The 72,089-nt window shown below is 42.9% G+C and overlaps 2 protein-coding genes across 5 annotated transcripts; both read left to right on the forward strand.

Annotated features, from left to right (window-relative positions):
- Nucleotides 1–1,178: 1,178 nt before the first annotated feature.
- On the forward strand, nt 1,179–29,318 carry LOC121551996 (solute carrier family 28 member 3). 2 transcript variants are annotated; one of them, XM_041864725.2, is made up of 17 exons: nt 1,185–1,311; nt 2,008–2,084; nt 2,180–2,271; nt 9,701–9,884; nt 10,032–10,176; nt 10,348–10,461; nt 10,735–10,812; nt 10,924–11,004; nt 11,251–11,331; nt 11,429–11,554; nt 13,396–13,526; nt 13,619–13,787; nt 13,952–14,149; nt 17,532–17,613; nt 19,526–19,624; nt 19,728–19,842; nt 28,899–29,318. In XM_041864725.2, exons 1-17 carry the CDS (start codon nt 1,243–1,245, stop codon nt 29,017–29,019), a joined length of 1,962 nt encoding a protein of 653 aa, XP_041720659.2. In that variant the 5' UTR covers nt 1,185–1,242; the 3' UTR covers nt 29,020–29,318. The 2 variants fall into 2 exon arrangements, with proteins under 2 accessions (XP_041720660.2, XP_041720659.2); XM_041864726.2 differs by lacking the exons at nt 19,526–19,624; nt 19,728–19,842; nt 28,899–29,318 and having other exon boundaries at nt 1,179–1,311; nt 13,952–14,174.
- A 21,870-nt stretch (nt 29,319–51,188) lies between these two features.
- LOC121551998 (heterogeneous nuclear ribonucleoprotein K-like) lies at nt 51,189–69,310 on the forward strand. 3 transcript variants are annotated; one of them, XM_045226799.1, is made up of 17 exons: nt 51,189–51,273; nt 53,079–53,147; nt 53,259–53,412; nt 58,759–58,856; nt 59,151–59,207; nt 60,220–60,263; nt 61,596–61,668; nt 61,849–61,962; nt 62,164–62,292; nt 62,424–62,752; nt 62,924–62,977; nt 63,838–63,883; nt 64,905–64,920; nt 67,432–67,464; nt 67,620–67,687; nt 67,906–68,075; nt 68,669–69,310. In XM_045226799.1, exons 3-17 carry the CDS (start codon nt 53,352–53,354, stop codon nt 68,697–68,699), a joined length of 1,323 nt encoding a protein of 440 aa, XP_045082734.1. In that variant the 5' UTR covers nt 51,189–51,273; nt 53,079–53,147; nt 53,259–53,351; the 3' UTR covers nt 68,700–69,310. The 3 variants fall into 3 exon arrangements, with proteins under 3 accessions (XP_045082734.1, XP_045082733.1, XP_045082735.1); XM_045226798.1 differs by having other exon boundaries at nt 51,191–51,273; nt 53,076–53,147; XM_045226800.1 differs by lacking the exon at nt 62,924–62,977 and having other exon boundaries at nt 51,191–51,273; nt 53,076–53,147.
- Nucleotides 69,311–72,089: the final 2,779 nt, after the last annotated feature.

Below are 72,089 nucleotides of genomic sequence, written 5' to 3' on the forward strand. Positions count from 1 at the left end.
GCGTAGTGTGTTACTGATGGTAGGCTTTGTTACTTTGGTCCCAGCTCTCTGCAGGTCATTCACTAGGTCCCCCCGTGTGGTTCTGGGATTTTTGCTCACCGTTCTTGTGATCATTTTGACCCCACGGGGTGAGATCTTGCGTGGAGCCCCAGATCGAGGGAGATTATCAGTGGTCTTGTATGTCTTCCATTTCCTAATAATTGCTCCCACAGTTGATTTCTTCAAACCAAGCTGCTTACCTATTGCAGATTCAGTCTTCCCAGCCTGGTGCAGGTCTACAATTTTGTTTCTGGTGTCCTTTGACAGCTCTTTGGTCTTGGCCATAGTGGAGTTTGGAGTGTGACTGTTTGAGGTTGTGGACAGGTGTCTTTTATACTGATAACAAGTTCAAACAGGTGCCATTAATACAGGTAACGAGTGGAGGACAGAGGAGCCTCTTAAAGAAGAAGTTACAGGTCTGTGAGAGCCAGAAATCTTGCTTGTTTGTAGGTGACCAAATACTTATTTTCCACCACCATTTGCAAATAAATTCATTAAAAATCCTACAATGTGATTTTCTGGATTTTTTTCCCTCATTTTGTCTGTCATAGTTGACGTGTACCTATGATGAGAATTACAGGCCTCTCTCATCTTTTTAAGTGGGAGAACTTGCGCAATTGGTGGCTGACTAAATACTTTTTTTCCCCACTGTATAAACTCCCAGTAATTTATTGGGTAAAACAACAACGTTTCGGCATCACTGTGCGTTCTTCAGGGTATAGTCATGAATGCTTGAACCAGGTTATGTAGACAAACAGTGCAATTAGTGCAACTAATGGCAACCAAAAATGTTTATATCTGTGTCCATGAGTTTTAGTGGATAGACCATATGGTCCAAGAGAATATAGCTTTATTAATGAAAAAGCAGCTAATCATCAATTGCATCATTTTCAAATAACTCTGCAACTCTTCCAGCTATTGACTTTTTTCACAACTGCCACCAGTTTGGTGCCAAAACATTTACAACAAAGACATATTTACATAGTAAAATAAATAAAAGTTTAGGCTTAAGCATCTGCCTCTGATTCCAAAGGTTAGGCATTAACTCCGGTTAGGCAATAAACACACACACACACACACACACACACACACACACACACACACCTCCCTGTTTGCAGTAAAGGTTATCCCATTTGTAGCAGGCGGAGAGCAGGTCTCCTATAAGAGAGCTTCCTGCCTACCTGCAGTCAGTCAGTGTTTACTATGGAGCTGAATGGTTTACAAGAGAAGAGCCAGAGGAATGGGCTGGACAACCAGGCCTTCTACTCTCAGGTAAGGGTACACACATCATTATGGGGTATTGTGTGTACATTGATGAGATTATTTATTTTTTTACTCCATTTTAGAATAAGGCTGTAACGTAACAAAATGTGGAAAAAGTCAAGGGGTCTGAATACTTTCTGAAGGCACTGTATGTGGGTTCTGAATGTGGACAGAAGGTGATGTGCTCTCCCCATCCAAAGTTACTGGAAATCATCACGGGATAAAGATGAAAAACAGTGAAGTTTTGCTTGAACAGATTAAACTCACCATGTGCAAACAATCACGCCTGTGATTGCATGAACAGCACTCATACTGGTGCAATATTTGTTTTTCCTGTTACACACACACACACACACACATTGTGTGAGTGAACATTCAGACAGACTATACTACGCTATATCCAAGTCTGTATACATTACTTGAATTGCCAACAAGGTACCCACATCTGCCAAGCGCAAGCACTGCAACTCTAGAATAGGCCCATAATGTAATTTACCAGCTACAATAGCCCTACTATTTGCACATCATTAACAATATCCCTTTTGCACCTGACATGCAAAGAAATGTTCTGGGTTGTATAGTCTGTCTGAATGTTCACTCTCACTGTTTGTGTGTGTGTCTGACTGTCTGTCTGTCTGTCTGTCTGTCTGTCTGTCTGTCTGTCTGTCTGTCTGTCTGTCTGTCTGTCTGTCTGTCGTCTCACAGGACACTATCTGCATTGATATGGAAGTTTCTCATCGGCCATCAGAGGATGCAGAATTCACAGAGGAGCTAAAGAAAAAGTCTCTATGGTTTTGTCAATTGTCATTTATTTTCAAGCAATTCCTCAAAAGTCAACACTAAGTGACAGTGGATGTACTGCTTGATATCCCTCCAGGTTCTTGGAAAATAAAATGGAAGGGATCCACCGATATCTAGAGGAGCACAGGTCTAGGATCAGGCTGGTGTTGGGCCTTGTCTTGGCTGCAGGTAAAAAAATAAAATACAGGCCTCTGACCAGTCTGACATGTTATGAGCTGTTTATAGAGTACAGTTATTAGTGGATACTGCATTTCATGTTCGATGGTTAAATTTCCAGTAATTACATGGGGGTGAATTTCTATCATTTAAATGTGGAGTCTGGATATGTTTCCTGCAACAGTCATCCATCAATAAATGTGACTCAACACATCTATGTAAGCTTGTAGTCCAAAATTCAATATACCGTTTTTTACAGTTTATAATAGTTCAAATTCAGAGCTTCAAAATGGTATATCATACACTGCAATTTGAGGATGCTGCTTTGAAAGTTTATAAATGTGTAAACCCACTTAGGAGACAAAGCCCCTTCAAAGAAAGAAAACTTTCACCAATTTGCCAAAAAAGCATTCTCTGAACATTATCTCACCAAGTTTCCCCATTAGAGGAATCATTAACAGTACGAACTTGCCTATTGTTGTATAAGATAGTACTTTATTAATCCCCCAAAGGGGAAATTTGATTGCACCAGCCAATACATACAGTGGGGGAAAAAAGTATTTAGTCAGCCACCAATTGTGCAAGTTCTCCCACTTAAAAAGATGAGAGAGGCCTGTAATTTTCATCATAGTTACACGTAAACTATGACAGACAAAATGAGAAAAAATCCAGAAAATCACATTGTAAGATTTTTTATGAATTTATTTGCAAATTATGGTGGAAAATAAGTATTTGGTCAATAACAAAAGTTTCTCAATACTTTGTAATATACCCTTTGTTGGCAATGACACAGGTCAAACGTTTTCTGTAAGTCTTCACAAGGTTTTCACACACTGTTGCTGGTATTTTGGCCCATTCCTCCATGCAGATCTCCTCTAGAGCAGTGATGTTTTGGGGCTGTCGCTGGGCAACACGGACTTTCAACTCCCTCCAAAGATTTTCTATGGGGTTGAGATCTGGAGACTGGCTAGGCCACTCCAGGACCTTGAAATGCTTCTTACGAAGCCACTCCTTCGTTGCCCGGGCGGTGTGTTTGGGATCATTGTCATGCTGAAAGACCCAGCCACGTTTCATCTTCAATGCCCTTGCTGATGGAAGGAGGTTTTCACTCAAAATCTCATGATACATTCATTCTTTCCTTTACACGGATCAGTCGTCCTGGTCCCTTTGCAGAAAAACAGCCCCAAAGCATGATGTTTCCACCCCCATGCTTCACAGTAGGTATGGTGTTCTTTGGATGCAACTCAGCATTCTTTGTCCTCCAAACACGACGAGTTGAGTTTTTACCAAAAAGTTATATTTTGGTTTCATCTGACCATATGACATTCTCCCAATCCTCTTCTGGATCATCCAAATGTACTCTAGCAAACTTCAGACGGGCCTGGACATGTACTGGCTTAAGCAGGGGGACACGTCTGGCACTGCAGGATTTGAGTCCCTGGCGGCGTAGTGTGTTACTGATGGTAGGCTTTGTTACTTTGGTCCCAGCTCTCTGCAGGTCATTCACTAGGTCCCCCCATGTGGTTCTGGGATTTTTGCTCACCATTCTTGTGATCATTTTGACCCCACGGGGTGAGATCTTGCGTGGAGCCCCAGATCGAGGGAGATTATCAGTGGTCTTTTATGTCTTCCATTTCCTAATAATTGCTCCCACAGTTGATTTCTTCAAACCAAGCTGCTTACCTATTGCAGATTCAGTGTTCCCAGCCTGGTACAATGTTGTTTCTGGTGTCCTTTGACAGCTCTTTGGTCTTGGCCATAGTGGAGTTTGGAGTGTGACTGTTTGAGGTTGTGGACAGGTGTCTTTTATACTGATAACAAGTTCAAACAGGTGCCATTAATACAGGTAAAGAGTGGAGGACAGAGGAGCCTCTTAAAGAAGAAGTTACAGGTCTGTGAGAGCCAGAAATCTTTCTTGTTTGTAGGTGACCAAATACTTATTTTCCACCATAATTTGCAAATAAATTCATAAAAAACCTACAATGTGATTTTCTGGAAGAAAAAAAATCTCAATTTGTCTGTCATAGTTGACGTGTACCTATGATGAAAATTACAGGCCTCGCTCATCTTTTTAAGTGGGAGAACTTGCACAATTGGTGGCTGACTAAATTCTTTTTTTCCCCACTGTATAACACCAATAAATACACAATAAAAACACAACAAAGGACACACAGACACTAAAAGAAGCACATCGTCAATTAATATTTTTTTTAAAGGCAGAGGCTGTGGATCCGTAGGCAACTGCCCACCCCGTCGCGACCTCTTGGACCTTTCTTCCCCAGAGCTAAAGATCGGAATCACTTTCACATTTATTTTTACGTACAGTGCCTTCAGAAAGTATTCACACCACTCAACTTTTTCCACACTTTCTTGTGTTACAGCCTAAATTTAAAATGAATTAAAAAACGAAAAGCTGAAATGTCTTGAGTCAATAAGTATTCAACCCCTTTGTTATAGCAAGCCAAAATAGGTTCAAGAGTAAAAATGTGCTTAACAAGTCACATAATAAGTTGCATGGACTCACTCTGTGTGCTGTAATCGTGTCCTTAAGAGTCTATTGATGCATCAGTGCGTCTATATAAGTAACATAGTAATCAAATGTAACAAATCCCCATCAAAATCCGTTAGTTTAAGCTAGAAATATCAGTTTTTTGCATTAGCTTCATAGGTATCCGCCTATGTTGGCCTTCTGCATCTGCAGTGGAAGGTGGCCGAGCTACAGCTGTTTGTCAGACCAAGAGACATCCCGAAAATCGGTCTTCTCAAGAAAACATCTGTAGCGTTCGAACAGTTTGACCACTCTATGGAAAGATGAGACTCTCACGAACATGATGGTGTTCTCCGTTTTAGTCTATGACCCCCCCACAAGACCCACAGGACTCATCTGAAGTTAGCACCGCTGATATGCCAACTTCTGTCTGTAGCGTTCGAACCGTTTGGGCTACAAACTAATATGACCCGACTATGGAAAGGGTGTTCTCTGTTTTGCTCTATGACTCCCACAAGTGTCACGGTCCTTGTCTGAAGGTAACCGGTTTAAAAAAATTATTGGAAGTATGGAGGTCATTTTGTGCCAACAAAAAAAGGGATTAAATATGTGTCTAAAAAACTATGTGTTTTCAATGTGTTTCTATGGGCTAAAGTAATAAAGGCCAAATTCAATATTCTATTAAAAATATATATATATTAAAACATATTTATACATACAGGGGTCCTACAATTCTAAATCAAACAGCTAAATGATCCATGGTATGACCATCTTAAAACAATTCCATATAGGCTTAGACTTTTAGAGGTTTTTAATATGATTTTTGAATGACTACCTTATCTCCTTACCCCACACATGCAATTAACTGTAAGGTCCCTCAGTCGAGAAGTGAATTTCAAACACAGATTCAACCACTACAAAATGTATTTATTTTTGCCATGTCTGTTTTCCAATGCCTCACAAAGAAGGGCGCCTATTGGTAGATGGGTAAAAGTAAAATAAAAAGTATCCCTTAAAGCAGGGGTGCCCAGACTTTAGTTACATAGGATCTACTTTTTCCACCCTCTTCATAACACGGTCTACCTACCACCCCCCTCATTATTTTTCAACAGACTCGATGGTAACGCTGTGAATTGCCAAATATATATATTTTTAGTGCATACATTTTGAAAACTTTTATGCAGTCTACTAGAAAGAAGTTTGCGATCGACAGGTCGACCGCGATCAACGTCCTGGGCACCAATGCCTTAGAGCATCGTGAAGTTATTAATTACACTTTGGATGGTGTATCAATACACCCAGTCACTACAAAGATACAGGCGTCCTTCCTAGCTCAGTTGCCGGAGAGGAAGGAAACCGCTCAGGGATTTCACCATTAGGCCAACGGTGACTTTAAAACAGTTCCAGAGTTTAATGGCTCTGATAGGAGAAAACGGAGGATGGATCAACAGCATTATAGTTACTCTACAATACTAACCTAATTGACTGAGAGAAAATAAGGTAGCCTGTACAGAATAAAAAATATTCGAAAACATGCATCCTGTTGCAATAAGGCAATAAAGTGATACTGAAAAAAAATTTAGCAAAGCAATTAAGTTTTATTCCTGAATACAAAGTGTTATGTCCAATACAAATCCAATACAACACATTACTGAGTACCACTCTCCATATTTTCAAGCATAGTGGTGGCTGCATCATGTTATGGGTATGCTTGTAATTGTTAATTGTTAATGACTGGGGAGTTTTTCAAGATAAAAAAGAAATGGAAAGGAGTTAAGTACAAGCTAACCCCTGAGGAGTATATTTTTTTATAATAATGTATACTTTTTTTTAGTTTTTGCTCAATCTGATTGGGTGTGCCTGGCTGGGCCTGGCTGCCCAGTGGGTGGGCCTGTGTCCACCTAGGCCTACGCCCCTGTATTACAGTGTATTGCATTGGGAGCTATAGAGGGGAAGCAGCAGCCGGTCCCCAAACCATATTTGGTTAGTAGAGACCCTACTGAATATTTCCCACCCACTTTAGCTGAGACAGGTAGAACAATTCACATTTTAGCAGGACAATAACCTAAAATACAAGGCCAAATCTACACTGGAGTTGCTTACCAAGAAGACAGTGAATGCTCCTGAGTGGCCGAGTTTCAGTTTTGACTTAAATCTACGTGAAAATCTATGGCAAGTCCTCAAAATGGTTGTCTAGCAATTGTCAACAACCAATTTGAGAGGGCTTGAAGAATTCTGAAAAGAATAATGGGCAAATGTTGCACAATCCAGGTGTGGAAAGCTCTTAGAAACTTACCCAGAAAGACTCACAGCTGTAATCGCTGTCAAAGGGGCTTTTACAAAGTATTGACTCAGGGGTGTGAATTCTTATGTAAATTCAATATCTGTATTTCATCTTCAATACATTTGCAAACATTTCTAAAAACATGTTTTCACTTTGTCATTATGGGGAATTGTGTGTAAATGGATAAGAAAAAAATCTATTTTATTGATTTTGAATTCAGGCTGTAACACAACAAAATGTGGAATAGGTCAAGGGGTATGAATAGTTTCTGAAAGCACCCTCCCCATCCATTCACGTTTCTTAAGTATCTGCTGCTCAACCTCCCCCTTCACGTTTCTCTCTTTACTCACCCTCTTCTGGAAACTCAACCAATTTGATTGACATGATGAAGTAGCATACTGCATCATATTTCTGAATAGCAGAATTAAAAATCCTGCTACATTTAGGATGTAGGCTAAAATCTTCTCTGTCTGTTGTAACTAAGGACATTGGAGTAGCACAAGCAGGGCATAGTCTACACGTTGAATGGGGAAAAACTATCAGCGTTCTAAACACACATGTACATTTGTGATGAGGTCATCTTTATAGTTATGCTGCCATATCGTAGCCTGAGTTGCTGAAAAAGAACACTACTACTTTGACTGCTTTTCACCCCCTGCTTTGCCAATGTTTGCAACGATGGTGAAGAAAGAACATTAAATCGCTATTTAGACTGCCTGTCTGTGTCTTGCTTGTGTTTGAAATGCTGTCTAAATAGCTTGCCTCAATAGATGTATGTAGCCTACTCCCTCCTGAAAAAAGAACACGAATCGTTACTTAGACTGCCTGTTTGTGTCATTCTTACAGTACCAGTCAAAAGTTTGCACACCTACTCATTCAAGGGTTTTTCTTTATTTTTACTATTTTCTACATTGTAGAATAATAGTGAAGACATCAAAACTATGAAATAACACATATTGAATCATGTAGTAACCAAAAAAGTGTTTAACAAATCAAAATATATTTTATGTTTGAGATTCTTCAAAGTAGCCACCCTTTGCCTTGATGACAGCTTTGCACACTCTTGGCATTCTCTCAACCAGCTTCATGAGATAGTCACCCGGAATGCATTTCAATTAACAGGTGTGCCTTGTTAAAAGTTAATTTGTGGAATTTCATTCCTTCTTAATGCGTTTGAGCCAATCAGTTGTATTGTGACAAGGTAGGGGTGGTATACAGAAGACAGCCCTATTTGGTAAAAGACCAAGTCCATATTATGGCAAGAACAGCTCAAATAAGCAAAGGGAAACGACAGTCCATCATTACTTTAAGACATGAAGGTCAGTCAATCCGGAACATTTCAAGAACTTTGAAAGTTTGCAATAGCCTACTGTTACAAAAAACAAAGAAGTTCGTTGTTCAACATGTCGATCATGTTGTTCAACATGTCAAAGTTTGTAGACTACACCAGGCAATGACGTCCCCCCCCCCCCCCCAGCAGATCACACTGTAGAACAGGACACTAGCCACAACACTATTAAAACACATTTGGAGTATTTTGGGGCAGACATCAAAGGATCTGAGCTTCCTCAAAAATAATAGCCTTTTCTGAGCCTTTTTAAAAACCATGGAGGTATTCTCTCTCCACTGCAACTTGTCGTCTATCACCATCCCCAGGTGATCCCATTGATGACCACAGGTGATGTGTTTTCCTTCTTCCTCCTGAAGTCTATCACCAGCTTTTTAGTTTTAGACACATTCAGCACCAGGTGGTTTTAGCTGCACCATGACACAAATGAGGATATTTCCTCCCTGCATAGGGAGTCATCATCCTTCCGTGATGCAGCCTACAATTGGTGCATTGCAATGAACAGACAGAACATAACACGCACCTGCAGGTTACCGCTGAATTCCTTAACATGCTACTAACCGGAGCTCCGAGCTAAAATAACTGTGGTTACAACAAAAAGAACAGCGGAATAAACTAATCAGACCAGCTGATCTGACATTGTTACGTTGTCAAGCCAGCTTGGCAGGCTACTAGACTGTGGAAAAGGTCATTGTCTGCGTTCACTTGGCCTACTCCCGCCCAAATGAGGTAACATCCTATCAGGAACAACGAAATTGAAATAGGACAAATATAAATGAAGGAATAGCACATATTACAACTGAAATAAAAGGATTTGACTGGAAATGTTGCCTGTGTAAATTACGATGATTTAGTTAACACATTAAATGCCAGCCAAATTATACCTATCGAGGCTACACTTCTGCGAAAATAAAGTTATTGAAGACCAACTTTTAATTAATTACCACTTTGTAAATCAAATGTTAGCTGACATGGGCTAATTGAGTGACTGTCCGTGACTGACATAACAAGGGTGGCAGGTAGCCTAGTGGTTAAGAGCGTTGGGTCAGTACCCGAAAAGTTGCCCGGGTCGAATCCCTGAGCCAACTAGGTCAAAATCTGTTGATGTGCCCTTGAGCAAGGCACTTAACCCTAATTGCGCCTTTAAATTGCTCTGGATAAGAGTGTCTGCTAAAAGGTCAAGGAAAACTCCTGATGCACTACCAAATTTTGAAATGACATGTTGTGTATTCCACTATACTTACAGTAGGTTAATACCCCGACTGATAAAAAGTAGTACGCAGTAGGAAATAGGGTGCAATTTCGCCTGTATGTGTTTCAGGTTATGTTGCCGTGGTGATTGCGGCATGCGTGCTGAACTTGCAGCGTGCTCTGGCCCTGTTGGTGCTGACCCTGCTGGCTGTCTTCTTTCTTCTGTGGGACTGGCTGATGGGCCGCTATGGACAGCGCCTCTGGGACACCCTGCAACCCGCCAGGAACACCCTCAACACGCTCTGGGTCAAATGGTGGGAGAACTGCATTTTCTCTCCTTCTCACTCTCTCTCTTTTCTGTATAATATCACATTTGTCCTGTATGTGTAGTCCTTTTGGTGATTCTTGTTGTTGTTCCTCTGCGCTCTACCTCTGGTCGGTCTGTCTGTCTGTCTGTGCAGGGTGGTGTTTGTGCTGCTGCTGGTGGCAGTGGTGTGCTGGCTGGTATTTGACACGGCCAAACAGGGAACACGGCAGCTAGTCTCTTTCTCCGGACTCGTCTGCTTCGTAATGCTCATGCTGGTGTTCTCCAGGAATCCATTCAGGGTATGGCAAACCAACAAACACACACCCTAATGCATCGACTCCGTATAGTTCCAAAGACCATTCGCTGTAGTTCTAAGTGATCTTGTGGGTATATGTTTTTGTGTGTGCTTCCCTGCAAGCCTGTGCGTTTGTGTGTGTGTCTACCCGTATGTTTATGTGTGTGTGGTGTAGGTGTCATGGCGAACTTTACTGTGGGGTGTGGCGCTGCAGTTCTTATTTGGACTCATCATCCTCAGAACCAAAGCAGGATTCACTGCTGTAGACTGGCTGGGCCATCAAGTGGAGGTATACTATACATCTACTGTGTACTATCCAGGGAAACTCAAGCAGAGGGCAAAATGGACATCAATTGGATCATTGATATTACAAATATTAGCCAGCACAAAGGCCCTTGTTTTTCTTTGGACCACATTGCTAATGTCACTCTCATCAGCATAATCACATTTCCCTGTCCACTGTTCCAGCATCCTCAGCAGATATACAGTAGAGTAGACCTGTGAGGAAAGAGTGACCTCATTATTTCAGTCTGTGTCGAAACATCTCTCCTCTCTCACCCAGGTGTTTCTGTCCTACACTGACACCGGCTCTAGGTTTGTGTTTGGCAACAAATACACAGACCACTTCTTTGCATTCAAGGTATAGGATCATATGAGTATGTCTGTATACGTGAGAGACTTTGAGAAAATGACATGAAGTGAAAAGAAAAGACAGAAACCCAACACTGTCATCTTCTTTCTCTGCTTTCAGGTTCTGCCTATTGTAGTGTTCTTCAGCACTGTCATCTCTATGCTCTACTACCTTGGCTTCATGCAGTGGCTCATCCTCAAGGTACTCATCACATCATATACGTTCAAATCTTATTCAATCATCATACAAGTGACTAAATTAGACAATGATAATTCAGCCGCTACACAGTACTGTATCAAGGTTGTCATTTACCGGGGGGGGGGACATGTTCCCCCGGTAATCTGCTCACGTGACCAGTATTATTGTTTTATATGTTGTATACTTGGGTATCATTTTGGCACAGAAACGTTGGCATCATTGTTTACGTTTGTCTGTGCATACATCCAGGTGGGCTTCATAATGCAGATTACCATGGGAACTTCTCCCACAGAGTCAATGGTCGCCGCTGGCAACATATTTGTGGGACAGGTGAGAATAGTATGAGTGACAGATGTGCTAGGCAGCAAAAGAGAATTACATGACAACCAGGCAAAGGAGTATCACCCTCTCTCTCTCTCGCTCTCAGACAGAATCTCCACTCCTGATTCGTCCGTACATCTCCCAGCTGACCTTGTCAGAGATCCATGCCGTGATGGCAGGAGGGTTCGCCACCATTGCTGGCAGCGTACTGGGAGCCTTCATCTCTTTTGGGGTGAGGAGGAGGAGGAGGATGAGAGGAAGAGGGGCGGGAGGAGGGGAGGAGAGGGAAGAAGAGGAAGAGGAGGGAGTAGGGGAGGCAGGAGGAGAGGGAAGAGGAGAGAGAAGAGGAGGGAGTAGGGGAGGCAGGAGGAGAGGGAAGAGGAGAGAGAAGAGGAGGGAGTAGGGGAGGCAGGAGGAGAGGGAAGAGGAGGAAGAGTAGGGGAGGCAGGAGGAGAGGGAAGAGGAGGAAGAGGAGGGAGTAGGGGAGGCAGGAGGAGAGAGAAGAGGAGGGAGTAGGGGAGGCAGGAGGAGAGGGAAGAGGAGGAAGAGGAGGGAGTAGGGGAGGCAGGAGGAGAGGGAAGAGGAGGAAGAGGAGGGAGTAAGGGAGGCAGGAGGAGAGGGAAGAGGAGGAAGAGGGGGAGTAGGGGAGGCAGGAGGAGAGGGAAGAGGAGAGAGAAGAGGAGGGAGTAGGGGAGGCAGGAGGAGGGAGAAGAGGAGATAGAGGAAGGAGTAGGAGAGGCAGGAGGATAGGGAAGAGGAGGAAGAGGAGGGAGTAGGGGAGGCAGGAGGAGAGGGAAGAGGAGAGAGAAGAGGAGGAAAGTCAATAAACAATGTTCAAACCTTTGTTTTCTACCAAAGACACACCTGAAATCTCACCCAATTGACCTTGTGCCTTGTGTCTCTCTTAAATGTAACTAAATATAATCTATGTAATCCCCAAAAGTAATTATTTATCATGAGAGGGCCATAAACAATAACTAGTAACGCTGCATACTCCAAGAAAGGTTACAATCTCACCTTTCTGGTGTAGTCACTTTTGAGGACACAAGCTCAAGTACACAGTACAAATATGATGAAAATATGAAATATTTTATGATGTATTTCCTATTCAACAAAAATGTATGAATAAGGCTTGAAATTACTTATATTTATATCCATTTATAAAACGACTAACTAAGATTTCACCTTCCATATAACTGTAAAATACATAATATGTATATCTGCCCCCATCGCTGTGAATGTCTCACAGAGCTCAAGCGTGGCTTCCTGAACTCGTTATGAATTCGCCTTGCATCTCATATTAATCTTGCCTGTCTATGACAAACAGAAAGTGTTTTTTGTTTAGAATCTATGAACTATTTTAGATCACTGGCTACAAATCGATCTCTAAATGTGCTACAGCGGCGAAACCACTCTCTCATGCTGCGTTACGATGTAAGGATTCCAGGCATATGCGTTGTTTGTGGCTGTGATGTAGGGTTCAGCCAGGAGTTAATGGAAAGTCAGAAGATAGAATGAAATGGTAGGAGGGACATCCCAGCTTCAAGTGGTTTCAGATTTCACATCCTGCTTCATACAGGCAGAAGAGACATATTCCGGTGTCTGTGAGAATCCGGGCTACCGCTCAATGCAAGCCATTTCGATCTACGGTGTCCACAGATCGATTTATAAGTGTAAATGTCGGAACTGAAAAGAACCTCTGGCAGAGAGGTTTGGAACTCTATTTTTTATTGGTCTATTACCTAATTTACCGCCTGGTGGGCCCACCAGGCAGGCCAAAACTCCAACCCATCAAAACAGGCTGAAATTTCAGGCGATCTTCTCAAACAGCTCTTACACTTAAATTATCATAATTTTTACAATTTCACAATATTATTCCAATCTCATAGTATGGAAATATATATAAAACACAGGAAAATCACATTTCTGACTGCACTGGGCCTTTAAAATATGTTAATGTTGAGCTGTTTCCTCCTGCCTATATCCCCCTCTTCTCTCTGACCCAACCCTTCACCTCTTCCCTACCCCTCACTTTTGACACATACCCCCCCCCCCCAACACACACATATACAGATTGAAGCATCCCACTTGCTGACAGCCTCCGTAATGTCAGCCCCGGCCTCCCTGGCCATCGCCAAGACCTTCTGGCCAGAGACAGAGATCCCCAAAGTCACAGCCAAGAAAGGCCTCAAACTGGAGACAGAGTGAGACACAGGCACACCTACACACGTGCACGTACGCACATAAGCACCAATGTCTGCCTAATGAGCATGAGAGTCTTTCTGGTTTTGTCTAGGGAGGGCAGTAACCTGCTGGAGGCAGCGTCTCACGGAGCGTCCTCCTCTATTGTCCTGGTGGCCAACATCGCTGTCAACCTCATCGCCTTCCTGGCCCTGCTCGCTTTCCTCAACGCCGTTCTGTCATGGCTGGGCAACATGTTCGACTACCCCCAGCTCAGCTTCTCTGTGAGGACACACAAGTGTGCATGTGCATAGAAGCACACACACACACACACACACACACACACACACAGACACACAGAGACACACTAAATACAGGCTGGATAGAAATCAATGCTTCTCTAAGACACAGACTCTCTGTCCCTCTCTCTTTCTCTCTCTGATGACAGATCATTTGCTCGTACGTATTCATGCCCTTCTCCTTCCTGATGGGTGTGGCCTGGGAGGACAGCTTCATGGTGGGTGAGCTGATTGGCTACAAGACCTTCTTCAATGAGTTTGTGGCCTATCAGAGGTTGGCAGAACTCATCAAGAGGAGAGAGGACAGAGGCCCAGAGTACGTGGACGACGTCAAGCAGTATCTGTCTGTGAGTGGTGTCAGGGGTCCTGTCAGTAAGTGGTAATATGGGCACTGAATTGATATTTGGGTATCTGTTTTTTCCTAGACAGACAGGCGGACGGACGGACAGACACACACACACAAACAGACTACTTTCTTTATTCAACTTTTCAAATTTGATTTGTCTACATCAAACTCTCCATAAATGGTGGAAATATTTTTGGACCATTAAATCACCTCTTAAGGATCGGACCTTTTTTAAAATTTTCGCCTAAAATGACATAACCAAATCTAACTACCTGTAGCTCAGGACCTGAAGCAAGGATATGCATATTCTTGATACCATTTGAAAGGAAACACTTTGACGTTTGTGGAAATGTGAAATGAATGTAGGAAAATATGACACATTATATCTGGTAAAAGACAATACAAACAAAAAGACATGTGTTTTCTATTGTTCCATCATCTTTGAAATGCAAGAGAAAGGCCACAATATAATATTGCAGTTTAGGCGTAATTTAGATTTTGGCCACTAGATGGCAGCACTGTGTGTGCAAAGTTTCAGATTGATCCAGTGAAGCATTGCAATACTGGACTATTTTGTATGAAGTCTTCCCAAATGTGCCGAATTGGTCAATTGATCCATTTTCAAGTACATAACTATAGAGAGCATACAAAAATGATATGGTAATACAAAATGTAAGTTTAATCACTCCCAGGAATGTCATACATGATGGATCATTAGTTTATACGACTCCCGAGTTGCGCAGTGGTCTAAGGCACTGCACCGCAGTGCTAGCTGTGCCACTAGATTCCTGGTTCGATTCCAGGCTCTGTCACAGCCGGCCGCAACCGGGAGACCCATGGGCGGCGCACAATTGGTCCAAGGTAGGTTAGGGTTTGGCCGGCAGGGATATGGGTTCGTTTCCCACGGGGGGCCAGTATGAAAAATAAAAAATAAAAAATAAACGTATGCATTCACTAACTGTAAGTCGCTCTGGATAAGAGCGTCTGCTAAAATGTAAAATGTCAATGTATACGCTAACCTTCACGCATCTAGATGGCCGGGCGGGGTGGGTGTGGAGCCAGAGACAGCAGGGGTTCAAACTGTAGAACCCAGTTCCTACATTTGAATACAGAAATTGATTTTATCAAAAAAAACTATGCTACATTTTATCTCTGGGACCCTGAGGATGACAAATCAGAGCAAGATTACTGAATGTAAGTACATTATTTACAGTTGAAGTCGGAAGTTTACATACACCTTAGTCAAATACATTTAAACTCAGTTTTTCACAATTCCTGACATTTAATCCTAGTAAATATACCCTGTCTTAGGTCAGTTAGGATCACCACTTTATTTTAAGAATGTGAAATGTCAGAATAATAGCAGAGAGAATGATTTATTTAAGCTTTTATTTATTTAATCTCATTCCCAGTGGGTCAGAAATTTACATACACTCAATTAGTATTTGGTAGCATTGCCTTTAAATTGTTTAACTTGGGTCAAACGCTTCGGGTAGCCTTCCACAAGCTTCCCACAATAAGTTGGGTGAATTTTGGCCCATTCCTCCTGACAGAGCTGGTGTAACTGAGTCAGGTTTGTAGTCCTCCTTGCTTGCACACGCTTTTCAGTTCTGCCCACACATTTTCTATAGGATTGAGGTCAGGGCTTTGTGATGGCCACTCCAATACCTTGACTTTGTTGTCCTTAAGCCATTTTGCCACAACTTTGGAAGTATGCTTGGGGTCATTGTCCATTTGGAAGACCCATTTGCGACCAAGCTTTAACTTCCTGACTGATGTCTTGAGATGTTGCTTCAATATATCCACATAATTTTCCTTCCTCATGATGCCATATATTTTGTGAAGTGCACCAGTCCCTCCTGCAGCAAAGCACCCCCACAACATGATGCTGCCACCCCCGGGCTTTACGGTTGGGATGGTGTTTTTCCGCTTGCAAGCCACCTCCTTTTTCCTTCAAACATAACAATGGTCATTATGGCCAAACAGTTCTATTGTTGTTTCATCAGACCAGAGGACATTTCTCCAAAAAGTACGATCTTTGTCCCCATGTGCAGTTGCAAACCGTAGTCTGGCTTTTTTATGGCGGTTTTGGAGCAGTGGCTTCTTCCTTGCTGAGCGGCCTTTCAGGATATGTCAATATAGGACTTGTTTTACTGTGGATATAGATACGTTTGTACCTGTTTCCTCCAGCATCTTCACAAGGTCCTTTGCTGTTGTTCTGGGATTGATTTGCACTTTTCACACCAAAGTACGTTCATCTCTAGGAGACAGAACGCATCTCCTTCCTGAGCGGTATGACGGCTGTGTGGTCCCATGGTGTTTATACTTGCGTACTATTGTTTGTACAGATGAACGTGGTACCTTCAGGCGTTTGGAAATTGCTCCCAAGGATGAACCAGACTTGTGGAGGTCTACCATTTTTTGGCTGATTTCTTTTGATTTTCCCATGATGTCAAGCAAAGAGGCATTGAGTTTGAAGGTAGGCCTTGAAATACATCCACAGGTACACCTCCAATTGACTCAAATGATGTCAATTAGCCTATCAGAAGCTTCTAAAGTCATGACATCATTTTCTGGAATTTTCCAAGCTGTTTAAAGGCACAGTCAACTTAGTGTATGTAAACTTCTGACCCACTGGAATTGTGATACAGTGAATTATAAGTGAAATAATCTGTCTGTAAACAATTGTTGGAAAAATTACTTGTGTCATGCTCAAATTAGATGTCCTAACCGACTTGCCAAAACTATAGTTTGTTAACAAGAAATGTGTGGAGTGGTTGAAGAACGAATTTAAATGACTCCAACCTAAGTATATGTAAACTTACAACTTCAACTGTACCTTCAGAGGTGAATGTATCAAACCAGTTGCCGTGCTAAGTTTTTGTTGTTGTTGTGCACTCTCCTCAAACAATAGCATGGTATTTTTTCACAGTAATAGCTACTGTAAATTGGACAGTGCAGTTAGATTAACAATAATTTAAGCTTTCTGCCTATATAAGACATGTCTATGTCCTGGAAAGTTTGCTGTTACTTACAACAGTCATGCTAATCACATTAGCGCACGTTAGCTCAACCGTCCCGTATAAGGGACACCGATCCCGTAGAGGTTAAATCATACCTTCTCTAAATCAGTTCTGATATTATCAGGCCAGAGCTGATATTACGAGTGCTCTCTGTATCAAGGATTTATCGTTGCATTTGCTTGTTTTTGGTGAAGAAACATTGCTTCAGTAACAGATCATTTAGTGAATATCATTTATGGTAATTTAACTGTTGCATATGTAATGTTAATGGCTTGTTGCATATCGCATGGATGTTGATTGGCTGTTGCATATTTATTATATATCTAAAGATTTAGACCCAGGCTGTTTTCTGTCCCCCAGGTCCACTCTGAAACCATAGCGACGTATGCTCTGTGTGGCTTCGCTAACATCAGCTCTCTGGGTGTGATGATAGGAGGCCTCTGTGAGTCAAGCCCTCTAACATCTGTCCTTTCCTGAATCTCAAATCAACCCCTAGCCCCTCCCCCCTAGGCACTCTACAGTGAGTGAAAAAAAGTATTTGATCCCTTGCTGATTTTGTACGTTTGCCCACTGACAAAGACATGATCAGTCTATAATTTTAATGGTAGGTTTATTTGAACAGTGAGAGACAGAATAACAACAAAAAAATCCAGACAAATGCATGTCAAAAATGTTATAAATTGATTTGCATTTTAATGAGGGAAATAAGTATTTGACCCCTCTGCAAAACATGACTTAGTACTTGGTGGCAAAACCCTTGTTGGCAATCACAGAGGTCAGACGTTTCTTGTAGTTTGCCACCAGGTTTGCACACATCTCAGGAGGGATTTTGTTCCACTCCTCTTTGCAGATCTTCTCCAAGTCATTAAGGTTTCGAGGCTGACGTTTGGCAACTTGAACCTTCAGCTCCCTCCACAGATTTTCTATGGGATTAAGGTCTGGAGACTGGCTAGGCCACTCCAGGACCTTAATGTGCTTCTTGTTGAGCCACTCCTTTGTTGCCTTGGTCGTGTGTTTTGGGTCATTGTCATGCTGGAGTACCCATCCACGACCCATTTGCAATGCCTTGGCTGAGGGAAGGAGGTTCTCACCCAAGATTTAACGGTACATGGCCCTGTCCATCGTCCCTTTGATGCGGTGAAGTTGTCCTGTCCCCTTAGCAGAAAAACACCCCCAGAGCATAATGTTTCTACCTCCATGTTTGACGGTGGGGATGGTGTTCTTGGGGTCATAGGCAGCATTCCTCCTCCTCCAAACACGGCGAGTTGAGTTGATTCCAAAGAGCTCGATTTTCCTCTGAATCACCCAGTTCTCCTCTGAATCATTCAGATGTTCATTGGCAAACTTCAGACGGCCCTGTATATGTGCTTTCTTGAGCAGGGGGACCTTGCGGGCGCTGCAGGATTTCAGTCCTTAAAGGCGTAGTGTGTTACCAATTGTTTTCTTGATGACTATGGTCCCAGCTGCCTTGAGATCATTGATAAGATCCTCCCATGTAGTTCTGGGCTGATTCCTCACCGTTCTCATGATCATTGCAACTCCACGAGGTGAGATCTTGCATGGAGCCCCAGGCCGAGGGAGATTGACATTTCTTTTGTGTTTCTTCCATTTGCAAATAATCACACCAACTGTTGTCACCTTCTCACCAAGCTGCTTGGCGATGGTCTTGAAGCCCATTCCAGCCTTGTGTAGGTCTACAATCTTGTCCCTGACATCCTTGGAGAGCTCTTTGGTGTTGGCCATGGTGGAGAGTTTGGAATCTGATTGATTGATTGCTTCTGTGGACAGGTGTCTTTTATACAGGTAACAAGCAGAGATTAGGAGCACTCCCTTTAAGAGTGTGCTCCTAATCTCAGCTTGTTACCTGTATAAAAGACACCTGGGAGCCAGAAATCTTTCTGATTGAGAGGGGGTCAAATACTTATTTCCCTCATTAAAATGCAAATCAATTTATAAAATTTTTGACATGCGTTCTTCTGGATTTTTTGTTGTTATTCTGTCTCTCACTGTTCAAATAAACCTACCATTAAAATTATAGACTGATCATTTCTTTGTCAGTGGGCAAACGTACAAAATCAGCAGGGGATCAAATACTTTTTTCCCTCACTGTAAATGTAGTGTGTTTTGTCCTATTGATATTATAGTATTGTTGAGACATCACTTTGATTTTACAAGAATATGTTTCATTTGTGAGGTTCTTAAAATGTCGCTATTATGTTATTGTATGTTAAACCATTGCAATGTTGTTCTGCTGTAACACTGTGTCTCTGTATATTGGTGTGTTGTGGCTGTACTGTGGCGGTATGGTTGATGTAGTGTTCTTCAAATGTTTTTGTAACGTTATCCTGCTATAGCGGCTATGGCCCCAGAGCGGAGGGGCGATATTTCCAGGTGTGCCATCAGAGCTCTTATCTCAGGCACAGTGGCATGCTTCATGACAGCATGCATCGCAGGTAACCTCCAAAATAGTGTGCGTTATATATCTTGTCATCATCATGCATTATCCTCTTTGGTGACATTATGGTTTTATGTGTGTGTATTTGTTTGTCTTCCCAGGTATGCTGTATATCCCAGAGCTGCTGTGTGAAGACTTCCTGAAGGAAGAGTTTAACTCCACATTAGTCACTAACAGCACTCAGCTCCTCACCTGCTGCACTGAGCTCTACCACAGGTACCACCAGTGTGCGTGTTTGTGGGAGGGGGTAGGGTGACCACGTTCCGGATTGTGCGGTACAGTCCCGCATTCTGGCCCTTTGTCCCGCGTCCCACTACCAAACAATTATGTCCTGCATTTTATCAAATTAAAAAAAGACTAATTTCCTTTTCTTTTTTTTTTTTTTTGTATTTCAGTCAGACTGTCTTTTTTGCAGTTACGTTGCGCTTATGACAACATACGGATGTGGTACTGGTGATGTTAAACACTTCTCCAATTGTTGTTAAGATCTGATATTCTGCGCAGCGCAAGATGAGACGTAGGCCAATGTCATATCGTCAACCAATCACATTTGTCAAATCCTTTCGGGCTAAATTCCAGCTGAACTTGGAAAGTACAGTTAACTACTTACAAAAAGCGTGCTTCTAACGAAGAGCTACAAAATTAAGTAAATGGCCCATATTACACTGAAAGATAGGCTATAAGGTAATTTCTTCAAATTTGTGAATCTCTCCATGCTCATTAGTTGCTCATTCAACATAGGCCTATTTGCTGCCACTTCACTCAATTCCGTTTTAGAAGTCTGCCTTAATAATATCCCCCTAGAGTCGATGTCCGCGGCCCACTGAAATATAATTAGCATTATACAAAAATCCCCATCCAAATCCGTCAGTTTAAGGTAGTTATTTGTTTTTTTGCATGGGCTGCGTCTCAATCCACCGCATCCGCCGATGTCGCCGTTCTGCATCTGCCGTGTAAGGTGGCAGAGCTAGAGCTGAGTTTGAAAATTGGTCTTCTTACGAAAACGTCTGTAGCGTCCGATCGGTTTGGCCCATCGGTTGCTGGCTATGCTACACTGTCCCGCAAATGTCTCACAAAATCGTCCTGTTGTCCTGCATTTGGGCCAAAGCGGTCGGCCACACCACAAAAACTCTCCTGGTTGGCCAACACGTGATCCTCCAGGCGTTCTCCTCTGTAGGGAACCAGAGGGTTGAGGTACTCACACAATATCTGAAAAACTAAGAAAAATGTGTGTTTTGCCCTTCACCACTGTAAGACAGAGGAAATTAGCAACGATACAACTGTGTATTGTTCATTATAGGCTTACTGTTCACAATGTAGACTACATTGTACTTTTACATCATACTTTCACATTTTTACATTTTGATTATTTTCCCTTTGTGGTAACTGTTGCTAGATAAGGGGCCTTATAAATAATATACGTATACTGTACACAAATAACAATTTGATTGATTATAAAGGACTATTATATAAATTAGGTACAGTAACACATTTGGTTGACTGTATACCCCACCCAGCTGTCGGTTGGTCAACTAACTAGGCTGCTGCGTGCATTCCTGCTTCTTAATAGATAGCTACAGGGGCGCAACTTTGGTTTTAGAAGTGGGGGGGGACATAACTTGGTGGGGGGTCTGGGGGTCCTCCTATTTTTGGGGGTATCTAAAGCTCATTTCCTGCATTTCTACACAATCTAATATGACCCATGGCCCTTCTATTTAGAACAACATAAAGTAAGCAAAAATGCCCAGTCATCTAGCTACGTAAGAAATCATTATTAAATATGTTTAAGTGATTGATAAGACTGAACTAGATCAATGATAATTCAATAATAAATATTTTGTTGCACTTTTAACCAATAGCCTAACAAATGAACAACTCTTACAAATAAAGTACAAAGACTTTTGATTGTCTTTATTAAGACATCCTCTATATCAAATGTCAGCCAGACCACCAGCCACCTGCACTCCCAACCCCCACCAGTCTAGTTAATAACTCAACTCTCTCCCTAACACAACTTCCTTCCCATGTTTTTTAAAAATGTCTCAAGTTTTTTTTTTATGTCTCAAGGAAAGGTTTGGAAAACAAACGTTTTATAAAAACACACATACACCTACACATTAACACACATAAACAGTACACCTTCCATATAATTTATATCATAGGCCTAATAGTACTGTAGAGCTCTTTATACTTGCATACAATATAGCTGGGTGACCCTGTCCTGTCCCTAGGGGTCCACGGCCCTGCAGCACCCCAACCGAACACACCCCACTCAGCTTTAGGATCTTAGTGAAACATTCATTATTAGTTTCAGGTGTGTTAGGCCAGAGTGTCAACCAACAGTACGGCAGACCCCCAGGGCCAGGACTGAGCAGCCTAGCAGCTAGGGATTGCCTAAGTAGGTATCTCCCCTGACGTGGGCATGTTTTCAATATAGACTCCTTTTGTCGTACATAAGGCATCCAGACCTTATGAAAGCTGCACAGTATACCCTTTATCTTGTAATACATCATATACATCCAATCTAGTGATACATAACTTTACATTTCTTCCATCTACTGTGTGGGCGAGGGGATGGACGGAGTCAGGCGCAGGAGTGTGAAGAAGGAATATACTTTATTCAGCCCAATAAGGTAGTCCGCAGCAATGCGTAAACACGATCCCAGTGCGACTTAAATGTGTACTGGGAACCAAACATACACAGGTAAATATTCCCGGCGATAAAATAACTAAATGCTCAACCGAGCTAGCGATACCTCCACTAAGTAACAATCACACACAAAGACAAGGGGGGCAGAGGGAACACGTATACAGGTACTGATGAGGGGATATGAACCAGGTGTGTGTAATAAACAAGACAAAACAAATGGAATGATGAGATGAGGAGCGGCAGTGGCTAGAAGGCCGGCGACGACGAACGCCGAAGCCTGCCCGAACAAGGAGAGGAGGCAGCTTCATAGGAAGTCGTACCTCTGGCACCCCGTAGTGCCGGAAGACGTGAGTAAACAGGGCTGTGGGGAGACCGGGCAGAGGAAGGAGGCAGCAGGCTTTAGAAAAGCGGTCCACAACAACCAGGATGGTAGTGTTACCCTGAGAGAGGGGAAGATCAGTGAGGAAGTCAATTGACAAGTGGGACCATGGCCGTTGTGGAACTGGTAAGGGATGTAACTTACCTGCTGGGAGGTGCCTAGGTAACTTACTCTGGGCGCACACCGAGCAGGAGGAGACATACACCCTCACGTCCTAAGCCAAGGTAGGCCACCAGTACGTCCCGATCAGGCAGCGCACTGTACGGCCGATACCTGGGTGACCAGAGGAGGGGGGCGTGTGTGCCCAATAGATAAGACGATCACGGACAAGAGACGGCACGTACAGCAGCCCAGCTGGGCACTGAGGTGGAGATGGCTCTGTGCGTAACGCCGCTCTATGTTCACGTCCACCGCCCACAATACAGGCGCCACAATGCAGGAGGCCGGGAGTATGGGGGTGTTGTCTATGGGCCTCTCCTCTGTGTCGTACAGCCGTGACAGTGCGTCTGCCTTGACGTTCTTAGTACCTGGTATGTATGACAACGTGAAATCAAAACGGGTGAAGAACAAGGCCCACCTGGCCTGGCGATGGTTCAGCCTCCTCGCTGCCCGGATGTACTCCAGGTTACAGTGGTCAGTCCAGACAAGGAAAGGGTGTTTCACCCCCTCAAGCCAGTGCCTCCACGCGGTCAGGGCTCTGACAACAGCCAACAGCTCCCAATCACCAACGTCGTAGTTCTGCTCCCCCAGGCTGAGCTTCTTAGAGAAGAAGGCACAGGGGCGGAGCTTGGGTGGCGTGCCCGAGCGTTGAGATAGGACAGCCTATCCCTACCTCGGACGCATTCACCTCCACTATGAATGGTAATGATGGATCGGGATGGGCCAGTACCGGGGCTGAGGTGAACAGAGCCCTCAGGCTACTGAAAGCCCTGTCAGTCTCAGCAGACCAGCGGAGCCGGGACGGCCCACCCTTCAACAGAAAGGTGATGGGAGCTGAGACCTTGCCAAAGCCCCAGATAAACCTCCGATAGTAATTGGCAAAGCCAATAAAGCGCTGCACCTCCTTCACCGTGGTTGGAGTCGGCCAATTACGCACGGCTGAAATGCGGTCTCCCTCCATCTCCACACCTGAGGTGGTAATGCAGTATCCGTGAAAGGAGATGGACTGCTGGAAGAACAGACACTTTTCTGCCTTGGCATAAAGGTCATGCTCCAACAGTCGGCCCAGAACTCTGCGAACCAGAGACACATGCTCGGCGCGCGTAGCGGAATACACCAGAATGTCATCGATGTAGACCACCACACCGCGACCAAGCATGTCCCAAAACACCTCGTTCACAAAGGACTGGAAGACTGATGGAGCATTCATCGACCCGTACAGCATCACCAGGTATTTGTAATGCCCAGTGGTTATGCTGTCTTCCACTCGTCCTCTTCCCGGACACGCACCAGGTTGTACGCACTCCGGAGATCTAATTTTGTGAAAAAGCACGCCCCATGCATTGATTCAATAACAGAGAAGATGAGGGGTAGAGGGTAACTATAGCGAATGGTAATCAATGCAAGGGCGCAGACCTCTGTCTTTCTTCTTCACAAAAAAGAAACTTGAGGAGGCAGGCAAAGTGGAGGGACGTATGAACCCCTGGCGCAGGGACTCGGAGACGTATGTCTCCATAGCCTCCGTCTTAGCCTGCGACAGGGGATAGACATGACTCCTGGGAGGCACAGCGTCTAACCGGAGGTTTATCGCGCAATCCCCCACCCGATGAGGTGGTAATTTGGTCACCTGCGTTTTGGAAAACGCGTGCGCCAAGTCGAGGTATTCGGGGGGAATGCGCATGGTGGAGGTAGTGTCTGAACTTTCCACCGTGGTTGCACCAACGGAAACAGCTAGACACATACCCTGACACTCTCGCGACCACCCCGTGAGAACCCTCTGCGGCCATGAAAAGGTGGGGTCGTGTAGTGCAAGCCAGGGAAGACCCAACACAACAGGGAAATCAGGGGACTCAATCATGTAAAAGGTGTTTTGCTCCCTGTGGGTCTCCTGCATAATCATGGTGACTGGTGCTGTAACCTCCCTAACAAAACCTGACCCTAATGGTCGACTGTCAAGTGCTATGATGGGAAATGGAATGGGTAGGGGAACCAATGTGATACATAACCTATTAGCTAAAGACCTGTCCATAAAGTTCCCAGCTGCACCTGAATCGACCTGCGCCTTACACTGGGGAATTACCGTGTGCTCAGGGAAGTTGACGTGTATGGTGAAGTGCGCAGCAGAGGCCTCTGAACGAGTGTGGATTTGCGCTACCTGGGGTGACGCGAGAGTGCCCTGCCTGCCGCCTCCAGACCCAGAAGAACTCTGACGACAGCGTACAGTAGAATGTCCTCTCCTGCTACAAGAGTGACACTGGATCTGTCGTCCTCCATTCTCCTGGATCGCTGCACCACCCAGCTCCATCGGAACGTAATCTGGGTTGCAGGGGGGTGAAACGGGCAGGCCCCTTCCAGGACGTCCTCTGGAAGCCAGCAAGTTGTCCAACCAGATGGCCATGTCCACCAGCTGGTTGAAAGTCAACGTGGTATCCCGGCAGGCTAGCTCCCGTCAGACGTCCTCCCACAGGGTGCACTGGAAGTGGTCGATGAGGGCCCGCTCGTTCCACCCGGACCCCGCCACTAGAGTTCTATACTCCAGGGCAAAGTCTTGCGCGGTCCTCGTCCCCTGCCTCAGATGGACCAGGCGCTCGCCAGCCTCTCTTCCTTTGGGGGGATGATCAAACAGCGCCCGGAAGAGGCGAGCGAACGCCCCGTAGTTGTCTAACGCGTCTCCTCCTTCACTCCAGACCACGTTGGCCCACTCCAGGGCTTTCCCCGAGAGGCAGGAGACGAGGGCGGACACCTCCTCCCACTCCGAGGGAGCCGAGCTGATGTTGGAAAAATAGAGGTCCAGCTGCAGGAGGAATCCCTGGCAGCAGGCCGCTGTCCCGTCGTACTCCCTCGGTCGGGATAGGTGAATCCCTCTGGGTGCTGGGGTGTGGGTGGCTGGATCCGGTCGCTCAGCTGGTCCCGAAGGGTCGGGTCCTCTCCTCTCCAGGTGTTGGACGACCTGGAGAACCCGATCCATCGCTTCGCCCAAGCTGGCTAGCATGTTGGAATGCTCCCGGACCTGCTCCATGACTCCAGGCATATTCCTGTTTCCTGCTGACTCCATGCTGTTGGGTGTGTGATTCTGTGGGCGAGGGGATGGACGGAGTCAGGCGCAGGAGTGTGAAGAAGGAATATGCTTTATTCAGCCCAATAAGGTAGTCCACAGCAATGCGTAAACACGATCTCAGTGCGACTTAAATGTGTACTGGGAACCAAACATACACGGGTAAATATTCCCGGTGATAAAATAACAAAATGCTCAACCGAGCTAGCAATACCTCCACTAAGTAACAATCACACACAAAGATATGGGGGGCAGAGGGAATACTTATACAGGTACTGATGAGGGGATATGAACCAGGTGTGTGTAATAAACAAGACAAAACAAATGGAATGATGAGATGAGGAGCGGCAGTAGCTAGAAGGCCGGTGACGAAGAACGCCGAAGCCTGCCCGAACAAGGAGAGGAGGCAGCTTCGGAGGAAGTCATGACACACTGTGGGAGGATAACCAACCTTCCAATTAATGTCAATGCATTTCTTAGCCGCTATAAATGCTAGGTTACACAGTTTCTTCTGATAATAGTCTCCAGTATCAACATTTACAAGCAAACAAAAACAGGGAGAAGGGAGAATCTGTAGAAATGCTGACATAAAAGAACATACTCTTTGCCAGAATTCAGCCAGCCTTCACAAGACCATAACATACAGTGTAAGGGAAAATATTCAGACCCCTTCCCTTTTACCACATTTTGTTACGTTACAGTCTTATTCTAAAATTGATTAAATAAATAAAAATCCTCATCAATCTAGACACAATACCCCATAATGACAACACAAAAACAGGTTTTTTAAACTGTGGCCTCCATCATTCTTAAATGGAAGAAGTTTGGAACCACCAAGACTCTTCCTAGAGCTGGCCGCCCGGCCAAAATGAGCAATCGGGGGAGAAGGGCCTTGGTCAGGGAGGTGACCAAGAACCTGATGGTCACTCTGACAGAGCTCCAGAGTTCCTCTGTGGAGATGGGAGAACCTTCCAGAAGGAGAACCATCTCCGCAGCGCTCTACCAATCAGGCCTTTATGGTGGAGTGGCCAGACGGAAGCCACTCCTCAGTAAAAGGCACATGACAGCCCGCTTGGAGTTTGCCAAAAGGCACCTAAAGGACTCTCAGAACATGAGAAACAAGATAATCTGGTCTGATGAAACCAAGATTGAATTATTTGACCTGAATGCCAAGCATCACGTCTGGAGGAAACCTGGCACCATCCCTATGGTGAAGCATGGTGGTGGCAGCATCATGCTGTGGCTATGTTTTTCAGCGGCAGGGACTGGGAGACTAGTCAGGAGAGGCCTTGATGAAAACCTGCTTCAGAGTGCTCAGGACCTCAGACTGGGGCGAAGGTTCTCCTTCCAACAGGACAACGACCCTAAGAACACATCCAAGACAACGCAGGAGTGGCTTCGGAACAAGTCTCTGAATGTCCTTGAGTGGCCCAGCCAAAGCCCAGACTTGAATCCGATCTAACATCTCTGGAGAGACCTGAAAATACCTGTGCAGCGACACTCCCCATCCAACCTGAGAGAGCTTGAGAGGATCTGCAGAGAAGAATTGGAGAAACTCCCCAAATACAGGTGTGCCAAGCTTGTAGCGTCATACCCAAGAAGAATCTAGGCTGTAATCGATGCCAAAGGTGCTTCAACAAAAAACGTGTTTTTGCTTTGTCATTATGGGGTATTGTGTGTAGATTGATGAGGGGGGGAAAACAATTTAATCAATTTTAGAATAAGGTTGTAACGTAACAAAATGTGGAAAAAGTCAAGGGGTCTGAATACTTTCTGAATGCAATGTATGCGAATATGTCCCCTTTTGTGTTTTACTCCTCCAGCAGAACAGTTACATTTGTGTGCATGATATTCAGTTTCACTGGCATATAGTACGTCTTAAACTGCAGTAATTTATGTCTGGGATTATATGAACATGACTGGGCATTCTAACATATCTGTATCCATTCATTATCATCAATAGCGTCTCCCAGGTCTTCCTCATATTTTTGTGAGGAAGACTGTGCACCATGACAGTGAAGCCTGTAGAGCTGTTTACACCGTGTTTGTGTGAAAGCCGGGAATTAGCTGTGGGGAAACTGACAGAACAATAACGTTACTTGCTATACTGACTTATAAAAACTCACATTGCGCTGAAAAAAATTCAGTCATTTGGCCTCTGGTTTCATCACTTTATTCAGGTCTAGTGTGATTGAGGCAAATATAATAGCTAAAGTTAGTGCGATAGCTAGCTAGCTAACGTTAGCTAACTTTTGACTAGCTCTGCTAACTAATGGTACAATGATACATCATCAAATTTACTTCTGTTGAAACAAAACAAAGGCTACAAAACATTTCCATACACACAAAAGCTGTTAGATACTGCTACCTGACAGATAGCTAGAGGCTAGCTAGAGCTGAACTGCCTGTGGAAGCTACTAGCTAGCTAACTAGCTGCTAGTAGTTCATTCACTTCAGTCCTTGTTGAACGCGTCTCTGATCAGATCAGAGCGAATGGTTATGTAGGGTAAATATGCTTGTTATCTAGCTAGTTAGTTTTGCTGTCAATACAAACTCATTTTTACTTGATTTCAGTTTGTTCTGCTGCTGACATCTGCCTATTACTAACAAGCAGTCGAAAACAATTATTTGTCCCTAACAGTGGGAGACACACATGACAGATCCAACTCAAAAGTAGCCTCCTTCCTGTATTCATGTCTCCCTGTCTGGCAAATCAGACGAGTACGCTCTTGGCGGGGGAGGGGGTATTTTCTTTGATTCAAGAGCTTATGAAATTAGCTACTGTAGTTTGATGTGCAATTCGTTACATTTAAAATTAAAACACAAATTAAAAGACTCAAAATAAAATGTAAAAGTAATTCTTAAAATAAAACAAATCCACTGAGCTGCGAGGTGCAAAAGGGCACTGTTTGAGCCCTATCTGTGGATGTGCCTGTATGTGTATCCATGTACTATCAACCTTGCTAAACCACTGTGTGTGCGTGTGTGTGAATGTGTGTGTGTTCGTTTGTGTGTGTGTGTTGTCCCAGTGTGGTAGTTGGAAGCCCTTCTAACATGACTCTGGGAGGAGGATTCAATATGGCTTCTCTCAATGGCTGTTGCGCCATCCTGTCCTCCCCACACTTCAAATGCAGCCTGGTCTACCCCTGAGAGGCAGGAGGAGGATAGAAAATAATGGAGAGAAGAGGATGGACAGAAAAGGCTTGAGAGAAAAGGATGGAAAGAGGAGCATGGAGTGTGGAAGCACCCTGACCACTTTCTTGTCACAAGTCAAGTATGAAACTGTATGCACTCACTAACTGTAAGTCGCTCTGGATAAGAGCGTCTGCTAAATGACGTAAATGTAAATGTAAAAGGTTTTCCATTTTGAGGAAGTTTGTAATGAAATTACATGATATTTACAATGACTTTTTTTCTAAATGTAAAGATATTAAAGATATTTTAGAACATTGAAAGTTTCATATTTCATATTGATATTGATGTCATTAGAGTGCTGTTATTTTTAGATGAATTCTTTGTAATACTATTTTTTATTCATTCATTTCCTGAGACCTATATAGTTTGTGACCACATGGTGGCAATACAGCATTCTCTTTTGGTATACGTGTGTTTTTGGACCGAGTCAGCTGACCAGGTGTCTGTCTGTCTGTCTGTTTGTTCCCCATGGCCAGGCTTTGTACCTGCGTATTTTCTAATTCCTAATTCTATGGTTCTACTATTGAAATTCTCCAGAAAACAATTAGTTTCCCCTCCCATAGCTGTGTAGTGTAGTGTAGTGTGGGGGAAGGACAGGCCACATTGACCTCCATAAAGTTATTGGATTTGTGTGTGTGTGTGTTTGGTTTTACTATCCTTGTGGGGACCAGAAGTCTGGTTCATCCTTGGGAGCAATTTCCAAACGCCTGAAGGTACCACATTCATCTGTACAAACAATAGTACGCAAGTATAAACTCCATGGGCCATGCAGCCGTCATACGCTCAGGAAGGAGACGCGTTCTGTCTCTTAGAGATTAACGTACTTTGGTGTGAAAAGTGCAAATCAATCCCAGAACAACAGCAAAGGACCTTGTGAAGATGCTGGAGCAAACAGGTACAAAAGTAAATATATCCACAGTAAGATGAGTCCTATACATACATAACCTGAAAGGCCGCCCAGCAAGGAAGAAGCCACTGCTCCAAAAACACCATAAAAAAGCCAGACTACGGTTTGCAACTGCACATGGGGACAAAGATCATACTTTTTGGAGAAATGTCCTCTGGTCTGAACAAAAATAGAACTGTTTGGCCATAATGACCATCATTATGTTTGGAGGAAAAAGGGGGTGCTTGCAAGCCGAAGAACACCATCCCAACTGTGAAGCACGGGGGTGGCAGCATCATGCTGTGGGGGTGCTTTGCTGCAGGAGGGACTGGTTCACTTCACAAAATAGATGGCATCATGAGGAAGGAAAATTAGGTGGATATATTGAAGCAACATCTCAAGACATCAGTCAGGAAGTTAAAGCTTGGTTGCAAATGGGTCTTCCAAATGGACAATGACCCCAAGCATTCTTCCAAAGTTGTGGCAAAATGGCTTAAGGACAACAAAGTCAAGGTATTGGAGTGGCCATCACAAAGCCCTGACCTCAATCCTATAGAAGATTTGTCGGTAGGACCCAAGTTAAACAATTTAAATGCAACGCTACCAAATACTAATTGAGTGTATGTAAACTTCTGACCCACTGGGAATGTGATGAAAGAAATAAAAGCTTAAATAAATCATTCTCTCTACTATTATTCTGACATTTCACATTCTTAAAATAAAGTGGTGATCCTAACTGACCTAAGACAGGGAATTTTTACTAGGATTAAATGTCAGGAATTGTGAAAAACTGAGTTTAAATGTATTTGACTAAGGTGTATGTAAACTTCCGACTTCAACTGTAATTGGTTAAAGAAAATTGTGATAAATAAAGAAGTATACCAGTTTCATTTAAGGACCAAAGGATTGACAGCCGTCCCATATAGATAGTTGGGAAGAGATTTTTGATGTACCGATTCCATGGCAGAGTGTTTATGAACTGATACGCAAAACGACGCCGGATTCAAAACTTAGAATTTTTCATTTAAAATTATTATACAAAATACTTACTACCAATATAATGTTATTTATATGGAGGATACAATCTTACCAGCTCTGCAGATTTTGCAGCGAAGTGACAGAATCATTAGTTCATTTGTTTTAGTACTGTCCATTTGTGGCTTGTTTTTGGTCACAAGTCCAGGAATGGCTGAAGGATTGCAATATTTACCTGGAGCTAACCCTGCAGATAGCACTACTGGGTGATCTGAAAAGTCATAGTCAATCGATCAATAATATAATAATACTTTTAGCAAAAATGTTTCTTTTCAATTTACAATCTGTAGAAACAATGAGAATAGAAGGGTTCAGAACTTTTGTGAAACATCACAGTACAGTTGAAAAATATATGGCAAATAGAAATCCAATATGGATGGTGTTAAGAGATAGATGCGAGGTGTTGAATGGAGCTGAAGGACAGGACTAATAACAACTAACAACAACTAATAACAGCAAGATAACTAAAAGGTCATATGTATGTATGTGTGTGTATATACAGTATATATTTGCGAGAAAAAAAAACATGGGGGATTGGAAGTGATGCAGACAATTACATTGATGGAAGTTACAATCTATCTGCAATATTAAAGCTGATCTACCCCCCCAAAAAAAAAATATATGAGAAAAGAATACGAAAAAAATAATTGCCATCGATAAAATGCAATTGTGTTCGTTGTCCGTAGTTTATGCCTGCCCATACCATAACCCCACCATGGTGCACTCTGTTCACAACATTGACATCAGCAAACTGCTTGCCCACACGACCCCATACACACTATCTGCCAGGTACAGTTGAAACCAGGATTAATCCGTGAAGAGCACAGTTCTCCAGCATGACAGTGGCCATTGAAGGTGAGCATTTTCCCACCGAAGTCGGTTACGATGCCGAACTGCAGTCAGGTCAAGACCCTGGTGAGGAAGACAAGCATGCAGGCGAGCTTCCCTGAGACGGTTTCTGACAGATGGTGCCGAAATTCTTTGGTTGTGCAAACCCACAGTTTCATCAGCTGTTCAGATGGCTGGTCTCAGACGGCCCGCAGGTGAAGAAGCCGGATGTGGAGGTCCTAGGCTGGTGTGGTTACACGTGGTCTGTGGTTGTGCGGCCGGTTGGACATACTGCCAAATTCTCTAAAACGACTTTGGAGGCAGCTTATGGTAGAGAAATGAACATTCAATTCTCTGGCAACAGCTCTGGTGGACATTCCTGCAGTCAGCATGCCAATTGCACACGCCCTTAAAAGTTAAGACATCTGTAGCATTGTGTTGTGTGACAAAACTGCATTTTAGAGTGGCCTTTTATTGTCCCCAGTACAAGGTGCACCTGTGTAATGATCATGCTGTTTAATCAGCTTCTTGATATGGCAAACCTGTCAGGTGGATGGATTATCTTGGCAAAGGAGAAATGCTCACAAACAGGGATGTAAATAAATGTGTGCACAAACGTACAGTCTAGGTAGGACAGTAGTTACACTACATTATCTTGGTATCACCCCGACCTCTGCTGTATAGGCTATTTTGTTGTGTACTGTTTAACATGATTTTTTAAGTTCACTTGCGACCTGCCACATTAGTTGTTGTCTAATAAAATCAAATTTTATTTTATTTGTCACATGCGCCGAATACGACAGGTGTAGACCTTACCATGAAATGCTTACCTACAAGCCCTTAACCAACAATGCAGCTCAAGAAATAGAGTTAAGAAAATATTTACTAAATAGACTAAAGTAAAAAATAAAACGCCCACCCAGCCCTCCCCTGTTCGGTGATGTTTAGGCGCGGTCGCAGTCCGCGCCTTTAGGGGGGGGTACTGTCACGCCCTGGCTCTAGGGACTCTTTTAAGTTGAGCCAGGGTGTGTAGAGTTTATGTTTTGTGCTCGTTGTGTCTAGTCTAGTGTTTGTATATCTATGTTGGCCAGAGTGGTTCTCAATCAGAGGCAACGAGTATCAGCTGTTGCTGGTTGTCTCTGATTGGGAACCATATTTAGTCAGGTGGTTTTTCCCACAGTGTTTGTGGGATCTTGTTCCGTGTTGGTTTGTGTTTTGTACCTGTGGACGTCACGTATCGATTTGTTGTTTTGTTCGTGTATCATTTAATAAATAAGTATGTTCACCTTCCACGCTGCGCCTTGGTCCTCTATATCCGACGATCGTGACAGTGTAAAGCCATGGGTGGCCTACCATTTCAATGTTTTACCAAACATTTTGACTGATTGGTGTTACCTATTATTACAAATGCAGCATGTGGTTAAACGAGTATACTGTTTTTTTTCTTTGTTAAAGGCCCAATGCAGCCATTTTATATATCACTATCAAATCATTTCTGGGTAACAATTAAGTGCCTTACTGTAATAGATTTCTATTAAAATGGCAAAAAAAAGCTTTTTAGCAAAAATCTTTCTCAAGCAAGAATTTGTCTGGGAGTGGTCTGAGTGGGGAGGGGAACACTGAAAACTAGCTATTTTTGGCAGAGAGATTTGGAACTCTCTTTGTTATTGTTCTATTAACCAATTGACTCAGAAACCCCTGCCCATGCAAACCTGCTTATTAGAAGGTCCTATGTAGATTGTATTTTCAACCAGCAGCAACTATCAGGAAATAACACTGGTTTCATTCCTTTCACACTTTTACAGTGTTAGTTTCATCCGATGTTGTACAATATGATACAAGACACACGAAAAACAGAATTTTGACTGCACTGGGCCTTTAATACTGCTGCAATGCTACAATACAAAGTGATATAGAGTGGCTTGCGAAAGTATTCACCCCCCTTGGCATTTTTCCTATTTTGTTGCCTTACAACCTGGAATTAAAATTGATTTTGTGGGGGTTTGTATCATTTGATTTACACAACATACCTACCACTTTGAAGATGCAAAGTATTTTTTCTTGTGAAACAAACAAGAAATAAGACAAAAAAAAACTGAAAACTTCAGCGTGCATAACTATTCACCCCCCCAAAGTCAATACTTTGTAGAGCCACCCTTTGCAGCAATTACAGCTGCAAGTCTCTTGGGGATTTTTGCCCATTCTTCAAGGCAAAACTGCTCAAGCTCCTTCAAGTTGGATGGGTTCCGCTGGTGTACAGCAATCTTTAAGTCATACCACAGATTCTCAATTGGATTGAGGTCTGGGCTTTGACTAGGCCATTCCAAGACATTTAAATGTTTCCCCTTAAACCACTCGAGTGTTGCTTTAGCAGTATGCTTAGGGTCATTCTCCTGCTGGAAGGTGAACCTCCGTCCCAGTCTCAAATCTCTGGAAGACTGAAACAGGTTTCCCTCAAGAATTTCCCTGTATTTAGCGCCATCCATCATTCCTTCAATTCTGACCAGTTTCCCAGTCCCTGCCGATGGAAAAACATCCCCACAGCATGATCCTGCCACCACCATGCTTCACTGATGGTGTTTTCGGGGTGATGAGAGGTGTTGGGTTTGCGCCAGACATTTTCCTTGATGGCCAAAAAGCTCAATTTTAGTCTCATCTGACCAGAGCACCTTCTTCCATATGTTTGGGGAGTCTCCCACATGCCTTTTGGCGAACACCAAACGTGTTTGCTTATTTTATTCTTTAAGCAATGGCTTTTTTCTGGCCACTCTTCCGTAAAGCCCAGCTTTGTGGAGTGTATAGCTTAAAGTGGTCCTATGGACAGATACTCCAATCTCCGCTGTGGAACTTTGCAGCTCCTTCAGGGTTATCTTTGGTCTCTTTGTTGCCTCTCTGATTAATGCCCTCCTTGCCTGGTCTGTGAGTTTTAGTGGGCGGCCCTCTCTTGGCAGGTTTGTTGTGGTGCCATATTCTTTCCATTTTTTAATAATGGATTTAATGGTGCTCCGTGGGATGTTCAAAGTTTCTGATATTTTTTTATAACCCAACCCTGATCTGTACTTCTCCACAACTTTGTCCCTGACCTGTTTGGAGAGCTCCTTGGCTTCATGGTGCCCCTTGCTTAGTGGTGTTGCAGACTCTGGTGCCTTTCAGAACAGGTGTATATATACTGAGATCATGTGACATATCATGTGACACTTAGATTGCACACAGGTGGACTTTATTTAACTAATTATGTGACTTCTGAAGGTAATTGGTTGCACCGGATCTTATTTAGGGGCTTCATAGCAAAGGGGGTGAATACATATGCACACACCACTTTTCCATTATTTATTTTTTTGAATTTCTTTAAAGAAGTAATTTTTTCCATTTCACTTAACCAATTTGGACTATTTTGTGTATGTCCATTACATGAAATCCAAATAAAAATACATTTAAATTACAGGTTGTAATGCAACAAAATAGGAAAAACGCCAAGGGGGATGAATCCTTTTGCAAGGCACTGTATGCAGGTAAGGTGACAAATGCAAAGATACATTTATGCACCATATTGTAGGCGAAATACCTTTTTTAGTTCTATTCACTTTTTTTTGTATTTGTCGAAAAGATAATTAAAATATTGATAAACAACACAATGATTTGTGTAGTGCCTATTACGTCATGATTGCTTTGAGTGGTTAACCATCCTTAATTGATGTATAAGAGGTTGTTGACACTTAATTTAATGGCTGTGTTCAGTGGCATTGGAGCATAATGCAAAATTATATCGGAGAATCCAATGTGCCTTAACAGAAGGATAGATGTAATGCAAAACACAGAGTCTAGTTTGTTCAGTGTCAAGATTATCTATCTATCTATGGCACATTTCAGACAAATGTATTTTTTTATTCATTCTAATTTTAAGATAAGATCAACTTTATTGTCCCCAATGGGGAAATGCATTGGACAGCCAATATAGCTGCATAAAAATACATGTACAATTTTAATTATTTTCATTTATTTTGCCCCATGTACATAGTGTTGCGTGTTTGTTCTGCGAACCGCATGGCACTTGCAATTCCCTGTATCACCTTAGATTAGATGTGTGTATTCCAAAGCCCGGGTTCTGGCGAGTGTTTGACTGCCTATATAAATGCACAGCTTTCCACTGTGAGGTTAGGCAAGGCCCCCCTGTCCGTAAATTGGAGAATTTCACATTTTTGAAACACCTGAATTAGCTTTTTCCTGTAATCTAGAGCCATAATCATTATGCTTAATTATATTTAAAAAATATGTATATTTTTCTGCATTTCAAAGCATACCTCTTGAGCTGTCTGTATCCTCCTGACTGGTGGTTATTTCTTTAAAGAAACTAAATATGCTTTCTGCATGTCTGCTAAAATCTGTGTAAAAGACTGAAAGGAATTTGAGTCTTCCTCAGTACATTTAGTTATTGCTTCCTTTTCTACCAAGTCTACAAACCTTGCCTGCAGGCATGCCAGCTAAAATAGTTAGACCAGGGCTCTCCAACCCTGTTCCTGTAGGTTTTCAATCCAACCCCAGTTGTAACTAACCTGATTCAGCCTATCAACCAGCTATTTATTTGAATCAGGGGCGCTACATTATGGTTGGAGCGAAAACCTACAGGACGGTAGCTCTCCAGGAACAGGGTTGGAGAGCCTTGAGTTAGACAAGCTAGCTACTCTAACTCGATTGATAGCCTGAAAAGGCTTCTTGGTAGCTAGTTATGAGGTTGGGATATTGGGAACCTATCTGGGCTAGCTAAAGCCAACTTCATAAAATTGCTAAGTGGCTAGTAGTACTACATAGAAATAATACTTTTAAAAAATTAAAAGAATTAAAAGAAATGTCAACAGGACAAATCTGAGGGGGCACGTGCCCCTGTTCCCCCTATGGACGCCTCTGGTTGTTGTTTTTGTGTTTTTTGTTTAAATTTTTACAAGGGGTCAAGTTGGTCTAAAAATATAATTTCCTTTAGGCTATAAGGTATTGGTTGGAGAAGCGTCAGTGTAATGTTTTTAAAAGCATTTCAAAGCACACAAGGAGTGCATTCTGTACTTCCAGATGTTTCCATGTGTTCACAGGGCTTTTTGGTAGTAAATGTGGATATTCACCTATATAACCGTATTCCTGCTGAATTACTAATGTCACCATGGCAACTGGTGTCCATAACAGAGAGACAAGAGCCCTTGAGGATGCATTAGGATGCTTTCGCTAGGGAGAACAATGTTTTACTTGAGATGGGATGTGCGTCTAGGACCTAATAACAATCTACTGTATCCGTCCTGTTCAATGCACATCTTATTAGAGCTTGGATATTAAAACCCCTAAAAAGGTCTGGGGTTAAGGTTGGGCCACCGGGTCTATGTGCAAGTAAAGTACCAACAGAATGTACTGTTGTTCTTGTTTTTACTCATGACAGATGCATCTCCATTTTGTGCGTCATTCTCAACGTTTTTGCATTTGATTATCAATTCAGACTCCTTATTGAATCTGGTGTTATACAGCAGCCACTACTTCCGGCCTTGTTCTGCCTGTGCCTCCACTCAGCATTAGGACAAAGTCACCTTAGTGTGTGTACTTATACACACACACACACAAACTCCAGGAAGTGATGGAGGTTAATGTGGCCTGTCCTTCCTCCACACTACACAACTATGAGAGGGGAAACTAATCGTTTTCGGGAGTATTGCAATAGTAGAAGGCTCTTTGACGCAGGTACAAAGCCTGGCCATGTGTGTGTTTCTTTGTGCGTGTATGGGGGGGGTGGGCACTCTACTTTACATTGAGCTCATACACAGACATGCTATTTCCAGGGAATACGTGCAGAGAACCATTCAATTATGTGGCCCTCTGTAGCTCAGCTGGTAGAGCACAGCGCTTGTAATGCCAAGGTAGTGGGTTTGATATCCGGGACCACCCATACACAAAAAATTTATGCACGCATGACTGTAAGTCGCTTTGGATAAAAGCGTCTGCTAAATGGCATATTATATTATATAATTAGCCAGTTCATTTTCTTCCCCCCTCTTCCTCTATGACTGTGAGGTGGTATTTTGGGCGGCTTTATTAATTTCAGTCTGAAAGGCATCTCAATTACGGCAAAGGAACATTTCTCAAAAAGTTTTCCCTCAAATCAGAGATGTTAGTTTCCGAGGCCTTGGTAAAGAGCATCTGGTGCCTCTGGAAGGACATGTGCTCTTGCTTGTTTGCTTGTTTCAAAAAGCCTCCTGCATGCTCTAACCAAGTCAATGCACCATCCAGCTCTACTATTTATTTGTTTTACCTTTATTTAACTAGGCAAGTCAGTTAAGAACAAATTCTTATTTACAATGGACGACTGTGCCAACTGTGCGCCGTCCTAAGGGACTCCCAATCACAGCTGGATTGTGATACAGCCTGGAACCAGGGTTTGTAGTGACGCCTCTAGCACTGAGATGCAGTGCCTTAGACCGCTGCGCCACTCGGGAGTCCGAGCGTCTCCTGCTGCCTCACATCTGAAGGTAAGGGATGTAAACTTGTCATTTAAAGGCACAATCTGGGATATTTTCAGTTCTTCAAAATGGTAATTAAATCCCCATTGATTCTTGAATAACTTAGCTTGTATGAGCTCAGTATAACTGACTGTCTTACCCTGTCATAACCCCAAATATAAGGTTAAATACTGTTGCTTATATGTGAATTAGGTACTTTAAGCAATTTTCACCTATCACTTGTAAGTAAATATATTCCGTTTTGGTAGAATGCATATAAATTCATAGAGGGCACAGTCCTGGATTAAAAAGGAAGTTCAATAGAGAATATCCATTGAAAATAATTGTTTGTCCAGTACTACATTTAATCTTTGTCCAGGAACTTTTACTATAAGGTCCATCTCCACATGAGGAGCATAGGCCATCAGCGAACTCGACTTGGGGCAGTCTTCTCCATCTCATTCCAGGAGGAGCCCATCTTTCTGCTCTACTTCGATGTCACGTCTCCATGTTTTTGGTCGTCCTCCCTTCCTTTTCCCCTGTGGATTCCATGTCAAGGCTTGCCTTGTGTCCGGGAAGCCACCCCTATATGTAATTAAAAAGTGGGGTTAAATGGTTTCATAAATACAAAGGTAGTCGCAGCAGAAGGGACTACTTTCTAAACAAGATGTGCCAACGTTTCCTATTAATACAAAAAACACAGGTAGTTTACTTGCGAGCGTATGATAATAACTTCTAATTGATAACAGACTATTGGCTGCCAGCTGTTACATTTTCGATTTAATAGATTAATAAGACAGAGTGACTGTGTTTCTGACAGAGGGAGACGCTGATGATCATAATTATGTTGGTATAATTTAGCCTCTCTAGCTTAACCCCTGTTGCCGGAGTGCTAGTTGTTTACAGAGTGCTGGTGTGTGGTGACAATTTAGTGATTAGCAGCGGGCTCTCTGGTGGCTCGTGTCGTTCCAGCTGTGCGACACTCGTAGACATGATGTTCTTGCTCCTGGTGCCCCGCTGTTAAGAACATTGTTAACAACCACACCTGCTATAGTCCAGACTGGAAGGACCATAGATATAGGGATCATGGGGGGGAAAGGTGACTGAATTAGAAGAGGCTAGGAGTCAATTCCATCAATTCAGGAGATTCAAGCACTTGCACACTGTGCAGGTTTTCCTTTTCAGTCCATAATCAAGAGATGAGATCAACCATCCGGTGTCTTTTTGAAGGTTTATGCACATTGGTAGCATTACAATACAGCACATGGAAGCATAATAACTAGAGCTCTGTAGTAAGTAGTGTAAATCAGCAGAGACACAGCAAAGCCTTGTTGACCTATTCTGCTGGGAACAGACTATGGAAATGGCATGTTTATGGTAGGCTACTCAAGGTCAAAGGAGAAGATATCGCTAGGCCTCAGATAGTCTAACTAGTTTGTGGATGGTAGTGGAAAACGTTATTGTAGTAGTAACAGCAGTGTTATTATAAAAGTTTAGTCAGTGCACATTTAAAGTTGGTTTGGTGTGTCTAGCTTAAATTGTTCAAGAGCAGTAGTCCGCCTAATTTATTTTTATCAGTGAAATGACCATTGACATTTTATGCAAATATATTTTTAAAAGTGTAAATACCATCAATAATACTTTTTCCAGCTACCCGAAGATCACCAATCTACAATTGTTAAAGTTGCAGGTGAAGATGAAGCGGTTTAACAGCTAGAGTGAGCAGAAAAACGTTACAAGCACACTGATGCAGTTTAACACACTGACACCCACACACAGGTATGGATGTCGTGGGCAACAAAGTCTCCCAAAATTAACGTCAAAACCAGTTTAATTTCACAGCCATACTTCGGTCACTCTGAGAGCTCTTAAAGATGGGCAACGTGTTATTGTGAAGGGGTAAGATGTGAGCAAAAAATATCCTTCAATTTAGAGAACATCTGTCCTAATCCTCTGCTGCCTTCATTTAATCGCTGTGGCAACAGAAAAAAACAGCCAAACAACCTTTCATTAATTGTTTCGGGTACAGCAAGTCAGAGATGGGAAGACATCTTGATTGACGCTGATTTGAGCTCTGTCGCCTCAACCTTTATGTGACCTTTATTTCTCCATCTCCTCTCTCTTTAACACACACACACACGCACATGCACACACACTATTCATTTTGAGGTCTCATTTCCCTTAATTCATCCTTTTCTCAATGGTTTCTTGGTGATGACCTTTTCATTCATATCCTACCTCATAAATAAAAGGCAATATCTAAACCAATAAACACCAAAAGGTACCAATAAACACACATACAGTGCATTCGGAAAGTATTCAGACCCCTTGACTTTTTCCACATTTTATTATATTACAACCTTGTTCTAAAATGGATTAAATCATTTTTTCCCCTCATCAATCTACACACAATACCCCATAATGACAAAGCGAACACCTCAGCCCCCAGAAACAAAACAATTAGCTGGCTAGCTCATGTGAAATGTGGTTCTTTGTTCAGAGATTAGAGCAATATCTACATGGACAGTTCAGTAGGTGGTGTGAGAGGGTCTGTGTCAACTCCCTAAAGGAGGCATATAAATGACCCTTGGCATAGGTATTTTTAACCTCACCTTTTCTCCATCACATCATCTTCTCCTCCCAAACACATGAGAACAGGTTTGTGTTCATTAGGGCATGCAGCTGATAACGTTTTAAAACATTTTGCAACAAATCACAAAAATGGTTGTTTCAGTCCAGTGCGTTTCTTCCATTTGGTGCCTAATGAACATGACCCTGGGCTTCCAGGTATTCAGAATGGGGAAGGTAAGGGGGGTTGAGGTGGTGTCAGGTCAACATTACATTTATATTTTAGTCATTTAACATGAACATGATTTATACCATTTTCATTACCCTCCAATTAATGAGCTTGACAGACCGCTCTCCTATTTAAAGAAAGGACAAGTGGAGGCCAACGTATTCTCTGTGTCTTTTTTTATGCTTAATCACCCATTCTCTCAATCTTTTCTTTCTCTTCCATATAGCACATATTCAAATGGATGTAATTATTTTATATGGTGAAAGAATGGACTGACTGTGCCTTGAAAGTGGGTCAGGGAGAAGAAGACGTTTTTTGTCTCTCTGTATTGTAGCGCTGTCATGGCTCTGTCATAGTAGCTCTTTCAGCGCACCCAGGCTAATAGGCTTTCCCATTAGTCGGGTAAGGTTAACGATGCATCGCTGCAGCACTGAATGGAGGCAAAATACCAAATTAATGTAGTTCAGTAATAGAAGTTTTATCCCCCCTCACTCACACTCCTCTCTTATTGTTTCTTGTTTCCATGAGAGAGAGAGAGAGAGAGAGAGAGAGAGAGAGAGAGAGAGAGAGAGAGAGAGAGAGAGGAGAGAGAGAAGAGAGAGAGAGAGAGGGGGGGGGGGAGAGAGAGAGAGAGAGAGAGAGAGAGAGAGAGAGAGAGAGAGAGAGAGAGAGAGAGAGAGAGAGAGAGAGAGAGAGATATTAAGGTAGGATTGTTTGGTTTGGACTGCTATATTCCAGTGAGTTTCAAGACTGAAATTCAGATTGTGGGTGAAAACAATATTTGTGGATTGTATGGCGGTTTGGGTTGAAGCCTTAGTTACTACACTGTAAAAAAGCCAACTTAACCAATTGCTTGATCAGCGTTATTCTGTGAGTTGAGTGGACTTCAGAAGGACAAGAATTTGAGCTAATGTGTTCATGTTTGTTTACTCAAACTCCGCTTGAAGTGAGCTGAATTTTAATAAACTTGTTGAGTAAAATGACATTCATGTTTGCTCAAAACCACACCCATCATTATCATATTTCCCAGCTTGCTCTATTGTAGGTTGATTTTCAGAATTGTTTGTTTCAATACCTGTGTTTTTGCATGTACATTGATTGGTTGATTAATCTTATGCTACACACACATAAATAACATACATTTTTCTAAACTAATCCAATATGTTAGTAGTCGGACTTATTGCACCCGTTACTGAGATGGCTGTTCCAGTTTATATGATTTAGGTAGTCTCAATAATCAAATCTTACCCACCCCGGCAGTAATTCTCAATGCAGGTTGCGGGTGATTAAAAATTCCAATGGTTGGGTATCCTCACTCTAGCTGGATTCCAATAGCAATTACACACCACTTTGTAAGCCAACATAATGTGACTTGCAGGCTTGATGTGGCCTGTAAACCAGGAGTTTTCAGACCACTGTGTTAGTGTGTAACTATGCTCTCAAAGAAAGGGGGTGCAACTCAATATTAAGAAAACCTTCCTAATATTGAGTTGCACCCCCTTTTGCCCTCAGAACAGCCTCAATTCGTCGGGGCATGGACTCTACAAAGTGTCGAAAGCATTCCACAACGATGCTGGCCCATGTTGACTCCAATGCTTCCCACAGTTGTGTCAAGTTGGCTGGATGTCCTTTGGGTGGTGGACCATTCTTGATGCACACAGGAAACTGTTGAGTGTGAAAACCCCAGCAGCATTGCAGCTCTTGACACAAACCAATGCGCCTGGCACCTACTACCATACCCCGTTCAAAGGCACTTAAATATTGTGTCTTCCCCATTCACCCTCTGAATGGCACACATACACAATCCATGTCTCAATTGTCTCTTAAAAATACCAACATGTTTCAAGCAGACCACCATAGTCCCCGTGCCCAAGGACACTAAGATAACCTGCCTAAATGACTACCGACCCGTAGCACTGACGTCTGTAGCCATGAAGTGCTTTGAAAGGCTGGTCATGGCTCACATCAACACCATTATCCCAGAAACATGGACAAGAGTAGGGCTGGAAAGATCTCCTTTATAGTAAAAGCATTGCATGCATCTATCATCATATTTGCAGGTCCGAGAAAAAAGTGTATTTTATAAACATTTCATGCAATTCTACGTAATTTTACATACAGCATTAGCAGAATCTCTTTTAATACCACACTAATTACCGAAATTACAGGCTGAGAATGGACAGAGAGATAGGCTTATGTGTTCATCTTGTCATATTTCTCCAATGCCAAATCAGTGTGTCTTGTCTGCAACGAAACTGTCCCTGTTTGCAAATAATAAAATCTGAGACATCATTAGGAATCTGAGCATTGTACTTTCAAAAGTTAGGCCTACCTTTCCACCCCAGACAGAGTAGGCCTACCGACGCAGAAAAATGTAAGCTTTAACTGCTGGCTACTCTTCTTCCGTGGCTTAACCCAATGAGAGAAGGTCACAAGTGTTTTCCTAAAAGCTGTATGTGTTAAAACATCTTCTATTGTACAGAAAGTGATTTTATTTTATTTGAAATGAATAGCTTAATCAATTGATAGTGACAGAATTAGATGACTTCCCAAGCAAAGTCAATTTTTTGTCTCCTCGTCTCAGCCTCTGAATGTCAAAGAAACTAAACAATGATATTCCCATATGTGTCACACCCTGATCTGTTTCACCTGTCTTGTGCTTGTCCCCCCCACCAGGTGTCTCCCATTTTTCCCCATTATCTCCTGTGTATTTATACCTGCGTTTTCTGTTTGTCTGTGTCAGTTCGTACCAGCGTGTTTCCCGGTTTCCTATTTCTCAAGTTTTGTTTTCTAGTCTTCGTGGTTCTGACCATTCTCCCTACCCTGAGCCTGCCTGCCGTTCTGTCCCTGCTTGACTCTGCCTTGGATTACTGACCTCTGCCTGCCCTTGACCTGCCGTTAGCCAGCCCCGTTTTATAATAAATATCTGAGATTCGAACTGTTCGCCTCCTTTGTCTGCATCTGGGTCTTATCCTGAATCGTGATAATATGCATCGGAGTCACGTCGTTCCCGGGTATTTTACACCTTGTTTCTAGCATAAAGCATCGCGGAACAAAGCGCTGTTATAGATCACTTTATTTAATCGGATAAAGCTAACAATGGGTAGGCCTGTGCTTTTTGCCATTTTCTTTAATAAAAGGTAGGCCTATGGAATACCCTCTCATACCCCTCAATGCGAGTCTTGGTTTTAACTTAACAGCCCTTCACTGACATGGAGGTAGGCTATTTAAAGAGTGCTTGGTGGGTGGAGGAATTGACTGACAAATCTATGGATATAGCAGCCTACAGCCTAATTTAGTCTGTCAAACAGGAAGGCCTATCTCTTATTTCTTAAATAGGAAGAAACAGACTCCAACACAAAGCCCTCTTTTTGTTATTAAAGTCTAATTAAAATGAAGACGGTTTAAATGAATTATGCCTACTCGAATTTGCTTACTTTTAGCAGCATTTCCATTTCTGACTAATTGTGCCGCGGCTGCCACTTCAAGTTTCAACACCACAAGAATTACTTGAATCTGGCTTATTGTGAGGTCAATAACTCTGATAAATAGGCTACATCATGGGCAAGAAACATATTGTTTTTAATCAAATCAATTATAGTAGTAGCAAGCTATCAACGTTGACCTCCAGTCCTCCTTCTCATCTTCACGCTCTCCTCAAACTAAACAGAACACTTAGGCTATAGGCTAGTCCACACGCAAGATTTCTTGGACTAAGACCTAATCAACAACAAAAAAATTGAAACAAACCTTTGACTCTCCTCCTGAACTGCCACCGTACACCTACACAGCACAGCCATTGGATAGGCAGCACACAAAAAATGTTCTGATCAGCAAGAGCAGAGCAGGCCAGGGCTCATGGTTGGAATATCCATTGCAGTGTGTAATGCAGCCTAGTTTTATTTACACCATCCCAGCAGCTACTGTATCTTAGAAATAGAACTTTGCTCTGTGTTTCTCCGAGCATGCACTTCGTAGACTATCGGCTATGATTCATTTGATTGAGACCACACTAAATAGCCTATAGGAGCACTTAAAATTGCACGGCCAGCGGAGAATCAGAGATGAAGGGCGGCATCGGGCACACGTCGATATACAGAGCATTCGGAAAGTATTCAGATCCCTTCACTTTTTTCTCTAAACAAATTATGTTAGAGCCTTATTCTAAAATTGATTAAATTGGTGTTTTCCCTCATGAATCTACACACAATACCCCACAATGTCAAAGCAAAACCAGGTTTTTAGAAATGTTTGCACATTTATAACAAATAAAAAACGGAATTATACATTTACATATGTATTCAGACCCTTTATTCAGTACTTTGTTGAAGCACCTTTGGCAGCGATTACAGCCTCTAGTCTTCTTCGGTATGACACTACAAGCTTGGCACACCTGTATTTGGGGAGTTTCTCCCATTCTTCTCTGCTGATCCTCTCAAGCTCTGTCAGGTTGGATGGGGAGTGTCGCTGCACAGCTATTTTCAGGTCTCTCCAGAGATGTTCGATCGGGTTCAAGTCCAGGCTCTGGCTGGGCCACTCAAGGACATTCAGAGACTTGTCCCGAAGCCACTCCTGCATTAAATTGGCTGTGTGCTTAGGGTCGTTGTTCTGTTGGAAGGAGAACCTTCTCCCCAGTCTGAGGTCCTGAGCGCTCTGGAGCAGGTTTTCATCAAGGATCTCTCTGTACTTTGCTCTGTTCATCTTTCCCTCGATCCTGACTAGACTCCCAGTCCCTGCTGCTGAAAAACATCCCCACAGCATGATGCTGCCACCACCATGCTTCACCGTAGGGATGGTGCCAGGTTTCTTCCAGACGCTTGGCATTCAGGCCAGAGTTCAATCTTGGTTTCATCAGACCAGAGAATGTTGTTTCTTATGGTCTGAGAGTCCTTTAGGTGCCTTTTGGAAAATTCCAAGCGGTCTGTCATGTGCCTTTTACTGAGGAGTGGCTTCCGTCTGGCCACTCTACCAATAAAGGCCTGATTGGTGGAGTGCTGCAGAGATGATTGTCCTTCTGGAAGGTTCTCCCATCTCCACAGAGGAACTCTGAAGCTCTGTCAGAGTGACCATCGGGTTCTTGGTCACCTCCCTGACCAAGGCCCTTCTCCCCCGATTGCTCAATTTTGCCAGGTGGCCAGCTCTAGGAAGAGTCTTGGTGGTTCCAAACTTCTTCAGTTTAAAAATGATGGAGGCCACTGTGTTCTTGGGGACCTTCAACGCTGCAGAAATGTTTTGGTACCCTTCCCCAGATCTGTGCCTGGACACAATCCTGTCTCGGAGCTCTACGGATAATTCCTTAGACCTCATGACTTGGTTTTTGCTCTGACATGCACTGTCAACAGTGAGACCTTATATAGACAGGTGTGTGCCTTTCCAAATCATGTTCAATCAATTGAATTTACCACAGGTGGACTCCAATCAAGTTTTAGAAACATCTCAAGGATGATCAATGGAAGCAGGATGCACCTGAGCTCAATTTCGAGTGTCATAGCAAAGGGTCTGAATACTTATGTTAATAAGGTATTTCTTGTTTTTATTTTTAATCAATTTGCAAAAAATTCTAAAAACCAGTTTTCGCTTTGTCATTATGGGGTATTGTGTGTAGATTGATGAGGAAAATGTTTTATTTAATCCATTTTAGAATAAGGCTGTAACAAAATGTGGAAAAAGTCAAGGGGTCTGAATACTTTCCGAATGCTCTGTATAGCTTAATAAGCAACTAATTCTAAAACAGTGAAATATTGAAATTTCATCAATTACAAATTACATGACCCTTCCATGGACCAGATATACAAAACACTAAACCCTCCCCTAGACTGAAATTGAAAAAGCATGACCCTCTCCCATTTTCCTCCAGGTAACAATTCTGTAAATTACGAACCGTCCTTTACAGCTGTTTGCCTTACAATTGTATGTTGAATCCCAAAGTTTTTTTTTTACAGTGTAGAGGGCTACCTCAAAACGTCAGACTTCATGTCAGAAGTTTTCCATGTACACTATTCTATGGCAATACTACACATACAATATACTTCATCCTACTGTGCTTTATTGCAACAAATAAGCTCTGCCCTTGCCAATAATATTTTTATCATGACACAACATGATAAAAATGTTCCATGTTGGTTCAACGTAATTTATTTGAAATTATGTGGACACAACGTTGATTCAACCAATGTGTGCCAGTGGGAAGTGTCCTTTGGTCCTACATTTGTGAGTCATCAGCTGTTTGCATTGAGCTTTAACTAGTAAATACAAAAAAAATATTCAGGTCCAATGATAGTAAACAAGCATAAATCATAGACGTTCATAGAACATGACAAAATTAGTAATGAGGGCCAAAACCAAACTCAAAGCTCTCTGTCTTCAATTATATAAAACATTATATATATTTTTTGTGTAACTAACAACTAATCCCATGATGGCCTAATCATTAGCATGACTAATACTGTACTATGTGACCGAGGGAGGCCCGGAACAAACATCACAGAACTTGACCTCTTGAACCCAGAGACAGTCATATAGAGAGATATGGCTCTGGCTCTGCTTGAACCCACTCTCCGCTAGATTCTAATAATACCAATCCCATTCAACCTCTGGATAAAATAATGTACCAAATGTTTCGTGAGACCAATTTTCTTGTTTCTAATCCCTAATGGCCCGCATCTTTAACTTGGGAACACACAAAACACAAACAGGGCTAGCTCGGGCAGAAAAACCCATTTGCCGATCTTCATGGAACTCAGACAAAGCTAAGTGGATTTTTCATTACCCATGTCTAATAAGGGAAGGAAAATTACAGCTGCGGGTATTAGTTTGGTTTGCTGATGTACATTTTTCCTCTAAAACGAAAGGACCAAAAGGGTACACTACACATGTGGTACGAGCATTAGAGAAATTAGCACATTGTCTCCCCATGCGCCCACCACCACTCACCTGTAATTTGGGAACATACAAACTCGCTGGAGAACGAAAAGGCACTTTTATCTCCTACTTTGATTTTCCCCTTCAGACTGCAACAGAAAGAGGGGGTGGGGCAGGGGGTGGTATAAAATCAAGGAAAGAACATTGCAAATGGCCTCTATTAGCACAGTCCAACATTTTCTCATGTTTCTTCTCAAATAATTCATACACTTTTACTAAAACAGGGGAAATATGCCTTGCTAGGACACAAGTCTTTATTTTCTGAAGTTCAGACTATTTATCGAATATGACCTGTTATAGTACCAGTTAGTTTATGTATTATGAATAAGAAGAGTGTAGGGCATGAACAAGCTCTGTAGATCAAGGTATTTATGCATTAATACAGCATTGGTATTTAGCAGACATCTTTATTAAAGCTACTTACAGTCAACACATAGTATAGCCTAGACGAGGCTCGTGCAATATTCAAACCCACCACCCTGTTCTTGCAAGCTCCACACGCCAACCATCTGAGCCTTTGTAATCATCTATGTATCCACTTTACAGTATGTATCCACATATATGTATCCACTTTTCAGCCTACAATTTCAGCCATGTAACAATATGAATAAGAAATATGTGTGCGAACAGTGTACCATGTGTGGCTTCCCTCTAATCCACCCACCCAACCAAGCCCGTCTCCTACTTTTACAGATAATTCACCAGGCCTATGGGTTCTCACTACCCCGCACTACACGCTCTCCGCAGTGGGCACAGTCATTAACGCATAACAGGCTAATGACATGCATTGCAGGCTCCTAATTTCGATGTTGAACCTGATTAGGGCTTAATGAAGTCAGACGAAAGATCTGGATGCGTGTGCACAACACAGAATAGCAATAAGCAAAGGTCGACTATTACTCCGTTTCTTTACGGGGGAACAGAGCGGATTCCCCATGGCCTGAGCATCACACCACTACTCACAGAAAAAATGCAGGAACTCTTCAGAGGTACATGACCGAAAATGTGTCATTGTGTAGTAGCCTACATGGACTAAACTGTAGCAAGGGCCGGACTGTGAAAAGTAATTCTGAGTACAGAGGATAAAAATAAAATAATTCATTCAGATTTGTATACATAAAAAGTGTAGAATAAAATACTGTCATACATTAGCAACAGTTATTCTAATCAATCATCAATGAGAGACATTATACAGCAGTAGACCTAATATCAAATATTGAAGGCTTACTTCTTAAACATACTATATTTTCATACTGTAATAAGCTCATGTTTCTTTACACACACAAAAACTAATTTCAGAATTCAGAATAATTTTAACAAAAAATTATTGTTTTGTTTAACATTCCAACAAAAATGTTTTAATCAAGAGTAGCCTAATGGCTGCATGAATTAACTTAACAACAGAGGCACCGTAAAGCACATTTGCAGAATAAATTCAACCACACCTTTGTTTCATCACAAAACCAGAGAGCAACCTCTGTCCGGTGAAGTCCACAAAGCATATTGCATGTAACAAACAGTTACATAACCTACAACATGGTCAAGCAAGTTAATGTTTCCGACATTTTTGGACTACTAAACAACTATTGATTTAGAACCACGGAGAGTTACCGCAAGTCGCAAAGAAAACAGGAGCTGCCTCCACTATTTCAGCACCATTTCAATTTCAACATCATCAAATCACCTATGCTGTCCATGGTTCTGATTTATGTGTGTGTGTGTTCGTGCAAGTAGAAAAAACATGTTGACTTACACTACTTGTAGAGAAACGCTAATGCCATCCTCCTCTCTTTCATGTTGGTCTATGACTCATACAGTACAAGCTTGTATTTTTTGCAACCTGGCTAAAATGCTTGCTCGCTAGCCTAACTTATTTGATGGGCAACGTTAGCTAGTTAACATTAGCCTTCTACATCTAGCTACATATTGAACTTTCATCCTCATAGTCCAGGGGCACACTGTACTGTATGAATTTATGGTGGGATCAGAATCGTCATATAATCATTGGCCAGTACGGAGAATTAAGTAAAACCACAAGTCCAAATCCCTATCTCCATCCATGGCTAATTTAGGAAAGGGACAATTTTAGCTAGCTAGCTAGCCATCGGAGGACAACAACACAACAAGATGCAACAATTCAAGTTGTTTCAATTATGTATTTCGCTTGATGTGATAGGAGTGATGCCAACTCCAAACTGGCTTCCCTTGACAATGTTTTGGGGTGCTCCCAGACCATTCACAGTTGAGCTCCCTCAGTTTAGGGCAACGCTGATTGGCTATTATTTTATACTTTTTTTTTAATCAAGGGAGGCCAAATGCTAGCTGGCTTCCCTTGCATGCAATGCTACGGGCAGCAACAATGTCATACTCTTTATGACCAGACAGAATCAGATAGAGGGCCTACACATACAGAGACAGAGCGACGCTGTTTCGCTCCGGTGATATACATTCAGCCTCTTGCGAATTGAAGGAAAATTATGAAAACGCAGAGACGGAAGATAAATTATTTTATACGTTTTTTCCCTCCTTTTTTTGGAGAAGCCTGGCTTCCCTTGGTATCCATGAATACACGCCACTGCTTAGAAGTAGTTTTCACATACAAACTTTAAAAGTCCGAACTCAGAATAAAATATGCTTCCCAAAGATAACACGGTCGCTGTGGTAGAAAGTTTATTTTCATTGGTGGTTTTCTTCATTTACGTTACAATGGTTTGGATTCGTTCTGTATGAGAATAGTAGCTAGCTATATCCCCCAAAGTAACTACCTGGCCAAGTACAGCTGCTTTTCGCTGAGCGAATCGCCAAGGCGCCAAAAGTTGGAGGCATGGAGAGTCCAAATGTCTGTGAGGTGCTAAGGTTCCCATAATAATTTTTAGACTTCGCGCGAAACACACTAAAGATGTGATATCTACATGTTAATAAGATGATAGCATTAGCTAGCTACATCCCTATATGAACATAGCTAGTAAGTATTTACATTTCGAGCCAGACTGAAAGCAAAGGACTTCTGCAAGTCAACCAAACTTCTCGGTATGGAACATTGGTGGGGACACCAACAACATTTCCTTCAGACACGCCTCCATTATGTGAGTGACAGATGAGCTATCGAATGATTGCTACTTATTTACAATTCAAGGTCTATTTCCACCAATCGAAGCAGCTATCTATTTCTTCACAGCACATTCTTTTTTCTCAGCCATTTTTTGTGATTGCGTTCTTCCTCAGAGAAGGGTCGAAAAGGAGTAGCAACTATACACGGTGTAGAGCAGGTCTGTTTTACACACATTTCGATTTATCTCTGCAACGAATAAATCAGTCATTACATGTTGATGCGATGGTATAAGCAAAAACATTTGACAGCATTCGCGTATCTAACTACATCATGTCCAATTAACTAAGACAACTAAAGTAACGTTAGCTGGTTAATTATTGTAGCTAGCTATCCGGTGTAGCTAGCTAGCATAGCTTACACGGCTAAATTTAGAAATGTGTCGTTAAGTGTAGATATGGCTTTCAGAGCTTTATTCTAAAGGTATACGATTGTGTTTGTTGTCCATAACTACTAAACTAGCTACATATTACTGTAGCAGTCCAACGGCTAACGTCGTTAGGTAATTGGTTACGTTAGCTACCTAAACAACAAGCTAGTTACCTTCCTTAGCTAGCTAGCCATCTTTACTAAATACTTTAACCAACTGAATGAACGAACTAGATCCCAATATGCATACTAGCTAGCTGCTATCGAGCTAATTGTCGTCTAGACGAGAGCTAGCAAGCTAGTTGTTTTCTCAAACCGTATGCGCACATCTAACCTAGGCGCTAGATCTGCCACGGCACTGTCGTCTAAGATTGATGTGCATTCCCTGTAATATGCTCGTGTCAAATCAAATTGTATTTGTCACATGCGCGGAATACAACAGGTGTAGACCTAAGGTTACTTACAAGCCCTTAACCAACAATGCAGTTTTAAGAAAGAGCAGCAGTAAAAATAACAATAGCGAGGCTATATAGTCCCCCGTGGACCATTTCGTACACAAAGCATCCTCCATTCAGGCTGCAATGGCATAATTTTCCTCCTTAACTAGGAGAGCTGCCGGGAAAAATGTGTACTCTCTTAATAACTCGATTTTCCACCATTTCCTGACAGTTTAGGATGTGGTACACCCTTGTCTGAAGGCGGTGTGCAACATCCTAACCCAAACTTTTTTGATTAAGACGGTATAGATATTTTTTCCGGCGGCTCGCTATTAAATATGGTAAGGAGGGAAGTGATGCCTTGCAGCCTGAATGGAGGATGCTTTATGTACGAACCGGTCCACGGGGGTCAGAGTGTATTACCGGGAATGCACATAAATCCTAGACGATCATTAGATTAACGCTGTAGGCTAGCTCACATCATTAATCCAAAATAATGCCCGATGAGCAAATGCATGCTTGTAGCTAGGTTTTTAGCTCAACATTTGTCCAGCACTGTGCAATTACGATCAAGATAATTATCGGTGCGAGATGATTCTGAGATGAGCCCTCTTTGCATTGACATTGTCATTTTGTCCCGACTCAGATATCGTTGTGTCAGGTCGTGTTGTCAAGTAAAACTGCATTGTAACTTCTCATGCATTGACCTTCTTTAAATTAAAAAATTAAATGTGCATGTGTATCATTTCATTTCGCATCAGTATGTTCAGTATGTGTCATCTGGTCGCCTTCAGAATTGTATTAAAGCGCAGGGGCGTATTCATTACGCTAATTCTGCTGCAAAATGTTTCTTAAACGTAACGTAACGGGTTGGGGACCTACCTAAATGTGTCCAATAGAAATTCTCATTTTGCTCTGTTTGCTTCTTAAATGGTTTTCGTAATGAATATGCTCCAGTTCAACCATTAATTTGAATGAATGCTGTTCCAAATGGTACTCCTCATCACACCAGCAATGTTTAATTTTATCAATGTCATTCATTGCCCAACGTTTATCCACCTTTTATTACAGTTTTGTAATTGTATCAGTGTGTTGTAAGATTATTCTTGGCCAGGTTTTTTTTTAATGCCACTAACCAACCTTTGCCTTTTTTCAGTAGGTTCACAGCTGCTCTGAGACTTTGTTTCGTTCCGCCCATAACACGCCCATCTTCTCACAATAAATAGTGGTAAGTGTTGGTCACCAGTCTAGTCTCTCTCCTCTGTCGTACTTTGTCTAGTCAGTTCTGAAACCCCAAACCCTGCTCTCATCTCGTTCCATCAATCATGTCCATCCACAGCCAGTCAGACCGAGTTGGCCGCTCCTCTCTCCCCGCTGTTACCTGCTGCCAGGACCGAGGTGCCCGCCCTACCCTGCCCGGTGTTAGCCGACAATGGAGACAGAAATTGAGCAACAAGAAGAAGAGACCTCGTTCAGTAACACAGAGACAAACGGTGAGTTGTAATCCTTTTGTGTATTCATAAAATAATTGTTACTCATCTAGAAAATGAATAAGAACAGTGTAGTTATGTTAAAAAATTGAAAGCGGTGTGGTGCAAGGTTTATGCCCTCTCCTGTGTTCAAGACTTACTAATAATCAATGTCTGGTCAAAAATATAAACATTTCTATTCCTAAATTATAGTTGCCAGATATGTGCCAAAAGGTGCATAGCAGACGGTGTAGTGAAGTAGCCATATCTATTGCATCTATACTGTTTTAATATGTAAGGACAATTAGTGGTTATTAGTATTAAATGTGTATCGTTTCTACATCAACTGAATGCAGATCCAGAGAACCAGTCAGTGTGTGTGTGCAGGGCTCCAGACAAATTTCCCCCTGGTGGCACTGGTGCCACTAACTTTTTCAGTTGGTGGCACCAACCCATGATTTGGTTGCGCCATAGTTTTTTTGCAATAGAAAAACATAGTCATAATCACCTTAAAGTCATTCACAGTGCTTTAGACAGTATAATAGACTACAGAGCTGGTAGGCTATTCAAGAAACAAGTTGTCTATCTAACATGTCCAAGCAGGAATGCATGATACAATATATTTTGATGTGCAACCTAATCCAGTGATTGTCATGTATTGTTATATTTTACTGTTAAAATAGGGCTCCAGAATTGTCTGAATGTTGTTGTTCAATAGAGATGAATTTGTCTACGTGTTTATGTCCACTAATTTATTTTGGGATAATTCACCACAAGAGGAAGTGAACTCAAAACACATTGGCTATACTGAGCAAAAATATAAACGCAACATATAAAGTGTTGGTCCAATTTCTCATGAGCTGAAATAAAGATCCCAGAAATGTTCCAAATGCACACAAAGGCCACTCTATAATGTACAGTTTTGTCACACAACAAAATGCCAGTATTTCTGTCTGTAATAAAGCCCTTTTGTGGGGAAAAACTCATTCTGATTGGCTGGGCCTGGCTCCCCCTTGGGTGGACCTGGCTTCCAAGTGGGTGGGCCTATGCCCTCCTAGGCCCACCCATGGCTGCGACCCTGCCCAGTCATGTGATATCCATAGATTAGGGCCTAAGGAATTTATTTCAATTGACTGATTTCCTTCTGTGAACTGTAACTCAGTAAAATCTTTGAAATTGTTGCATGTTGCGTTTATATTTTTGTTCGGTATAGATCATTAACACTAAATATAATACGCACTGCTAGTAGTTGTATTAATCTAACAGTAAATGTAATGTCCTAAAAAAAACTATGCCATTGTAGCCTACTACCCTGCGCAAGCGCATTGACCGATGCACGTTTCACACACTCCTTATCTCAAAGCCATATCAAATATCTTTGTTGTAAAATAGTTGCTATTGAGCTAGCCAGCAGATTCCGACCCTACCGTTACGCTTGTTTACATTGAGCTGCACTAGGGTCGGAACGCAATCATGGTTAGATTAATACGACAGTGTGAGATATGGGTCGGAAAACGTACTTCAATGCAGGGATGGGATGTGCCACTGTACTCAAATCAAATGTTATTTGCCACATGCGCCGAATACAACAGGTGTAGACATTACAGTGAAATGCTTACTTACAAGCGCTTAACCAACAATGCAGTTTAGAAAAGAAAAAAAGTGTTAAGTAAAAAATTGCATATAATTAAAGAGCAGCAGTAAAATAAAATAACAGTAGGGAGGCTATATACAGGGGGTATCGGTACAGAGTCAATGTGCGGGGGCACTGGTTATTCTAGGTAATTGAGGTAATATGTACGTGTGGGTAGAGTTAAAGTGACTATACATAAATAATAAACAGAGTAGCAGCAGCGTAAAAGAGGGGGGTGGAGTGGGTGGGCAATGCAAATAGTCTGGGTAGTCATGATTAGCTGTTCAGGAGTCTTATTGCTTGGGGGTAGAAGCTGTTAAGAAGCCTTTTAGACCTAGACTTGGCGCTCCGGTACCGCTTGCCGTGCGGTAGCAGAGAGAACAGTCTATGACTAGGGGGCCTTCCTCTGACACCGCCTGGTATAGAGGTCCTGGATGGCAGGAAGCTTGGCCCCAGTGATGTACTGGGCCGTACGCACTAGCCTCTGTAGTGCCTTGCGGTCGGAGGCCGAGCAGTTGCCATACCAGGCGGTGATGCAACCAGTTAGGATGCTCTCGATGATGCAGCTGTAGAACTCTTTGAGGATCTGAGGTGGAATAGGCTTTGTCGTGCCCTCTTCACGACTGTCTTGGTGTGTTTGGACAATGATAGTTTGCTGGTGGACACCAAGGAACTTGAAGCTCTCAACCTGTTCCACTACAACCCCGTCGATGAGAATGGGGGCATGCTCAGTCCTATTTCTTCCCCCTGTAGTCCACAATCATCTCCTTTGTCTTGATCACGTTGAGGGAGAGGTTGTTATCCTGGCACCACACGGCCAGGTCTCTGACCTCCTCCCTATAGGCTGCCTCATCGTTGTCGGTGATCAGGCCTACCACTGTTGTGTCATCGGCAAACTTAATGATGGTGTTGGAGTCGTGCCTGTCCATGCAGTCATGGGTGAACAGGGAGTACAGGAGGGGACTGAGCACGCACCCATGAGGAGCCTCTGTGTTGAGAATCAGCGTGGCATATGTGCTGTTACCTACCCTTACCACCTGGGGGCAGCCAGTCAGGAAGTCCAGGATCCAGTTGCAGAGGGAGGTGGTCAGTCCCAGGGTCCTTACCTTAGTGATGAGCTTTGAGGGCACTATGGTGTTGAACACTGAGCTGTAGTCAATGAATAGCATTCTCACGTAGGTGTTCCTCTTGTCCAGGTGGGAAAGGGCAGTGTGGAGTGCAATAGAGATTGCATAATCTGTGGATCTGTTGGGGCGGTATGCAAATTGGAGTGGGTCTAGGGTTTCTGGGATAATGGTGTTGATGTGAGCCATGACCAGCCTTTCAAAGAACTTTATGGCTACAGACGTGAGTGCTACGGGTCGGTAGTCATTTAGGCAGGTTATCTTAGTGTTCTTGGGCACAGGGACTATGGTGGTCTGCTTGAAACATGTTGGTATTGCAGACTCAGTCAGGGAGAGGTTGAAAATGTCAGTGAAGACACTTGCCAGTTGGTCAGCGCATGCTCGGAGTACACGTCCTTGTAATTCTTCTGGCCCTGCGGCCTTGTGAATGTTGACCTGCTTAAAAGTCTTACTCATATCGGCTACGGAGAGCGTGATCACGTAGTCATCCGGAACAGCTGATGCGCTCATGCATGCTTCAGTGTTGCTTGCCTCAAAGCGAGCATATAAGTAATTTAGCTAGTCTGGTAGGCTCGTGTCACTGGGCAGCTCGCGGCTGTGCTTCCCTTTGTAGTCTATCGTTTTCAAGCCCTGCCACATCTGACGAGCGTCAGAGCCGGTGTAGTACGATTCAATCTTAGTCCTGTATTGATTCTTTGCATGTTTTGATGGTTCGTCGGAGGGCATAGCGGGATTTCTTATAAGCATCCAGGTTAGAGTCCCGCTCCTTGAAAGCGGCAGCTCAACCCTTTAGCTCAGTGCAGATGTTGCTTGTAGTCCATGGCTTCTGGTTGGGGTATGTACGTACGGTCACTGTGGGGACGACGTCATCGATGCACTTATTGATGAAGCCAGTGACTGATGTGGTGTACTCCTCAATGCTATCGGAAGAATCCCGGAACATATTCCAGTCTGTGCTAGCAAAACAGTCCTGTAGCTTAGCATCTGTTTCATCTGACCACTTCCTTATTAAACGAGTCACTGGTGCTTCCTGCTTTAGTTTTTGATTATAAGCAGGAATCAGGAGGATAGAGTTATGGTCAGATTTGCCAAATGGAGGGCGAGGGAGAGCTTTGTACATGTTGTTACTGTTCCTGCACCTCGCCAAGTGCGCATGTATATGTCTGTATGGATTGATGTGTGTTGTGATTGGATGGCGCTGCGTCTCTGTGTGTGGAGTAAAGGTGGTCTAGAGTTTTTTTTCCTCTGGTTGTACATTTAATATGCTGGTAGAAATGAGGTAGAACAGATTTAAGTTTCCCTGCATTAAAGTCCCCGGCCACTAGGAGCGCTGCCTCTGGATGAGCGTTTTCCTGTTTACTTATGGCCTTATACAGCTCATTGAGTGCAATCTTAGTGCCAGTATCGGTTTGTGGTGGTAAATAGACAGCTACGAAAAATATAGATGAAAACTCTCTTGGTAAATAGTGTGGTCTACAGTTTATCATGAGATACTCTACCTCAGGCGAGCAAAATCTCGAGACTTCCTTAGTATTAGATTTTATGCACCAGCTGTTGTTTACAAAGATACACAGACCGCCACCCCTTGTCTTACCGGAGTCAGCCGTTCTCTCCTGTCGATGTAGCGTATATCCCGCCAGCTGTATGTAATCCATGCCGTCGTTCAGCCACGACTCGGTGAAACATAAGATATTACAGTTTTTAATGTCCCGTAACTCCACATTTTATACACAGAGAAGATTGAAATACTGCAAATTCTTCTGGAAAATGTCACTTTTCGTCCTCATGCCTTGTAGCAGTAGCCACAGCGACCATTATGGAATGGCACGTTGTGCTGAACAACAAAGGAGCTGATTGGCTGACACTGCCATTCCAAAATGGTGGCGGTGGCTACTGATAGCATGAGAACGAAAAGTGATGTTTTCCGGAAAAACTAGCAGTATTTCAATCTTAACGTATCAGCTTGGATGTAGGTAAAGTACAGAGGCACATCCCATGCATTGAGGTACTTTTCTGACCCATGTCTCGCGCCGGCTCTGCGGTGTCTTAATCTAACCATGATTGCGTTCCAACCCCAGTGCAGCTCAGTGTAAGCAAGCGTAATGGTAGGGTCGCAATCTGCTGGCGACTATTGAGCTCAATATAAAGTGTTGAGAAATACAAATTATACTCACATAAAGATGAAAACATCCTCTTTTCAACAGTATCAACAGTAGTTGCTTCCAAAGCTGTGTTTTCCCCGCAATTGGATTTTGAAATGTTATACAATCAGAACCCTTTTTGTTGGGGGGAGCGCACATCAGGGACAAGAGATTGGCTCACTCATCACAGCATCAGGGTCCAGTGAAACAGTTACTACGAAACTTGCATTACGGGAATCATGAGGATAATGCACTTTACTGTTTGACCAAATTGTGGTTTTAGCCGCTGAAAAGATAGGACGTTTTGAAACTTTTTAGTGAAGTAACCATGTAATGAATGTTCAGCTCGCTCCGATGCGACCAATTAAAAATGTAACTCGCCGAGTCAAAAGGTCGCAAAATGCGACTAAATGGTCGCATTCTGGAGCCCTGGTGTGTGAGAGAGAGATTAAACTCTGTTTTTCTTTCTCAGGTAAGCGTCCCGCAGAGGACACGGATGAAGAGCAGTCCTTTAAGCGCTCCAGGAACACAGACGACATGGTGGAGCTCCGCATACTCCTGCAGAGCAAAGTCAGTCCGCTTTCTCTTCCTCATTCACAATCCCCTGCCTACCTTCAACACCTCCATGACTTATGCTGCTTTGTAGCCTATCTTCTTTCCTCCCTAATTGTTTATTTAACCTTTATTTGACCAGATCTATGGGGGTTAAGAACGTTTTCTTTTTCTGCCCCGTGGTTCCATGTCTTATTTAATGCCGTCAAAATCTGTTTCGATGATGTAGTATGGAGATGATGTCTGAGGATTTTTTACGTTGTTATATCACAGTAAGTTAGGTATCATCTGACTTCTCTTTTCTCGGTTCAGAATGCAGGAGCAGTGATTGGGAAGGGTGGTAAAAACATCAAATCCCTGCGCACAGACGTGAGTACATTTACACCACTCTTTTTATCTGGGAATTTACAGTACCCGCCCCCCCTTACATGGTTGTACTTTGGGAGTGTCTGATTTGACTAGTTTATATGCAAAAGTTAAGGCAACCTAAATTGGTTGGTTGGGCTTAAGAAAATGGGTCTGTTAACTATGGTTGGAGAAGTAAGGCTGTGAGGTTTTTGGGTAACTGTTAATGCTGGGATATGATGTGTATTGAGACCTGCTTTACACCCCTGTTGTGGTATCATCAAGCCAAAGTGTAATGTAATTGTAATCAAAATGGCCGCCCGCTAATCAATATGAAACACATGGCCTTTTTAGCTAAAATGTATTTTTGTGAATCCATTTCCGTTTGCGTAATGAATAGTGCTATTACTACCAGGCATCAGCACCGCTAAGACATTCATTAATACTTGAGTGGGACCAGTGAATTTTAGGGTAGAGCTAACATAGCACCCAACATCAATTAATCCTATAGGAAATGTCTTGTGTATATAAACAGTCTGGCCAATTCTCAACTCATTTAATGTCATTACCTCTCTCTTTCTCTACCTTCCATCACTCTCCACTCTTCTTCCTCTCTCCTCTACCGCTATCCCTCTTTCTCATCTCCCTCTCTACATCTCCCCCTCATTTTCTGACCCCATTCTACCCCTGACTATTTCTCTACCTGAATACCTTTGTCTCCTTTACTATCTCCACTTCTGCTCTCTTAAAAAAAAAAAAAAAAAAATCTGAGAGAATATCACAATGAAGAATATTAGCCTGTATTAAAATGTATTCCTCTTCCCCCTCCCTCTTCCCCCTCCTGTTTTTTATTTTTGTTTATTTTTGCCCACTTCCTCTGTTGCCCATGTTCTGGATCGCCCCTCCTGCGCCCGCCCACCTGACACCCTGGCTGGCCCTGCCCATAATCGTGCCCCTCCCTAAATGGGCGCCTTACTTCATTGACATCTGTGTGCTCGAATGGCCCCTGCCCATGCCACGCCCACCGCCCTTGCAGTTCAATGCCAGTGTGTCAGTCCCAGACAGCAGTGGGCCTGAGCGGTATGTCCCTAAGCTCCTCCCTCTCACTGCCTGACTTCAGAAAATAAACAAACAAACCTGCCTCTGTTCTAGTGACAATATCAAAATCTGCCTCTGTTCCTGTGACAAACATGTACACTTTTGTTCAGTGACAGCATTATAAGCCTCTGTTTTCAGTGAGGGTTTCAACAAATACTTTAAACCTGCCTCTGTTCTAGTGACGGTATTTCAACATTCTATATTTTATTTCAATGACAGTATCTCTCCCTTCAACGTTCCTCACCTCCCTCCTTCCCCTCTCAGAATCGGTGTACTAGTCTGTTTTAGTTTCTCACATTCCCCTCCTACCATCTTCCTCTTCCTTGTTCCCATATATATATTTTTTGGGGGGGTTGGACCACTGTAATAACGTAAGACTGTTATTCCAGGCAGAGCAGCTAGGGTTCAAGTGTTGTATGTCTTTTTCTCTTCTTTACTCTCCATATTGCTTTTGCCGTTTGTTGGAACTGTTGAAAGTTAACTTATTTGTCACCTCATCCCTGTAGTCCATGTCGCTCCTCCTTGCCTTCCCTCAACATCCTCCTGTCCAATGGTGGGAGCATAACTCACTGTGACCCTGCCAACTCTCACCCATCTATAAGTTTACTTTAAAATGTTCCTTATTTTGATTAGCATAGCGTACTACTCTGTCATCTTGTTTTTATTGACCTTTCATTCTTTTTTTGTTTCTTTTTTTGTTGTGCTACAGTACAATTCCTTTAGTGCTCTGGCAGCAGGCCCCATCGGTGCAAACCGCCACTGCCCACCAACCTTCCCTCCCCCCTCCTTCTTCCAGTGGTCACTAAAACACACCTGCTTTCTTTGGGTTCCTTTTACCTGTTTTTTTTTTTTTGGGTGGTTTTCTTTGTCAAACGCACTGAGGGGGTTAATTTTCTTTATTTGTGTATTTATTATTTATGGATACCTGCTGATATGTTATAGATAGACATTGTTTATGGGGTATTCTGTCCACTTTTATTCCTCTATTGTGATTTGAAGGGGGTGTGCACGTAGAACCAGAATTACTAGATATGGCCGCTGGTCCACTCATCACAGAACATTGACTTGAATGGGAATGTCCATTCTAGTAATTCTATTTCTATGGGAGTGTACCACAACAGCTACCCGGTTAATCCCCACGGCTGGGAACGGATGAAAGGGGGTCTTCATTTATTATCAGATGTTATGGTTGAAGTTCTGCTGAGGGAGAGTTGACCTTGGTTTTGAAATACAGTTTCTTTCCTCTCTAACCCCTGGTCACCATTTGATTGGTCCCCCTGGGAATGTCCTGCACTGTGATTGTTGGGTCTAAAGCATTCTGAGCATCAGTGCGGAAATCGAGACAGTGGGAGAGATCCTGCTCAAGATCATCCCTACACTGGAAGAGGTGAGCCTGGGGTTGGAGATGAATGAGATGAGCGTTATGGCTGCCTATAATGTTCAATTATAGTCCTGTGTGGTACAGCCAGATATTGTTTGTGCAGATAAAAAAATTATCCAATGGGATATAGATATAAAATGCACAGATCTGTATATGGTGATGCTAAAATTTTACCCCCCCCCCCAGTACCAACAGTACAATGGGATGGACTTTGACTGTGAGCTGAGGCTACTAATCCACCAGAGCCTGGCAGGTAGCATCATTGGTGTGAAGGGAGCCAAGATCAAAGAGCTGCGAGAGGTACAGTTATGCTCTCTGAACTACTCGCACTCTTATCTCCTCACCTGGGTCATGTCCAGTACGTACAAATATGGGATAACATTTTAAAATACTTGAGAGCTTATTGAAGGTGACCCTGATTCAATCTTTTTCTGTGTGTTCTTCTCAGTCCTATGGCCTTGCTTTGTCTAATTTGACCTGTGTTGACTCTGATCGTTGTAGAACACCCAGACCAGCATCAAGCTGTTCCAGGAATGCTGTCCCCAGTCCACGGACCGTGTGGTTCTAGTCGGCGGCAAGTCTGAGCGCGTCGTTGAGTGCATCAAGATCATGCTGGAGCTCATCGCTGAGGTTGGTGCTCTTATTAAACTGTTGGTTCTCTTGTTGAACCATTGACTGAGCTGGTTAAGTTGGACCACATACCAGTGTAAATACTACAGCCAGCCGTCTGTAGAAATGATGCGTGATCCTGTCCCCCTCAGGCTCCCATAAAAGGGCGCGCCCAGCCCTATGACCCCAACTTCTACGACGAGACGTACGACTACGGCGGCTTCACCATGATGTTTGAGGAGCGTGGGGGTGGTGGCGGCCGGCGCCCAATGGGGGGCTTCCACATGCGAGGGGGACGAGGTGGCGGAGGTTATGACCGAGGGCCCTCTGGACGAGGGGGTCGAGGGGGGCCCATGCCCCCCGCCCGCAGGGACTACGAGGAGATGAGCCCCCGCCGCGGACCCCCACCACCCCACCCAGTGAGAGGGGGGAGGGGAGTGAGCCGTGGCCGCAACCTGGCCCCACCACACAGAGGAGGAGGGTAAGAGAGCTTCACCATCACTCATCTCCATTTCTAATTTCCCTACATCTCTTGCTATCCATTTTGCTTTGTCTACATCAGTTTGCGCTCAAAAGTACAGGAGATATATATGGTATTTCATTCATAGTGTGTGTGGGCTCGTGTGTGTGTGTTCCATTTCCACGTTTGCAGAGATGACCAGTACTCCTATGACTCCTATCGGGGCAGTGCAGATGCCAGACCCAAGTAAGTCCTTTTCCAGCCTTGTAGGCCACTGGTCTGGAGTCTGTGAGTATGGTTACAAGCAAACAATAATGCCGTTATTGTGGATAGTCAGATTCCTATAATATTTCGATTAAAACTTTTACATACTTTGCAAGAATAATGATTTCCCTAATAACCCTGTTTACATGGACACATCTGAAATCAGGCTACTTGATGGCACTCTGATAAATGCAGAAAACCAGCAATCCAAAATAAATGTTCTACCATGTTATTTTTGTGACGCATATTTGATTAAGAGTTCGGACATATAACGCTTGTATGTGAACTACTTCTAAGACCCATACATTCAGTTGTTCCGAACTCACTTCACTCGCTCTAAAGATGGAGGCTCACTCGGCTGGTGCTGGCACATATTCAGATAAAATACACCGCTGGAACGCCGATTTAAGGTCTTTACATGTCCTAATAATTTTAAAGATTGCTCAGAAAACCAGGTGTTTAATCGCCGTATGCTTACTTCGATTTTGACTTTACGCCAATTAAGATAAGCAGAGTAAGGTGTTTACATGACTATTGCACAATCTGCCTACTGCCATAATCAGTTTAATATCACATTATTACTGTGCATGTAAACGTACTCAGTCTGTCTAGCCTGAGACTGGTCCTCTGATTACTGGCCTCATCGGTGTTTCAGCTGTCATTAGTCTGTCATCACCTCTTACTTTTGTGTGAATGCTGTGTTTTTCTCTGACTGTGTGTGTGTTCTGCCTGGGTCTGTGAATGTGTGTGGTTTGACTTGGATCAGAGAGCTGCTGAAAAGCCCTCTGCTATGTCAATATTTTCCTCAAGTCAGACTTTCATTTTCTCCGTCTTTCTTTTAGCAGTGACAGAAGAGGGAGACCAGGAGATCGCTATGGCGATAACATGGTTAGTGACCCTTAACTAAATGCATGCCACAGTCGTCTTGGCATTTATTGTCTGAAAGCATCATCATGGTCTTTCCTAGACAATGATTGTAATTGCCTGATAATAACCTATTCACCATGGCCACAGCTAACCCCACTATAAAACCCCACAACACCTTTAACACTAACATGAAACATGTAATAAAACATGACTTTACCATAGTAAACCATAACCGTAAACACAGGAAATGAGTAACTTCACAGTAATAATTACCCATACCACCATGACCACTACCATCTATGCAATCATGGGCTGGCTGTGGTTGATGGGGCGGCGGGACTGTGCTGTGGTTGCTAGGTGTTAATAATAACGCTTTGTTGACAGACTGGTGGGTTCTCTTTGAGAGCTGGCAGGATACTGCCTCCGGTTGCTCGGCAACTGATTTTTGAATCGCTTGTTGCCCTGGTGACTGAGCCGCTGAATAGCAGGTGAAAGCTGTGGAATGAGTGGCTGATGGATGCAAGCAGAGAATGGGGCAGGGGTCTCAGCATCAAATAGGGGCTTTTGGACAAACTGGCCTCATCCTGACTATTGATGGGGGGGAGAATCCATAGTTACATATCGCAATATTATATTGATACTTTGACTCCAAGTATCGTTATTTTATTTTACGCTACCTTGTTGCTAAACTCCACTATTTTTTTCTTCTATAACATGTTCTCCATCTTCTTTTTAAATAGTGAGTCAATATGTTTTCAGCACTTATTTCCATGACTGATCAAAACGTATTTTCTAATGCTCTGTGGTCTCTCTGCAGCAGACTTATAGTGAGCAATAAGTTTGGACATCAAATCGCAGTATCGAATCGCAATACATATAGAATTGTGAGAATCAATACATATTGTATCGGCACCTAAGTATCGAGATAATATCGTATCTTGAGGTCCCAACCCTAATCCTGACCATCCATGACTGTATACAACCGATCACAAGGAAATGTGTGATTTAAACCTGCTCCCCCTTCTCTTTTCTCTTTCTCCAGGGTGGGGGTGGATATGGTGAGTTGTTCCGTTCTTCCTATGTGGTTCTGTCTAGAAGTTCAGTTTGTCATGCTGTCTCAAGTGGCACAATATTTAATTTGTCAAGCGCATTTCCCATGCTCAATGCGCATAAGGTAGAAAACAAAACACAAACAAAATTCAGCAACAAATCATGAAAAGGTAGGATAACAAATCTCAATACATTAAACCATTACCTGCTAATACAAAATATAGACTGTAAACAGATTAAGATATCAAACATTAAAAGCTAGCTTGAAAATGTAGGTCTTTAGTTGTGTTTTAAACAAGGAAATGGAAGCTGCCTCCTTGACGTGTAGGTAGAGCATTCCAGAGCTGAGGGGCCACGTGAGAAGGCCCTATCACCCATGCTGCACAGGTTTGTGACTGGTGTGACCAAGCAGTTTGAGTCTGATTAACGGTGTGCTGGGGAATAGTTCTCTAGAAGTTGGCATATGTATTTAGAAGTTGGCATATGCATCACCCTTTAGGGCTTTCAAGGTGAGCAGCAGAATCTTAAATTGTATCCTGTATCGAACAGGAAGCAAATGGAAGTTGAGTAAAACAGGGGTGATGTGAGTTTTTTTGTGTAGTTTGTGAGCGCATCTTGGCAGCTGCGTTCTGGATCATCTGGAGTTGAGACAGGACCCTTACTGTGATTCCTGTCAGCAGTGCCGAGATGTCAAGCTGAGAAGTTACCAGGGCGTGCACAAGCTTCTTAGGATCCACAGTGGACAAGAACGACCTGATTCAAGCAATGTTACGCAGGTGGAAAAATGACACTTTCTTGATGTTGCGGATGTGTGCTTCAAATGAGAGGCTAGAGGCAAAAATGACAGCAAGGTTTCTAGCAGTCGGGGAAGCTGTGCTGGTGTCATCATCCAGAGAAAGCGAAAATGTGCTCATTTTGATCTGTGTACTCTTTGAGCCAATAAACACAAGCTCTGTTTTGCTGCAATTAAGTTTTAGGAAGTTCAACTGCATCCGTCTCTTGATTGCATCTAGACAGTCTGTTGGTTTGGTTGTTAGTCTGTCTTGTCCTCACATATGTGTCATCAGCATAAAAATTCTAGTTTAGTCCAAATCTTCGTATTAGTATATCAAGTGGCAGCGTGTGTGTATATATATAGAGTGGCCCTAGAACAGAGCCCTGTGGGACCCCTTGAGTGACTGGCAGGGTTGGATTTATAATTTCCAAGAGTCACACATTCTTGTCTGTAAGTCAGATAGGAGCTAAACCACAGGAGTGCTGTGACAGAGAATCCAAGCAAGTTCTTAAGTCTGCTGATGATAATCTCATGATTCTCTGTGACAAAGGCTGCTGTGATGTCCAAAAGTGAAAGGATGCTAGTGTCTCCATCAGCTGTCATCAACAAGTAATGTGTTACTTTTACCACGGCTGTCTCTGTACTGTGCTATACACAGAAGCCGGACTGGAAGGGTTCATTGAGATTGTTGGTTGAAAGGTAGTTCTGTAGCTGTATTGAGACCACACGTTCAAGGACCTTTGATAGAAAAGGGTAGGTTGGAAATTGGTCTGTAATTGCTTAGGGTGTTGGGTCCAGTCCAGGTTTTTTCAAGGTTTGTATAATGGAGGAAGTTTTCAGGGAATTAGGCACAGTGCCTGAAACAAGTAATTTATGATTTTGGTTATAGTTGGACTGAGAAGAGTGAGGCTGGATTTTGCTGTGGGAAGAGGGTCCAAGGTAGTTGACCTCATATTTTGGACAATTTCAGAGACAGATTTTGGGGTTGTCCATGAGAATTTGTTGAAACTGCAACTAGGAGCCTCAGTATGAAGCAGAGGGGCACGTCCCAAGCAAGGGGTAGTTTGTACAGTGCAATACTTGATTTTGGATTGGGGAAGAAATCAAGAAAACTGTTGCATTGCTCAATGGAGGGGGTAAAGGAGGAGTTATCTGGGGGTTTAACTTATTTTATGACAGAAAATAGCATTCTGGGGTTTCCCCTCACAATTTGCAATGAGACTGGTATAGTCTGACTTGCGTGCAAGTGTTCAGTGCCTCTTTGTATGCAGTCTGATGATATGCCTGGGCATGCACAGTTAGGTTTGTTTTCTGCCAACTTCTTTCCAGTTTTACGCCCAGCAGCTTTCATAGAACGTAGAGGGCTAGTGGTTCTCCAGTGTATGTTATAGAACAGGATTTCAGCTGGTCTGCTGTATAAGGCTACACATTTTTGTTATTCTTGTTATTTAGGCAGGATGGAGTCTCTTTTACAAGGGAGCCCTGCATGACCGACAATTGCACAATCAAGGGAGCATAGGAAATAATACACTCAACAGCCTTGAGTGTATTGTTTTACACCAGGGTTCTTGTCGACTATCTTTGTTTTGTCATTTCAAAGGTGTTGGCCTGCTCTGTATCAGGTTGGTAAATACTTGTTTGTTTATGGTACCAGTCTGCTGTGGATGTGTACATTTGAGCATATTTTCTAATAAGGCCAATTTCCCTAACTGTAGATCTATTTTCTCTCTCGCCTTTCAAACAGATAACAACTCATCCTGGGACTCCTATCAGTCTGGTGAGTCTATAGAAGCACGTCCCAGCAGCTTGGTATTCAATATGTTGTTAGATTATGGTTTTGTTAATAGAGCCTCCATACTTCCTGAAGCTGTTTCTATGATCTCTCCTTGTGTGTATGTTACTTTATGCTCCATGTGTGTGTGTGTGTGTTAGGTGGACGCAGTTCCTATAACGATATGGGAGGGCCAGTCATCACCACACAAGTGACGATCCCCAAAGATGTGTGTATAACCAGAAGAGGGGGAACTCCCAATTAACGCTCTCACACACACACACACACACACACTATGTTCACATACAGAGCAATGGCTCGGCCTGTCTCGCCCACCATGGCCTGTGAAACCCTTATGCAACATTCACACGCACACACAGAACACACTTATCCTGTATTTTCACACTATTGTGCATGACATTCAGTTGACCCTGGTGTTTTCTACAGCTGGCCGGCTCCATCATCGGTAAGGGAGGTCAGAGGATCAAGCAGATCCGGCATGAGTCTGGTGCCTCCATTAAGATCGATGAGCCACTGGAGGGTTCCGAGGACCGCATCATCACCATTAGCGGCACCCAGGACCAGATCCAAAACGCTCAGTACCTATTGCAGAATAGGCAAGTTCTGGATGCCCTCTGAGTGAATAGTTTCATGTCTACCTTTTCTATACCTTCCTGTTTTTGTATCCACCTTTTGATCTCAAAATATATATGTGTAGATATATATTTTTCTACCTCCTTTTAATCTCTTATTATAATTGTCTCTGTCTGCTGATGTTGACTAACCTCTCTCCTCCCATGCAATGTGAAAGTAGTTTGAGCTTCCTCTTTTGTGAGATGGCTGTATTAAAAACAAGTATTCTTATATTGATACAAAACTGGAGGTCAATATTTGTTTGATGCGTTAATCATAAAATGTCAGATTTCTGAAGAATATGATTGGTGAAATGTGTGATTTTATGACCTAAGAGCCTTTTCAGTGTGAAGCAGGGAGTGGACTTCTTCCCTGCCTGTTGCTGTGTGGAAGACTAGTGATTTTGTTGTTTTTAGTTAGATGAATTGACAACAAATCACAGTCTGCCAAACGGCACAGGCTCCTCCTCTTCTGTCTCCCCGGCAACCGGCAGCATGTCTCATTGCGCAGATGCTGAAATACTGATGCTGCCTCGTAGCCATGGTGACTAAACTTGTCTCCCTTATTCCTCCCCCAGCGCACTGCACCTGCTCGGACACCAGGACTAACCCTCGCCTCCGACAAGGCCCGCATCACGTGCTCGTTCCCTGTCTCTGACTCCATCATCCCCCTCTCCCACCCCCAACCCCTCTATATGTCTTTATTGACTCCTGTGAATTCTGTTTTTATTCTCTTTCTTTTTACTCTTTCAGTGTGAATCAGTACTCTGGTCAGTTCCTCTAAACCAGGAGACTCAGATTGAAGCAAATCCCTCCCATCCCCCATCTTATTGTCCCGGTTTGTGGGCATTTTGTTTATTTTGTATTTTAAGGTCCAACATTCCTGTGCTAAATGTAGACGTTCTGCATTTTTGTGTGTAGTTCTCTACTCCATCTCTTGTTTTTTTATTTTAAATAAATACACACATTTGTCAAAATATTTGGAGTCTCCTGACAGACAAGTGAACATTATCTTTATTTTTAGATGGGTTGATTTCTATGGTGTGTTTGTCAGTATAGTAAGCCTGTCCCGTGTGTGTGTGTGTGTGTGTGTTCTCTTTCTGTCGGTATTGGAGTTTCTCACACACTCATTACCACCACTCAGTGCAACGTGCAGAATGTACGCTTTTTTTGTAAGGAACATTTTTATGATTTAAAACAAATAAATGTAGGAAATTGTACTTTTTTTTGGTCATGTTTTTCATTTAATTAAATGTTTGAGGATGTATCTGGGTGACATGGAGGGGTTATACACAAGTATACTTATTATTCATCATATTTCCTGGCTGTACACTTTTGTAGGACTGTTTTTGAATCTTGGTGATATTGACATGCCATGAAGCCTGCTCTATTAGCCATCTTAATGCTAAACAGTCCTTATTGTGGCATGGGACATGATCATACGGTTTTACAAGCAATGCTTGGTGTGTATCTCCTAGGGTTAGGCTTTTCTTCTAGAATCCTTTTTTGATTTTTATAAAGATTGAAACATCTGTACATTCTGCAGATCCCTGGCTAAGCCATATGGAGATCCTGCTTAATGATTTTCTTAATGTGGCCAATGTCCCTCTGACATTCCTGTGCCTGACCCCTAGGTCTAAGAAATACTTCAACCTAGCCTGAACCTTGCCCTGCTGTGGAGAAAATGACTGTCTTATGAAAATAATGTTTATGCCACTGGTTATGTGCAGTACACAACCTATTGTGTGTGTGTGTGTATGTGTGTGTATATATATATATATATATATATATATATCAATCAATCAATCAATTTTATTTTATATAGCCCTTCTTACATCAGCTAATATCTCGAAGTGCTGTACAGAAACCCAGCCTAAAACCCCAAACAGCTAGTAATGCAGGTGTAGAAGCACGGTGGCTAGGAAAAACTCCCTAGAAAGGCGAAAGCCTAGGAAGAAACCTAGAGAGGAACCAGGCTATGAGGGGTGGCCAGTCCTCTTCTGGCTGTGCCGGGTGGAGATTATAACAGAACCATGCCAAGATGTTCAAAAATGTTCATAAGTGACAAGCATGGTCAAATAATAATCAGGAATAAATCTCAGTTGGCTTTTCATAGCCGATCATTAAGAGTTGAAAACAGCAGGTCTGGGACAGGTAGGGGTTCCATAACCGCAGGCAGAACAGTTGAAACTGGAATAGCAGCAAGGCCAGGCGGACTGGGGACAGCAAGGTGTCATCATGCCCGGTAGTCCTGACGTATGGTCCTAGGGCTCAGGTTCTCAGAGAGAAAGAGAGAACGAGAGAATTAGAGAGAGCATACTTAAATTCACACAGGACACTGGATAAGACAGGAGAAGTACTCCAGGTATAACCAACTAACCCCAGCCCCCCGACACATAAACTACTGCAGCATAAATACTGGAGGCTGAGACAGGAGCGGTCCGGAGACACTGTGGCCCCATCCGAAGAAACCCCCGGACAGGGCCAAACAGGAAGGATATAACCCCACCCACTCCGCCAAAGCACAGCCCCCGCACCACTAGAGGGATATCCCCAACCACCAACTTACAATCCTGAGACAAGGCCGAGTATAGCCCACAGAGGTCTCCACCACAGCACAAACCAAGGGGGGGCGCCAACCCAGACAGGAAGATCACGTCAGTAACTCAACCCACTCAAGTGACGCACCCCTCCCAGGGACGGCATGAAAGAGCACCAGCAAGCCAGTGACTCAGCCCCTGCAACAGGGTTAGAGGCAGAGAACCCCAGTGGAGAGGGGAACCGGCCCGGCAGAGACAGCAAGGGCTGTTCGTTGCTCCAGCCTTTCCGTTCACCTTCACACTCCTGGGCCAGACTACACTCAATCATATGACCTACTGAAGAGATAAGTCTTCAGTAAAGACTTAAAGGTTGAGACCGAGTCTGCGTCTCTCACATGGGTAGGCAGACTGTTCCATAAAAATGGAGATCTATAGGAGAAAGCCCTGCCTCCCGCTGTTTGCTTAGAAATTCTAGGGACAATTAGGATGTATATGTATATGTATATGTATATATATGTATATATATATGTATGTATGTATATATATATATATATATATGGAATGGAGGTCTAGGAACAAAATTCTCATGATCAAATCAATATGATCACAACACTCATCTAGTGTTTTGACAGACATTCAACTTTATGTTAATGCTAATTGCACTGTTGCAGAGTCATGGCCAAGCAACAAAGGGTTCAATGTCCAAACAATGTTCCTCTCTGCTTTATAATGGATATAATATAGGGTGCAATATGGCATGGGAATCCAAACTTAATAGCTCAATTTAGCTACACTTTACTAATAGGATAACGGAGCGACTCAGTTTGGATTAGAAGCAACAACCTGAAACAGCATATCCTTTGGTACTGTAAAGTCAGCTTCTAAACCCAGACGCACCATTGCGAGACTTCGGGGAACGCTTGCGAAACATTTGTCTGACACTTGTTTTTCTCTGAGCCTACAGGATTAATAAAGGCCTAGTGCACTAATTTGGTGAGGGAAAAAAAGTAATATTTATTCTGTTTGAATTTCGATATATGCTGGCTACTAGTTCGTTTTCAGACAAATGCATTCAAATCATAGCTAGTTTATCCAGTGTACATAGCATTTAGAAGGATAGCTACTGACCAGAGATGTGGACTCGAGTCACGTGACTTGGATTCGAGTACTGCTTGAGCATATTTTGCAACTTGAGTCCACATCTCTGGTCAGTAGAGCATCGATGACTCGTGAGTTAACTTGGACTTCAGCTGTATGACTCAAGAGACTAGATTTGATATCGGGCGTGCTGCAGGTTCTGTGTCTTGACCAATCAGATTCACGGAAATCACAGGTTGCGTAGGCCGGACACAACACGTTATCTAGCAAAGCGTGCGCCGCTCTGTCCTGTGGTATTTCCTTAGCAAACGTGATAACGCATCACTCCCGACAGACACAATCAAAGAACTCTTCACAGAAA

This window comes from Coregonus clupeaformis, chromosome 18 (assembly GCF_020615455.1).
Source record: "Coregonus clupeaformis isolate EN_2021a chromosome 18, ASM2061545v1, whole genome shotgun sequence".
Taxonomy (NCBI): domain Eukaryota; kingdom Metazoa; phylum Chordata; class Actinopteri; order Salmoniformes; family Salmonidae; genus Coregonus; species Coregonus clupeaformis.

Excerpts from the sequence above, each read along its gene's own strand:
- LOC121551996 (XM_041864725.2), top strand. The coding sequence starts at position 1,243 with ATGGAGCTGAATGGTTTACAAGAGAAGAGCCAGAGGAATGGGCTGGAC. Across the intron at positions 11,332-11,428 it reads GCAACATATTTGTGGGACAG|ACAGAATCTCCACTCCTGAT; the intron begins GTGAGAATAGTA and ends TCTCGCTCTCAG. Across the intron at positions 11,555-13,395 it reads GAGCCTTCATCTCTTTTGGG|ATTGAAGCATCCCACTTGCT; the intron begins GTGAGGAGGAGG and ends ACACATATACAG.
- LOC121551998 (XM_045226799.1), top strand. The coding sequence starts at position 53,352 with ATGGAGACAGAAATTGAGCAACAAGAAGAAGAGACCTCGTTCAGTAAC. Across the intron at positions 59,208-60,219 it reads TCAAATCCCTGCGCACAGAC|TTCAATGCCAGTGTGTCAGT; the intron begins GTGAGTACATTT and ends CCGCCCTTGCAG. Across the intron at positions 62,753-62,923 it reads CCACCACACAGAGGAGGAGG|AGATGACCAGTACTCCTATG; the intron begins GTAAGAGAGCTT and ends CCACGTTTGCAG.